This window comes from Solanum pennellii, chromosome 1 (genome assembly GCF_001406875.1).
Source record: "Solanum pennellii chromosome 1, SPENNV200".
Lineage (NCBI taxonomy): Eukaryota > Viridiplantae > Streptophyta > Magnoliopsida > Solanales > Solanaceae > Solanum > Solanum pennellii.
This window is the reverse complement of record NC_028637.1, coordinates 34,177,827-34,249,915: the sequence shown is the minus strand read 5'-3', so window position 1 is coordinate 34,249,915 and position 72,089 is coordinate 34,177,827. Positions and strand designations below refer to the sequence as shown.

Genomic DNA, 72,089 nt, shown 5'->3' with positions numbered 1-72,089 from the left:
AGGTTAACTTGAGTACTAAGACCTTTCTGAAATGACTTCTAGAAATGAGAGGTAAACTGAGGACCTCTATCTGAGATGATAGACAAAATAACCCCATGCAACCTCAAAATTTCATTGATATAAAGCCTGAAATAGTCCTCTACTGAATCTGTAGTCTTGACCGTTAAAAAGCGAGAAGACTTAGTCATCCTACAAACTATCACCCAAATTCAGTGATGCTGTCTACGAGTACGAGGTAACCCTGTGATGAAATCCATATTGATCACAACCCACTTCGAAGTAGGAATATCGATCTCTTGGGTCATACTTTCTTGTTTCTGATGTTCTACCTTGACTTGATTGCAATTGGGCCACTTATTCACTAAACTGCTATGTCACTCTTCATGGCATTCCACCAATAGACTTCCCGCAGATCGCGGTACGTCTTAGTGACACCTGGGTGAATAGAATATCTGGAGTTATAGGCTTCCGCAAGGATATGCTTTGTCAACTCACGCACATCAGGAGCACACAACCTACCCTGGTAGCAAAGTACACCATCTCCCCCTTGGGAGAAAACCTCCACTCTCTTATTGTGGACTGCATTCTTAAGTTCAAGAAAAATAGGATCAGTGTCTTGCTTTTCCTTAACCTCCACTACAAAAGAAGATTTTTCCGCATTCTAAACTGTTACACCACTATCTTATATGCTCTTAAGGCGAACTCCTAAACGATCAAGCCTGTGAACATCCTTCACTAGCTCCCTCCTTTCGTTCCTCAATGGGGGCTACACAAACCTTAGATAATCTACTAAGAGCATCTGCTACTACATTCGCCTTATTAGGATGATAATGCACGCTCATACCATAATCCTTAAGGAACTCAAGTCATCTCCTTTGGCAAATATTCAACTCTATCAGGGTGAACACATACTGAAAGCTCTTATGGTCAGTGAACACATTAATATGAACACCATACAAGTAGTGTCTCCATATTTGGAGTGAAAACACCACCGCTGCAAGATCGAGCTCATGAGTTGGATATTTATTCTCATACACCTTAAGTTGTCTAGAAGAATACCTTATAATCTTATCTCGATGCATCAACACACAACCTAGGCCAACTCTATATGCATCATAATAGATTACATAATCATTTGAACCCTCTGATAGAGTCAAGACAGGAGTTGTAGTCAATCTTGTTTTCAATTCTACAAAGCTTTTCTTACAATGATCTGACGATTGAAAATTGACCATCTTCTGAGTCAACCTAGTCAATGGTAAGGCTATGGAGGAGAATCCTTCCACGAACCTTCTATAAGAACCTGATAGACCTAAGAAACTTCTTATATCTACTGCATAGGTAGTTCTGGCCATTGTTTCACTGCTTTTATTTTCTATGAATCCACTCAGATCCCTTCGCTTGATACAATGTGACCAAAGAAAGCAACGGATTGCCACTAGAACTCACATTTGCTGAACTTAACGAATAACTGGCAATCCTTGAAAGTCTGTAAAACAATTCTCAAATGATTCGCATGTTCTTCCTCATTCTTAGAGTAAATGAGGATGTCATCAATGAAGACGATATTGAACAAGTCCAAGTACTATTTGAATTCTCTGTTCATCAAATCCATGAAAGCTAAAGGAGCATTGGTTAGTCCAAACGACATAAATACAAATTCGTAATGACCATAACAAGTTCTAAAGGCTGTTTCGAAATATCACTATCTCTGACACTAAGCAGATGATAACCTGATCTGAGGTCTATCTTTTAGAAGTGACTAGCACGCTGAAGTTGGTCAAAAAAGTAATCAATCCTGGGGATGGTATACTTATTCTTGATTGTGACCTTGTTCAATTGTGTATTGTGAATGCACATTCTGAGAGAACCATCTTTCTTTGTTATAAGCAACATTAGTGCACCCCATGGAGAAATAATAGGTCTGGCGAAACCCTTATCTACAAGGTCTTTCAATTGCTCTTTCAGTTCCTCAAGCTATGCTGGAGCCATTCTGTAAGAAGGAAAAAAAATAGGCTGGGTATATGGAAGGAGATCAATTCCAAAGTCGATTTTCCTTTCGGGAGGGACTCCAGGAATATCTTCTGGAAATACTTCTGCAAACGCACATACTACTGGAACTGACTCAAGAGTTGTGGTTTCAGAGCTAGAATCCTTAACCCGAACTAGATTATAGAGATGACCGTTTGAGATCACCTTTTTGGCCTTAAGGTAAGAAATGAATCGACCCATAGGCGCTAAGCTACTACCCTTCCATTCTAGGATTGATTCATTTGGAAACTAGAAACGAGCAATCCTAGTTCTACAATCGACTAAGGCATAACAAGTTTGTAACCAATCCATTCCTAGAATTACATCGAAGTCTACCATTTCTAACTCTACAAGATCTACTGGGGTGACTTACTGAGATACTGTGACAAGGCAATTTTTGTATACCCGTCTTGCAATAACTGGTTCACCAATTAGAGTAGAGACAGAAAAAGGTTCTGAGAAAGTTTTTAAACTAACACTAAATTGGACTGCTGTGTAAGAGTTACAAAAGAAAGAGTATCCCCTGGATATAACAATGTATAAACGTCAAGGTCAAAGCTCGTAATGTGCCAGTTATTACATCAAGAGAACCTTCCTTCTCCTGGCGAGCCATAAGAGCATACAAACTGTTTTGACGCTGACCACCACCTATACCTGATGATTTACCCTGCTGAGTTAGGCGACTTGCTGGTGCTGCTGAAGTTGTAGACTGAGCTCTACCATTACTTCCTTCTTGACCCTATCTAGAAGGAAAATTCCTCAACCTGTTACTACAATGACCGCACCTAAAACATCCCTCCTTTCCTGCAAGACACTCGCCCGGATGGTTCTTACCACATTTAGGGCAAGTGGGGTAAGTCTTGGTGCTTTAACACTTTCCTGAGATTTAGAGCCTGGTGCTCTACCCTTATGGTCATACCTGTTCTTGGAGGATGGAACACTAGATGATGAAGGGGCGAGAGTTGAAAATTTATGCTGACTCTGTGTGAGATTTCCACCACCTGATTTTTGCTGAGAATAGTCATAGTTCCCATTCCTAGCCTTCTTATTCTCCTTAGCCTGTTCCCTAAGCTTATCACCCTCAACCTGTTGAGCATGTGTCATAAGCCCAGAGATGTTCATATCTCCAAGTAACATAGCACTTCTCCACTCAGTTTTCACAAAATATGACACTCCATACAAAAACTTATTCATCTGAGCCCTAGAGTAAGCAACCATGTGAGGATCATGCCTGGAGAGTTGGTTAAACGTAAGTACATACTCTTGGACTGTCATGTTACCCTGCCTCATGAATTCCTGAGCGTTTTCCTCCCTTAACTCTATTGGGAAAAAACTATCGAGAAAAGTCTTACTAAATCAATCCCAAGTGATAGGGGACACATTTTCACCCCTATTTTTCTTCCACTAAGTGTACGAAATAAAAGCAACATCTTTAAACTGGTATGATGCCAACTCAACCGATCATTCCCCGTGACTTGCATTACCTCAAAAATTTTATGGATCTCATCCAAGAAATTCTAAGGATCCTCATTAGCTTGCGATTCTAAGAACTCAGGCGGATTCATCCTAATAAAGTCATGGACCCTTGCTGCTACTGATCCACCATTTTTATTCACACGAGCTTGAACGCGATTGTTCTGGTTATTCATACTCTGAGCCAACATTTGCCTGGCATTTTTGAACTCAGCATTGAAGACTCCTTATCTGGGGCTGGAGGAACTGCGTTTGCATTTCTGGCATTCGCGTTCCTAGCGTTAGCTCTACGAGGAGGCATGATCTGAAAAATAGAATATCAAGTTAGAGTGGAATAAGATCATACCTTACGCACGATAAGTGTAATAAGAAATTGAGGTTTTTCTTAAAACACTTTGTAGCCTCCATCTCATTAGATGTGGTGCACTTCACACCCATGAAAAGGACTCTACTTAGTGCGGCTTTTTAGACATCGTATGACTCTTGAACCTAGTGCTCTTATACCAAGTTTTGCCATGCCCCGATCTACCTCCGAGACGCGGACACATAACCTAGGCCACAAGTGATCCCAAGCTAACCCTGCTGGCATGATCATGAGCATACTAAAGAATATAAACTGATGCAGAAGCTAAGTCATATTTTGAATTCAAAAGATGGGGAATAACCATATTAAATAACCGAGATATTTGAAATTAATGAGTTTAATAGAAAGAAATATTATCTCAATACTAAGCTAAAACTAACTATGTCTGAAAATAGCCTCTAAACCTTACTAGAAATACTGGGACAAGACCCAGCTATATCTAGAAAAAACATAAGCAAGAAGAGTAAATACTAAAAATAAACTCATACTGTTGTCCTCGGAGAATGAGGACTAACCACTGAATCTGCTGAATTGAAGATTGGAAATCGATCTATGCGTGATCAGAATGTTGAGAACCTTAACATACATCACGAGATAATGTAGCGCACGTATGCGTCAGTACTCGAAAGGTATTGAGCATGTAGGATAAAATAAAGCTGAAATAAAACATAACTAAACAAGCACAAAAACAAGTATAATAATCTGAACATGATATAGAGAATTCTGAGCTAACTGAATGCAATGACCAATTTATAACATGCTGAAACTGGATACTGAGTATACTAATAAATGGTCAATGCAAGAGAGTCTGACTGAACTGTGGGAGCTACTAATAACCGATAATATAACCACATAAGCTAAATGTTGAGACTGATGTATACCCCTATGGAGGAGGACCCAATATACCCTGCCAAAGGTATAAAAGGCATGCTGGCGTGATCACTAAACTGATTGCCCACAAAGGGGACTTACAACCTACTTGTCAAGTAGTTCTGGGACTACTTGGGTACGCTGAACCCTAGTCTAACTCGGTATTATCCTACTCCCATGAATTATATAATTAACTGATTATGATTGAGTTTCGGTAAATACTGGATAGCTCAAATATGAAGATGCAAACTGAGAATGCAAGAATTAATTTGGTACTTATGCATTAATAACTGAGGAATGTATATCTTAAGTAACTGAAATATTTGACCTAGCATGCGTAATTCAAGAACTAAAAAGAATATATAGCTTGGGTTCTGAAATTCATGCAATAAACTGAATAATAACATGATAATCTTATTTGGAACATATAACTAATAAGTTAATGAAGTTATGTTGAAGTTCTAGAAACCCTATGTCTAATCACAATATGGGAATCAAGAATCATATTGAAAACTAGGGACCCAATGGGTGAAAGGAACCCACAACTGAAATCCCACATACCTGGTGATGAAATTCACGGAAAAAATATTCAAATTTTGTGGCTGGAACTGCTGGAACCTTGCTGCGTTCTTGAACTAGGGTTCTTGACTATTTTCTCCTTTCTTGGTTCTAATTTTCTATGTTTTTGAATAATAATATGACTTACATAAGTTTTAGTTATGTTTCTAGGCTTAAATTGACTAAAATCTGATGATTTAGGGTCAAAAAGACGTATCTTAGGTTTTAAACGAAGTGGGAAAGACCAAAGGACCCGTGGGAAAGTTGTTGTTAGACTAAATGACGACATGGACAGACGGTCCGTAGTTCTAACGACGGTCCGTCGTTTAGTCCGTAGGTTGGGCCTGTTCGACATGCCTTTACTAAAGTGGGTATAACTTTTTACTCGAAGGTCGGATTTTAGCAAGGTCGGTGGCTAAAGAAATATAATTAAATTATATATCCTTTGGTATGTAACGGGACACATAATTAATTTTTTGCTGAGACTTATCATCATTTGAAGTTTACCCAACTGTATTTTCTCCTAACTGTCTGCCATTTCTTATCTACGGTCAGACCTACGGACCGTAGGTCCATCTATGGACCGTGCTGGTTATCCATCTTGTTAGAGAGTGGGTGAATGGGGTGTCGATTGACGGTCACGGACTATGGACCGTAGTCTGACCTAAGGACCGTAGGTCCATCCGTAGATCATGACTTACCAAATTTTTCATGGGCTGAGATTTTGGGATTTTTTGACCTCATTGATGGATGTGCAGGACGGACCGTGGGTAAGTCTACGGTCCGTCGAAGGCCCTGTTGGTTGCACCTACAGATTTTTCTGAAAAGCTAGTTTTTGGTCTGTTTTGAGTACATGGTGTTACATGGATCCACTATGTTAACTATTGTCCTATACAGATAGACAGACATAGGATGGTCCTTAGCAACGCGTGGTAAAATGTTGTACCATTACTTAGGTCATAGTGATGGTTGTCGATTACAAAATCTCTCACAAAAACTATATTACTTTCATATATGAGTAAAGATTACTTTTTTATTGAATTTTATTTAATAAACTAAGTTTTTAAAACTATTTTGACAAGATTTAAGTATATTGCTTGTGTGATTATTTCTTTATATTATGTTAAGTATTTCATGAGTTGAGCAGAGCAACGCTAAGTGTTTTTTCTTACTCTTTTGAAGTTTGTGTTTTGTTAATGTTCCAACTCGCATTGTCGTACATTTAATGTACCGATGTGAGTTGGCCTACATCGTATCATGATTCAAACGCAAGTAACCTACATCAGTACCCAGCGACTCGTTGATCCAGCCAAGCACTCAGAGTCAGTGGTGAGACTAATTGCATTCCGGAGGACCCTTTTATTGCATTCTAGAATTATTATTTATAGAATGATATGGGGTTTATCCCAACATTCATCTTAGTATTATAGAAGTTTCATAGAGTAGATAGTTAGTGAGATAATCCACTTTTGAGTCTCTCTTTATCTTGCATTTAAGATATTCTATTTTTGAGACTTAAGTGTTACTTTGGCTAAGATATTTATTTAAGTTATTTTATGCGAATGTTTCCCGCGTTACCTCAAGTTAAATCTTTCGCTGAGATAAGTAAGCCTGACCTATGGTCCGCTCAAGGACAACAATGGTCATTGGATGTCGGCGACGTCCAGGATTTATGCTTTGGGTTTGACATCATCAATCACATCAATAATTGAATAAGTGTGAATATCACTAGGTTGTTTTATTCATTACATGTTGATGCTAACGATTTTGATAGCCATACCTGTGATTTTGAGGAGATCTCCTGAAAAGTTTGCGCACATTGAAGGTCTTCATTTGAATGAAATTTAACTAACCACTTTCAACATACCCTAGAGATCTTTTGATCGCCAATAATGGTGAACCTAAAATAATAGGAACCTCCACATCAAATTTGACAATCTAGAATAACAAAATTAGCTGGAAAGATAAATCGATCAACCTTAATCAATATGTCATAAAGTATTCCAACAGCGTGTTTAATATATCGGTCCGCTATTACAAGACACATTGTTGTAAATCTTGGTTCGCCCAGCCCAATTTGTTTGAAGATTGCATGTGGCCTCAAGTTTATATTTGCCCCAAAATCACATAATGCTTTGGAAAACTGAAGCATACCAACAGTATATGGGATAGTGAATGTCCCTAGAACCGACTTCATTGTAGTCACATTGTTAGTCATAATGGCACTATAATTAAGTGAAACTTCAATTGTTTCGAATTCCATGCTTCTCTTCATAGTGTCCAGCTCCTTTAGTAATTTACATATTCCGTTATCTCCAACAATGTTTCAACTAAATGAAGATTTACAGAAAATGTCATGACCGTTGATAGAAATTTCATGAACTTTTTATCTTAATTTATCTTTTTCAGACATTGACGGGGTGGAGGATTTATTTTGTAAAGAGGTTGCACTAGATTTGGAGAAGATGTAGCCCTTTCATTTGTTTTTATGCAACTCTTTCTTGGGGCGCTCATTTTTTGGTGCTTAATCAGACCTCTATTCCTCAATTATGTCTTTCTCTTTTTTAATAAGAATTTGTACCATCATTAACCCTCACATTACCAATTTCTACCTTCCCACATTGAGTAACAATCGCCAAATCCTTGTCATTGTCGGCCCTCAAACTGGTTATGCACTTAAGTTGGGTTTCAATTGTTCTAAAATATGGTTCATTTGACCTTTAAGGTTCTCGATTGCATTTGCATGTGAATTTACCCTATTATTGAATGATAAAAAGTCCACTTTCATTTCCTTAAGCATGTCATAAGATCATTCTACCTTACCTAGGATGTGCGACAAAATGTCATCCACTCATAGTTTGCCTGAACAGCTCAGAAATATGTAGTTGTTGTTTGATTGTGTGTGGTCACTCTTCTTCATTATGTGAGTTCCAACCTTGATTCCTACTTGACTTTAAATATCTCAGGTGACAACCCTCATCAACTCTAGCAACTCTTTTTACATATTTGTGCTCACCAACTAATACGTGTTTAATCAACATCTGTAATTGGTACATCATTTTCTAATATTTTCATCCCGCTCTTTCTCCGTTTCAAGCGGATCTTTTGTCAATCTAATGTTTAAGGTAGATACTTTGTCATCTTGAATGTACCATGCCAATTTATCATTGTCATTTCATGAAGAAGGACTAGTCTACCTCAAATTGTTGTTATTCCCCTTTGAGCCAGGTAGTCATCTAACTCTTTGTTCATTGAATGTAAACTCAAATAAAAAAATTGAAATATTACATTAACCAGAATCCCTGAGTAGGACACAGTAGTAGAAACTTTTGAAATCTCAACCAACTTTCATGAATCAGTTCCTCTTCTACTCGTTTGAAGTTCTGGATCTTGTCACAAAATTTTACCATTTTAGAAGGTGAAAAGAATCTTATGTAGAATGCCTCGTGGGCTCTTCCCATGCCGCAATGGATTCCATTGGTAGACCTTGCAGAAACTTGGTTGCTTCAGCCATCAAAGAAAAAGGGAACAACCAGAGCCGAATTTATTATTGTGAAATATTCTTGAGTGAAAATGGACTACATATATCTAAAAAGATCCAAATGTTTTCATGGGGGTTATCATGATCCATCCCTCTACATAAACCCTTAGATTTCAAGAGTTTCAACATTAAGCTAGTGACATGGAAGATAGCATTCCCCAAAATCGAAGGTAAGTGAATAGAAACTACACTCCACAGTTGAGATTCATTGGCATGATTGAAATCACAAACATAATCTTGGTAACTAAGTTTGTTCCCAATGCTTCCAGTTGCAGTCATCTAGTAACCTGATCACAAAAATCTCACACCACAAGATAACAATTCAGACTTCAAAACGCCACTCTCTAGCAGCAACACCATTGTTATAAATGTTGAGCTACACCTCATCCAATACTAGGTGTGGACGATCGTAATCTAGGATAAAACCAAACAAATGAGTTGGGGTCAAAAACACTTGCAGAGGTATGAATCGAATTCAGATATGAAGTTATAAATGCGATCTAATTGGTTGTAGGAATAGAAATTATCGAAAATATTTTGATAAATCAAAGGGTGATATAAATTTCATATCTGGGGATTGTTTTGTCAATTAGAAATTAAAAAAATTATGAACAATAGGAGGTAATCAAGTAATTAAGATGTACATGGCAATATGACCGAACAAGTTTCAACTTCACTAAATGGGTGATCAATAAGTAATAAATTATCCAAATACTAGTGTGTAGGCTAGAAACTGGATGCACTAGCTTTTTCTCGAACAACTATAACGGTTCATGCGAGTTTTGTTGAACATTAACAAGCACAACCTCGAGCTAGATAGGAAAGATCAATTATAGAATTCGCTCTCTTTAGATGAATCCACACCAACCCAATAACTACAAATGTTGATTTATAACCTTGACTTTATACCCCTCTCTCAAACAAGCATAACATACTAAACTAGAACTTAAATCACCATTCCCACTTAAAAACATCAATAACATCAATGATGCTTGACACCCATAAGAAAAATTAGACAATTGGTCACATAGTCAAACCCCTAGAAAAGGGGTCCTAAATACATGTCATAAAAATAAAAAATTTAATGTATATTATATTCTCCATAGTTGGGTATGAATCTCCAAGTCCATACAATGATTCAATGTAGCTTCAATTCCAAAACGGATTCAGAAACTACTCAAACAAGGTTAAATTTGTTGCGCTCCAAGCATACACACCGGGAGTGATAGGCACTCAAGAACCATTATTTGCCTCAAGCGAACCATTGTGGTTGCTTACTACTCAGCAGAAGAGTTTACTCAATAATATAAATTCATGTACTAAACTAGAATATTATAAAGGAAAACATTCAACTACAAAATAAGTCAACTCAGATCTTACATACAACACAATCAAATATCAAGAATGATGAACAAATAACTATCTCTATATGAAGACTTTAAATCTATGACGGATGTCGGGACAAAACCCATGATGATCCGAACAACTGAAAATATTGAAATAATGTAAAATGGATCCTCTCAAAAGAAAGGAGGCTCACCCAATGACTTTGAATGCTCAAATCGATCAATGAGGTGTTGGATGTTGATCCTGGTTTCCTATATCAATATCAAAAAATTTGGGGTAAATGACGTTAGCACATTGAATAAACGAGCATACAAGGGGAAATTAACCATGGCATAAGATTGAACTGAATTCTGAAAGAAAAACTTACATCATCTTTACTCAACTTGTGCACACTCAACTTAATGCTTAAAGAAACAACAATGAATATGTTGTTTAAATAAAGCATATAAAACATTAGATGAAAACTAAGTGTATTGTAAAATACAATAACAACTCAATTTATATATGATAAATAATAATATAACTTTGTGGGATTTTCTCTAAATGACAACCATCACTATGAGCTATGTGATGACACAACATCTCCCCCAAGCTTCCAGAACTATCCTATAACTTGCTATTATTAAAAATGCCTCAACTAAGTGGACCCTTTAGTCTGTAATAATATCATTAAGTAACTATCTAAGAAGTATGAAATTTTTTACCCAAGATGGCTACATGGTTTATGGATACTTGAGTTATTATGAACTCGTCGCCATATCGTTGGTCAATACTACTCCCAAATTACACCACTCATATGCTTAGAACATAACTCGTTCTCTCTAATTTGACGTTATTACTCAAAAAGCATATCTCTTAAAAGATATGGGCCTCAAAAATAATCATGAAAAGACATTACAACATCAGTGTTTCCTCTCATCTTAAATGTGAAAGAATTTACTCTTTCAGAATACGTAGTCCCGTTATAGAATTTTAAACAAAATTCATATGGCTCTACTTTCACACTCGGGTGCTAGACACTAGATGAGACCGGCATCGCTAACCTCTTAGAGCTCGCAGACAAGCCTCTTCTTACCTTTCATTACAATCATACAGTTGAAAAATTTAAAACTTTTTAAATTTACTGAAGTGTACTTAGACTTCATATAATTCATGTATAAGAGTGATATACTAATAGCTCAAAATAAACAACCATCTATTAACAGATTGAATAATTGAAATGAAGTATTCATCATATCATTAAAAGTTGCAAAATTTGCCTTAATACAAAAGCTTGAACAAATGTTGGGAAGGGAACACTCGGGACACATTCAATAGTTATGTCTAATCTACTAAAGCTAGAAAATAAACCGTAGGCTTCCTCAAACTCAAGAGTACCTACCAAAGTCTAAAGGTACTAGTCCAAACAGCTTCAACTAATCTTCTATCTTCTTCAAGGACTTGCACCTATAAAAACAGTAATTGTATATGGGCTAGTACAATCTTGTACTAAGTATGGGCGTATTCACATAAACACATAAGGACTATGCATGATCAAGGAAAGCTCTTCCTATAACAACATGCCATTTTTGGAAAGTGAAGTCACTTCACTTTTCTAATTCATTATTGATGAATCACGCTATTAATATGACATATTTTTTCCATTTAAAGCACACAACTGATTTTCTATATGAACATAAGACCTTGGAATTATGATCATAATATTAGAACAACTCAAGCAAAATTTAATATTTTTCAGTCTTTTCTTCTTTTTGTTTTGTAGTTCAATGATCTCCTTTGATCCTAAGTTTTACTTACTAGTGAAATGATTTATTGTAGTCCCATTGCTACAATGAATCAAGAAAGTAATCCAATAGACTAAGAAAATGATTGGACTACACTACTCACAAGTTATTCTTTCGTTTCTTGTTAATTTAGGCATGAAGTCTTTATAAACCAATCTTTATTGGCTATGCCCATTATTTGATCTTTTGAATAATATAAAGATGCTGGTTCATACTCCAATTGATGATTCATTATGTTTTGCTCCCTTTATTGGCACAAGCCAATAATTGTTAAAAATTCATTCTTATCAAACACTGATGATCTAATATACTTATGCTTTTGTTTACTTAGTTCACTTTGAACTTACATTTATTCTTCTTTGATCTCATGTTCACTTTGAGCATGCTAGGTTGACTTAGGATATTCTTTTAAGACTTCCATTGGGATCTTTCTGTTCAATGACAAAGAATGACTTACATCATTACTCAGTCTAACCTCACCCTTTGGTCATCCTATCCGAACACCCCTCATCTTCCTCGTTCTTTCTTTCTTTCTTTCTTACTTTTTTATAAAAAATCTATAGAATTTAATCGACAAAGATCATGTGACCTAACATGCAATCCAGTGTATTCCCCACACTGAAAAGAGGTGGATCACCGGCAAAAGTGAAACCGAATACTTCCTAGCTTTCATAGGTGGATCAACTATGTAGTAACCTATGCTGGCGACATAGTTACAAGACTTGGAGAATTTGGAGACCCTTATCCACCTTGGTGGTAGTCTCATCTCATGAAGCTTACATTTGCTTACACAAGCTCATTACTAGTTTATCGGTGTTTAGCTCAATTTATTATACTTTACAACTTTTATAGTTGACTCATACATTATGGAAGCTTGCTTCTAGTATGAGGTTTTCTTAGAACAATGGATGAATTTTCATCCCTTTCTATACTTGATGAATGTGAAATTACATCTTACCTTATCATTGTGGTGTGAATGAGACTTGTCTCGCGATTTCTAACACCCTCTTATATGAGTATGTTTAACATAATTGTTTAGGTGCAAGTAAGACTTCTCTCACTTCCTTTAACAACCCATCTAGGTCAATTTCATAAATCATAAGCTTTTAGTTCTTTCATCACTCACCTTATCTTGTTCAATGTTATTTGGTAGTCTTGTTCCATTCTTTATGAAAGTTATAAGGACTTATTCAATGTGCTACTATGTTAACAAGTTCATTTAGATAGGGTATGTTGGGACTTGTCCCTATCATTGGCATACCTTAGGTTATGAGTTCATTGAGTTACATCTTTTCAAGTTAATCTTTAACATGTATTTGGCCTTACAGGAAATAACATAATTTACATTGGCCATATAAGATTGGTATGACTTGGTCATTGGCCAATTATGTTACATATTTTGGAAATAATATTGCTGGCCAATTAATTGGCTTAAACCAAACATTGACTAAATACTTGTCATGATATTATCAACACCAACATTTAATTATAAGAAAAATTCAGTGCTTAATTTGTCCAAGTTATAAAGTTAATTTGGCATTGAAGATTTATTAATTTGCTTTGATTCACATATTTTTTATTCTTGGAAACATTGCATTACAAACACTTACAAACATATCTACTGTAAACACAAGCAGTAATCGAAACCTTCATTCTTTTCACATAGGAGACTGAATTTCATAAACGATTTATAACAATTTCATCTTCTCGAAGACAATTAGGCATCAATCATACGAATGTAACCTATAGGTCCCATTCGACATTATCAAATCACAGAAACCTACACATAATGATCAGTTAGCACCACATACCAACAACATGCTCGAGATATGAATTATACATACTACTAGAATTGGAAATAGGGAGAACTAAGGAAATGAACATTCGACAATTTCAATGGATAGTTTTGGTTTTCTTTAGTTAAAAATGTTTGAAAAGCCTAGTGGGTAAAGGAACCAAATATAGTAACCCATACCTTACTTTATAATTGAATCTACGAAGATCACCCTGTACTTTGCATGAAAATCTTGAAGAAATTGCCTTGAAATCGTCTAAGGAGAACCGAGAGTATTTTTCTCTTTTTCTAAGTCTTACGAACTGAATATTGACTAATTCAACTAAGATAATTAACCTAATTAAAAATATCAATTAACTAATTACCAAAAAGTCCCTCATAAATTGACAAAAAATAGGACAACATTTAACTTAGCCAAATTCTAAAAATTTGCTAAGGGGGTTCGGGTTATACCATGAATTCACCTTAATTAATTAAGTTGCTAATTTAATTAATTAAGTGACCTAGGGTAATTACTAAAGTATCCCTAAGTCACTGTTACCATAACCAACTATTTTGGACCATCTTAGGTTAGGTACAGTGATGTTTCTTTAGTTATCTACTCGGCTAGTGTCACCAGGTTAGGTCTTAGAATTTCGAACACACTAGTTTGATTATTTTAGTTAGTCCTAGGTTAGTTATCTGTCTAGGTAAATTAGTTATATCCTAATATTGGTTAGAAACCTAGGCCCCATGTGGCTTTAGCCGACGCGCGCCTTCCACCTAACCGCCTAACCGAATTCAGTTGGGCTTGGTCTCTTGGACGGTAGCACATGTCCTTGCACATGTGTTGTCGTGCACTTTTATATCCGTGCACTCTGTAGATGCACTTGGAAAATACAGTTCTTGTCCCTAGGATCCTCACTATGTCTTTGGGCACTGCTTAATCTACATGATCATTTTAAATGATCATGTTCAATGTTACCTAGCCTTGACACCTTGATGCCTCGTACCTGATGTGTCTAAGCTATGAAAACAAAAATTTTAGCTTACGGTCTTCATTGTAGGTACAATGCCTAAAAAAGCTTGGTTTGGAGCATTTGAACATCAAAGTATATCTTAAGTTATTTGTTAATACATAGAAATTGGCTAACACCCTTAATCCAATATTCTCTAACATGCCCAATATTGCTCAAGATTGGGCATTGGTATGCCTGTGTACCCCAATAAACATTCTGAAAACCTAATAGACTCTTCACTACACAAGTACATTTTCTGGAATGTTACATTATCCCCCCTCTAGGAACATTTTTCCTTGAATGACGCTACAAAACATTTTGAATCAAAGAGGGTATTTTCGAAAAACACATAAACATACTTGAAACTTTACTCTTTGTGAATATCTGATTCACAACTTACTCTGGATGATGCACATCACTCAAAGCTTATGTTAAGCTTCATACTTGAGATTGAGGAACTACCTTATCAATCTCACTTTAACTCAATGCACATCACAACTCACGTGACACTCAAAAATCATGTCAACGCTATACAGAAATAGAAACATGAATGCAAGCATGAATTCATATTAACTCATATAGTGCAAGTATAAAACACATAGTTATGGACTTAAAACACAAAAACCGACTAATGCACTAAAATTTAGAGTTTCAATAACATAATCAAACTTAGGAAGAGTATATCTAACCTCAAGAGCTGAACAAGTGAGGGTAACACGATATCATGTCGGCCTCGGCCTCCAATGTTTCTCCCTCAACAAGGTGGTTCCTCCATAACACCTTTACGGTGGCAACCTCCTTTTTCCTCATCTGCTTCACTTAGCGTTCTAAAATTTCAACTTGAACCTCTTCACAAGAAAGGTTCTCGTCGACTCCTAACCTTTCAACAGGAAAGATGGATGCTGGAACACCTAGACACTTTTTAAGCATTGAAACATGAAACACTGGAAGAACAGAAGCCAAGTGATTTGGTAACTTGAGTTCGTAGGCAACATTTCTTACTCGTTGTAAGATCTCATAAGGACCTATATGCCTCGGACTCAACTTCCCATTCTTACCAAACATCATCACCCATTTCATGGGTGATATCTTCAGGTAGACTTGATCATCTACCTCGAATTCAAGATCCCTCTTCCTATTATCATCATAAGATTTTTGACGACTTTAAACAGTAGCCAATCTATCCCTGATAATTCTGACCTTTTCCATAGCCTCATCTATGATCTCAGGGCCAAGGATGAAAGACTCTCCTACCTCGAACCACCCAACTGGGGACCTACATCTCCTTCCATACAGTGCTTCAAAAGGTTCCATATTTATACCGAAATGGTAGCTATTACTATAAGATAACTCAATCAGTGGCAAGTGATCATCCCATCTCCCTTTGATTTTAATAACACATGCTCTCAGCATGTCTTAAAGGATATGAATAGTATGCTCTGATTGTCCATCCGTCTGAGAATAAAAAGCAGTACAGAGCTTCACCTGTGTACTCAAGCTCTTTTGGAAAGATCTCCAAAAGTGAGAAGTGAACTGGGCTCCCCTATCCGAAATTATAGATACGGGGATCCCATGCCACCTTACTATCTCATCAATATACAGCTTGGCATAATCTGTCCCTATAAGTTGACATCACAGGAATGAAGTGAACAGACTTAGTCATCCTGTCAACAATGATCCAAATGGAATCATGCAGCTTTCTGGTCTTTGGTAGACCAACCACAAAGTCCATTTTAATAGCCCCCCGCTTTCATGTTTGTATCTCAATCGACTTGGTAAAACCTCCAGGCTTAAGGGGTTCTGCTTTAACCTATTTGAAATTGGGACACTCTTCCACAAACTTAGAAACATCTCGCTTCATACGTTCCCACCAATAGATCTCCTTGAGATCATGATACATTTTGGTGGAACCTGGATAAGTAGAATACCTGGAGCCATGAACCACTGCAATAATATTAGGTCTCAGATTATCTATATTGAGCACAAACAATCTGCCCTGGTATCTAAGCGCACCATCCCCCCTAGGGAGAATAATTTATTCAGCTTACTCAACACTGAGTCTTTCAACTCCATGCGTACTTGGTCGAGATGTTGCTTACCTTTAACATCTACAACAAATGAGGATTCTGAACAGGAATGAACTGAAACACCCCCACTTGGTGTATCTACCAGTCGTACACCTAACCTAGCCAATTGGTGTACCTCTTTAACCAGCTCCTTCTTCTCATCATCAATATGAGACACACTGCCCATTCTCAATCGGCTCAAAGCATCGGCCACTACATTGTCCTTACCTTGGTGATAGTGGACACTCATGTCATAATCCTTGGGCAGCTCTACCCATCTTCACTGCTAAGATTAAATTCTTTCTGTGTAAAAACATACTAAAGACTTTTATTGTCAGTAAATACATCAACATATACACCATATAAGTAATGTGTCCAAAGTTTTAACGCAAATACCAAATCAGCTAACTCAAGGTCATGGGTAGGGTAATTCTTCTATGAGGTCAGCATAGGTAACTCTATCAAGAACAGTTATTGGGCAATCACTATATACTTTTTCAGCTCTAATGATGTCTCCTATGGGAGTACTAACTAGAAAAGGTTCATGCAAGATCTCAGGAAGTAATTACATTTACTAGCTACTAAAGGAGTAACAAAATACAAGGTGGAACCTGGATCTAACAATGCATACACAGCAAAAGAAAAGACATGCAATGTACCAGTGACCACATCAGTTGACTTCTCCTGCTCCTCTCTACCTTTCAAAGCATAGAACCTGTTGCTCTTAGGAGGCTCGGCTGGAGCAGTAGGATTAGGACGAGGCTAAGTATTATCGTTGGCCTGATTCTTCACATGTGGGGGAAATTAGATGATAGAATGACACAAAATGTCAAAGCTCTACACAGCACGATAAAGAGTAGAAGAAGTGAAGATTGTTAACATCAATAAGTCTCTAAGTCATAGTTGTGGTGCACTTCACAACCATAAGCTAGAAACTACACAACGTGGTTGTTTTGGGCCTTAGCTACTAGGTAATGTAACGTCATGCTCTGATACAAAGTTTGTCACACCCGGGTCCTAGACCCTAGATGAGACCTACGTCGTTAACCTCTCAGAGGTCGCAGACCAACCTCTTCATAGCTTTCATCACAATCATATAGTTAAATTTAGTAGAAAAATTAGAACTTTTTAAATTTACTGAAGTGTACTTAGCCTTTGTATAATTCTTGTATAAGAGTATATACTAACACCTCAAAATAAACAACCATCTATTAACAAATTGAACAACTGAAATGAAGAATTCAAAATATCATTAATAGTTGCCAAACTAGCCTTATTATAAAAGCTTGAACAAATGTTTGGAAGGAAACACTAGGGACAAACATCCACTAGCTATATCTAATCTACTAAATCTAGAAAATAAATTGTACGCATCCTCGAACTCAAGAGGACCTACCAAATTCTGGACTTCAACTAATCTTCAATCTTCTTCAAGGACCTGCACCTATAAAAATAGTAATTGTATATGGGTTATTACACACTTGTACTAAGTATGGGTGAATGCACATAAACACATAAGGACTATGCATGATCAAGGATAACGGTGGCAGCGGAACCGGTATTTACCGATTACCGGTTCGATCCGGTTCTATTTCTGTTCGGTACCGGTTGGTACCGGTATGGACCGGTTCTTTCCGGTTCCAGGACAGGTACCAGGGCGGAAATCGTTATTTACCGGTATTTTGTCGGTACCGGAAATAACCGGTCCGGTCCGGTTAAATATTTTTTAAAAATATATCCGTTAAGTGCCCTGGGTAACGGCTAGTGGGCCCCCCAATGGCTATTTGAGTAAAATTTCAGCCAATAGGAGTCCTACCCCACCCCAAACTTTTTTAATACCCTTAAGCTTTAAAAATTACAGTTTAACCCATTTTTTTATTTAAAAAACCCCTAAATTTCATTCTTTTAAATAACAAAATCATATATTCATCTTCTACACTCTCAACTCTCTACTCTCTAATTCTATAATGCATAATATCTTAAATTCCGGTGTTGCCTTATTGATAATTGGAAATTAGATTTGGATCTTCAAAATTCAATTTTTATTTTTCCACGTTCGGCGTTCGGCGGTCATAAACGTCTACTTTTTTAAGTAGATGTTCGGTACATTCGTTCAAAATTTTATTTTACGTTTCATTTATATTTAAATAATTATTTATTTATTTTGTGATTTATTATTTGCATTACATTTTTTGTATTATATAATCTCACGTTTAATTTTTTAATATGGATTTCGGTAAAAATATTATTCAAAAAGGAATGAGGAAAAAAAGTGCATTAGAGAGTGTAAAATTTGTAACTTTACATCCTCCGATAATGCAAAAACCGGTAGTTCTTCTAAATCAAAAACTAAAAAATCTACTATATTAAGAATAAATACGGATGATTATACACATGTTGATGATACAGTTTTTAATATTGATAGTAATTCAGGATTAGATTCTTATCATGAACATTTACAACGTCGCTTTGGTAATTGTGATGAGGATTTGCCTAGTGATAATGATTATGATATTGATAATTATACTGATACTCCTACTTTTGATGATGGTGATGATGAAACTGAGCCACCTACGACTACTAATACTCCCAGTCCCGCTCCCTTTCGTTGCCCTGCCCCTGTTCCCCCAGTACATCCTAGGCCTAAGGTAGAACGTGTTAAAAAATCGGTTGTTTGACAATTTATGACACAAAACAAAGATAAAACACAAGCTATTTGTAATAATTGTAAACATAGGTTAAATCATAAAACTGTTGGTAAATCTGGCGGGACGGGACATTTGAGTAGTCATTTAATGTCTTGTTGTAAAAATGAATTTTTGCATGCTAAATAGCGGAAGCTAAAAAAATGGTACCCCCTTTCTGAAAATGTAGGAGTAGGCGGCTCTAACATTGTACAAACACAATTAAATCAATCTAATGTTTCTAGCTCTAGTTTACCACTTTCATACAGTAGAGAAAAATATCTTGAAGAACTAGCTAAAATGATATGTGTTAGGGGTTTGCCATTTAGTTTTGCTGAAAATCCCGGTTTTATACATTATATTCAAATTGTATATAATCCAAATTTTAAAGGTTTTGCTAGAAATACAATAAAAAAGGCTGTATTTGATTATCATGCACAACATTTTCAATCTCTTCTTTATTTATTTTATAATTATACTTGTAAAATAGCTATTACTTCTGATATGGGTCGTAGTGTAAACGGTAACGATTATTTCACTGTTACTGCACCTTGGATTGATGAAAATTGGTATATGCAAAAAAGAATTTTAGGTTATAAATGTTGTCAAATGCAAAAAACCTGTAGTTATATTGCTCAAACTATTTTAGATATTTTACATAGTTATGGAATATGTGATAAAAAAGTAGTATAACCTTAGATAATGCTTCAAGTAAAAATGCTGTTGATTATTTAAAACCTACACTTTGTCCTTTCTATGATGATAATTATCATATTAGGTGTACTGCACATACATATAATTTGATGGTTAGAGATGGTGTACATATGTATGATAACGGATGTACGAATGTTGAAAATGCATGTCATTTATATTTTAATGTCAAGTTAAGTCTAGGCGTAAAGATTCTCAAAATCGTTGTTTTGAAAATAATCTTCCACCTAGAAAAATTCCAAAAACAGTGGCTGCTAGATGGAATACTTTATATGAAATGCTTGTAGTAGCTTATGAGTATCGAATACCCTTACAAATGGTTTGGAATGCTCATAATTCTGATATGACATATACACTAGATAATAATGATTTGCGTGATATAAATGAACTTAAAGATTTCCTAAAAGTTTTTTACTTAACTACAAAAAGAATATCTGTACTTTATAATGCATCAATTTATACAGTTTTGCCTGATATTTGTATGATTTCTTCTAAATTATATAAATTTAAAAGTAAACCAATATTTCAACAAACCATTGAAAAAATGATTCTAAAATTTTAAAATATATTATATTCTTATTCCTCAAATTTATTTAACTGCATGTTTGTTAAACCCTAAGTATAAAGATGTAGGTGCATCAAGAATGGTTAAAAAATGTATTTTAACTTAGATATTAATGATGTATTAGAAGAAATTTCTAGTTGTCAACAAGTTAAATATAGCATAAAAATTGAAGCTAGAAAATTGTATGATTTATATAATGCTAATATAAATTTATCAATTGAAAATGAACCTCAAAGCTGTAGGAGTAGATTTGATGAAAATAATATTGATGATTATTTACAGGATTATCTTGAACTTTCTCACGATAATAGAAATGATTTTGATGCCTATATTAATCAAAATACAGAACCTACTGAAGATATTCTAGCATTGTGGAGAAATCGCGGCAAATGATTTCCAAAACTAGTACCGATGGCTGGAGATATATTAGCAATGCAAGCGTTGTCGGTAGCTTCAGAAGGCGTCTTTAGTGCAGCAAGGTTTCAACTTGGAGAACATAGGCATTCACTAGCAGCCGACAGCTTGGATATATCGATATTATTTCGAGAATGGATTTATGCCGAGAGAAGAAATTTTGGTCGTGAACCACTACAGACCAAAATTTCAAGATGACGTTGATGAAGTAATGCAGGATTATAGTGACGACGATATTGAAGCAATGGAAGATCTTTCTATTCAACCAATTCCCGAACATGTTACTAAAGAAATGTTGAATGATTTACGAAGGGATTTATATGGTGGCACCAACTATTAGTAAAAGTATGATAATTCGAGATTTAATTCAAACAGAAACCTTCCTAGAAGATGGCTGTGTAGATTAAATCTTTTAATACTCTACTAATATTTTTGTAAATGTAATTGCAATATCAAATAAATATTAATAAAAATATAGGCTATTCGCCTTAAATTGTTTTTTAATATTGTTGTATTCAATTTAATTTTTAATATTGTCAATTTTTAATTTTATAACCTTAAAGTTTAAATTTAAAAATTTCAAACTTTAAGAGTTTGAAATTTAAATTTTATAACTTTAAAATTTGAATTTAAAATTTTCAAACTTCAAAAAGTTGAATTTAAAAATTTCAAACTTTAAAATTTTGAATTTAAATTTTCAAACTTTAAAAGTTTGAATTTAAAAATTCTAAACTTTAAAAGTTAGAATTTAAAAATTTAAAGTTTGACAATTTAAAATTTTGAAAATTTCAATTTGAAACATTAAAAGTTTGAAAATTTTAAATTTAAACTCTAAAGTTTGAATTTAAATATTTCAAACTTTAAGAGTTTGAAATTTAAATTTTATAACTTTAAAGTTTGAAAATTTTTAATTTTTTTTAACTTTTAAAGTTTGAAATTTAAATTTTTAATTTTTTAATTATTTTAATAAAAATTATATTCAATTAAAAAAATTAAATCTATAAGTTTTAATTTTTTTTAAATTACCGGTCCGGTATACTACCGGTTCCCTTACACACCGGGACGGAACAGTACAATTTTTACCTGTTTCTTGATTCGGTCCTGTCCCGGTTCCAGAACGTTACCGGTTCGCACAGTACCGGTTCCGTCCCTGTTCCGGTAATTGCCGGACCGGTTCACACGTTCCGTTACCGTTGCCACGCTTAATCAAGGAAATCTCTTCCTATAGCAACATGTCATTTTTTAAAAGTGTAGTCACTTAACTTTCCTAATTCGTTATTTACGAATCATCCTATGAATCTGAAATATTTTCATACATTTAAAGCACACAACTCATTTTGTATATGAATATAAGACCTTGGAATCATGAACATAGTTTAAGAACAACTCAAGCAAAATTTACTATTTTGGCTCCCCTTAGGCCGAGAGCTCCATCTCCCAGTCTTAGTTTAATTTTTAGTCTTTTCTTCTTTTTGTTGTCTACTTCAATGATCTCCTTTGATCCGATGTTTTACTTACAAGTGTGATGATTCATTGTATTCCCATTACTACAATGAATCATGTAAGTAATCCAAAATACTAAGGAAATGATTGGACTACCCTACTCACAAGTTATTGTTTCCATTCTTGTTAAATTGGGCATGAAGTCTTTAAAAACCAATCTTTATTGTCTATGCTCATTATTTGATCATGTGCATAATATAAAGATGTTGGGGCATATATTCATACTCCAATTAATGAGTTATTATGTTTTGATTCCTTTATTGGCATAAGCCAATAACTGTTAAAACTTCATTCTTATCAAACACTGATGATTCAATATACTTATGTTTTTGTTTACTTAGTTCACTTTGGACCTACATTTCTTCTTGTTTGATATCATGTTCACTTTGAAAAATGCTAGGTTGACTTAGGATATTCTTTTAAGACTTCCATTGGATCTTTCTGTGCAATGACAAAGAATGACTTACATCATTACTTAGTCTAACCTCACCCTTTGGTCATCCTATCCGAACACCCCTCATATTCCTAGTTCTTTCTTTCTTTCTTTCTTACTTTCTTAAAAAAAAATCTTTAGCATTTAATCAACATCGATCATGTGAGCTAACATGAAATCTAGTATCTTTCCTACACAGAAAAGAGGTGGTTCACCGGCCAAAGTGAAACTAACTACTTCCTAGCTTTCTTAGATTGATCCACTAGCTAGTAACCTATGCTGGCGACATAGTTCCAAGACTATGAGAATTTGTAGACCCTTATCCACCTTTGTGGTAGTCTCATCTCATGAGGCTTACATGTGCTTGCACAAGCACATTACTAGTCTATCGGTGTTTAGCTCAATTTATTATACCTTACAACTTTTAGAGTTGACTCATACACTATGGAAGCTTGCTTCTAGTATGAGCGATGCTTATCTCAAAGGATGACTTGTCATCCCTTTCTATACTTGATTAATCAGAACTTAAATCTTACATTATCATTATGGTGTGAATGGGACTTGTCTCACGATTTCTAGCACCCTCTTATATGAGTATGTTTAACATAATTGTTTAGGTGCAAGTGAGACTTGTCTCTTTTCCTTTAACACCCCATTCTAGGTCAATTTCATAGCTCATAAGCTTTTAATTCTTTCATTACTCACCTTATCTTGTTCAATGTTATTTGGTAGTCTTGTACCATTCTTTATGAAAGTAATAAGGAGTTATTCAATGTGCTACTATGTTCACAAGTTTATTTAGATAGGCTAATTTGGGACTTGTCCCAATCATTGGAATACCCTAGGTTATGAGTTCATTGAGTTACATCTTGTCAAGTTATTCTTTAACATGCATTTGGCCTTACAAGAAACATCATAATTTACATTGGCCATATAAGATTGGTATGACTTGGTCATTAGCAAATTTTGTTACATATTTTTGAAATAATATTGCTGGCCAATTAATTGGCATAAACCAAACTTTCACTAAACAATTGTCACGATATTATCACTAGCCAAGTCAATTAACTTCATGTATATAGTATAGTAATCTCATCATTTTAAGCAAACCAACTTTTAATCATAAGAACAATTCAATGCTTACTCATAAAGTTGATTTGTCATATTAGCTTTGATTACATCTTATTACTTCTTGGAAACATTGCAGTCCAAACACTTACATACATATCTACTGTAAACACAAAGAGTAATTGAAACCTTTATTCCATTCAATAGTAAACTAAATTTCATAAATGAATTATAACAATTTCATCTTCTCGAACACAATTAGGCATTAATCATGGGGATCTAACCTATAGGTCTCATTCGACATTATCATATCATAGAAACCTACACATAATGATCAGTTAGCACCAGATACCAATAACATGCTCGAGATTTGCATTATACATACTAATAGAATCGGAAATAGGGAGAACTAAGGAGATGAACTTTCGACAATTTCATTGGGAACAACCCTAGTTTCGGTTTTCTTCAATTCAAAACATTTAAAAGCCTCATGGGGAAACGAATCCAAGAGAGAAACTCATACCTTACTATAGAATTGAATCTGCGAAGATCACCCTATACTTTGCACGGAAATCTTGAAGAATTTTCCTTGAAATCGCCTATGGAAAACTGAGAGTATTTTTCTCTTTTTCTTTCGTTTGTTCACTGTTTTTCAGTCGAGAGTTTCTTACCTAGTAAAACGTGAGTCTATGTCTTAGAAATTGAATATTGACTAATTAAACTTAGGCTAATTAACTTAATTAAATAAATCAATTAACTAATTACCAAAGCGCCCCTCCTAAATTGACTAAAAATACGAGAGCATTTGACTTAGCCAAATTCTGAAAATTTGCTAAGGGTTTGGATTTTACCATAAATTTACATTAATTAATTAGTTGCTAATTTAATTAATTAAGCGACCTAGGGTAATTACTAAAGTACCCCTATGTCACTAGGACCATAACTAACCCATTTAGACCATCCTAGGTTAGGTACTAGGATGTTTGTTTAGTTAGCTACTCTGCTAGTATCACCCGTTTAGGTCTTAGATTTTCGGGCACACTAGTTAGTTTATTTTAGTTAGTCCTAGGTTAGTTAGCTAGATCGGTAAGTTAATTAATGCCTAGGTTTGGTTAGGAAGCTAGGCCCCACATGGCTTGACCTGACGCGCGCCTGCCCCCTTACTGCCCTAATCGAATTCGGTTGGGCTTGGTCGCTTGGTCTCTTGGCCGGTAGCACATGTGCTTCCACATGTTTTGTCGTACACTTTACTAACCGTGCACACTGTAGTTGCACTTGGAAAGTACACTTCTTGTCCCAGGGATCCTCATTATATCCTTGGGCAGTACTTAATCTACATGATCATTTTAAATGACCATGTTCTATGGTACCTAGGCTTGACACTTGGATGCCTCGTACGTAATGTGTGTATGCCATGAAATCAAAATTTTTAGCTTAGGGTCTTCATTGCAGGTACAATTTCTAAACAAGCTTGGATTGGAGCATTAGAACATCAAAGTATATCTTAAGTTACTTGTCAATAAATAGAAATTGGCTAACACCCTTAAGCCAATATTCTCTAACATGCCCAATATTACTCAATATTGGGCATTGGGATGCCTATGTACCCCAATACATATTCTTAAAACCTAATAGGCTCTTCACTAGACAAGTACATTTTCTGAAATATTACATCAACTCTCGCAATCTCAATGCTTAAGTCCTAAAGGAAGTTTAAAAGATATTCAAAAGACTTCTTAAAATGACTCGAAGAACTCTCAAGACTTGGCTCGCCACTCTACCATATATTTAATTTATGAATACAAGGTTGTGATATGTGATAGGAGATATATCATGATAATTAGGAGTATATTTAGATCGTTAAACATCAAAAACGATCAAGAAATAATTGTGTGAGAGCAAGTCCATGACAAGGATATGCATTTTAATATTGAATTGTAAAATAAATTTTTAGGCAGATAGATCCACGACCTCTCTGTGACAGGGAGAAAAATTATGAGCATAAGGGGGAAGTTCCACGACGCAGAGCAAGGTGCCTAATTCACATGAATTGTTCCTTCTTAATTTTATAACCCCGATTCGCCTAATTTGATTCTTTTTCTCAATTTCCCGTTAGACTAAGATAGCCAATACATGTACACAAGAATTAATTTTATAAGACTCTAAGAATAGACATGATTTGCTCAATAACTTAACAATTCTATCCTAACTCAAGAATGAATATCAACTTCAAGATCACAAATCAAGATCATAAACTTTCAACCCTATAGATCAAATTTTACTGAAAGAAACATGATTTACGTGTGGGTGAACGAACCCAATGCTATGAAAGTCTCATATACCTCTTTAGGAATCAACCCTTGGAAAAATCGACAACGAAACCTTATGAACTTGACGATATCTTGACCTTTCCTACTCTTTTCTCCTCTTGTCCTTTCTTTTCTCTTCTCTCATAGCCCTAAAGTAAATTTATGAAGCGTATACTGAACCAAATAAGTTTAGACCCCAAATAAACTATTTAAAAATGAAAAAACATAATCGAATAATGAAAATACCAAATTACTCCTCTAAAAATCCGATTGATTTTCCTTATCGTGATAAGTCGACTTCAAATGGTCTTATCTCTCTCATATGAAATCGAAAACTAGAAATCTTGGTGGTGTTGGTAAGATGTTTCAAAGAATTTTCATTTGATATCTTGTAGCTCGCCTAGATCATCTTTACTATGATTTATGGTTATTTAAAGTTGACACAAAATTCATATTTAACATAACTTGCAATTTTTCTGATTTTCAATCTTTCCAATAACGGTTCTTTCTAATTTTACCTCATTAAAATAGAGGGGTGTCACATAAACTAAGAATGACCAATCTTTTTCTTCCAACTATGAGTTTTCCCAATGATAAGTTGCTCTGACAATTTCTTGAAAATCCATTAATACTTTCTTAATATTTGGCTTCTAAGGTTGTTTGGTTGTATACGTCTAGCTTCACCGCACCAATCGGCGCCACACCAAATGCTCTTGTCCTTCTACTCTTTATCCTACATTATCTCAATTCGAACATTGTAAACTTTTGCGAACTAGGTCATGGTGGCCGACAAGGTCTGCTACACGCCATTTGTCCTTGACAATCGTCATTTTTCTTATATCCTAGCTGACTATTTACAAATATTAGGTGATCTAAGCCTCCTTCACCAATCGATTTGCGGGTACGCCGATAGGTATGCTACCACACCAAATTCATCTTTTTCAAGGATTGGCCAACGAAGGGACTACTCGCTAAATCTCGAAGTGTCTTCGGCAGTCTTGAGGTTTAGATTTCTTCTTTCTTTTGTTCATTGATATCCTTGCCTTGCTCTTTTGGTCTTTTGATCTGCACAATATCATTTAATACATCAGCTTAGATTATAAATTAGGCATTAAGGATGATAAAACTATTAAAACAAAATCCTAAATAAATCAAATCTCTGACTCATCACTTGGCTTACCTACGGGTTGAATTTAATAGGTGCCATCATGGCTAGGGAAGCCGAGTGGGGACAGTAGGCCAGTCTTTTTGATACGTGGCATGATCCTATTGGCTTCTTTATTTTGATTTGTCATGCCACATCATTTTCCACGTGGTGCTAACCAGGACCTTTAGGATGAGATGACGGTGGAGTTAGCAAACTCAGCTCATATATTGTTGTCCAAATCAATTAATTTAGGCACAATTTAAATCCATATTTATTAGACTTAAACAATTAAACAAAGTATTTTAACACTGTATATTTATTTGGATTGATATATCCATGAATTAAATATATTTTTAATCATGTTATGAATTTGTATTCAATAAATATAAATTGTTAATGTATGTATTAATATTTTAACAATATTAAAAGTCTAAGATAAGTTTTATCTAAACTAAACTAAAGATACGTAAGCAAAAACTGTGAAATGATCTTTAGAAGTTAATAATATAGAATAAAATTCTGAGAGACACAAATAAATATAGGATACAAATAACAATAAATTTCCATTAATATTCTGAACGGTCCTCTATAAATTGATTGAAAGAATTATAAATTAGAAACATATTTCATTATCTCCAAATAAATATTGAATAAAATGGCAAATTCTAGCATCTCAAAAATTATTTATGGTACCCTTTTAATTATGTTCCTTCTCTCAGGTTTTTAATTTTACCCCGTTTATCTATAATTGACAAATTACAATTTGGTGTTTATGAAAAATATATAAACAAAAATACGATTCCCGTAAATTGGAGAATACATAGAGATTTATTTGATTTATTTTAGTTTTGATTTTCCTAATTGTTAACATATTATTAGTTTGTCAAAACATTTTATAAAATTGAATAGATTAAACCAAACTGAATGTAAATATATCAATTTAAAAAATGAAATTTTTTTTAACAATATGGATTCTTGGTGTTTGGCTTTAGAGGAATCCATTATATATGTGTTCACTTTCGTGTTTGATTTATAACTTTGAATTTTATAAATCAAAGAATTTGTTTCCAGTTCCGAATAAACTAAAAAATTAATATTAACTGATAAAATAAAAAATATAAAATTGGCTTAATTTATTTTGCTTGGTTCCAATATTTGAAAAACATACTAAGTAATTTTTGTTGTCCTTAGTGAAAATAGGCTCAAAAAAAAATCATTAACACATATACAATCAACAAGTCAGTTTCTTTTGTTAATAAAATTTTTAATTCTATTATAATTAAAAAAGATGATACATTTACAAAAAAAAATGAACGGATAAAGTTATTTTAGTTAAAGTTATAAGATAATGCATATAAATATTTTCCAATTTTGGGACAAAATAAAGTAATGCACTTATATATTTATTTACTCCATATAATATTATGAAACAGACACGTTAAGTTAGAAAATTTGAAGCTTGATATAAAAAAAATCTATGATCAAATTTAAATTCCAGGTATGGTCCAAGGAGATGGATTGAAATGTTGCATTGACAACCACATTGGGAGATTTATTCCAGGCTCCAGCGATGACACAAAATGTGATAATCTTTGCAAACAAAATTGCAAGGGAGGCCATTGTAAAATAATAGGCTCAAAATGTCCAAATCATTTCTGTCAATGTCTTTATTAACAATCATTCAACATTAATTTGTACATGTGACTAATTTAACTATAAAGAGTCTATTAAGATTAAGTATACATATATTGTATTTTAATTTTAAAATAATCTAAATCTTTTTAATTCTTATTGATTTCTTCGTAATTAGCTTTTATCTTTTCTGTTAACGTTATCTCAACATGATTGAAGTAAAGAAGTAAAATATTATAATCTAAAAATTGTCAAAAAGTGTAACACCTTAGATTTTTGTAAAAGGAAAAGATAGAATTTTATTTTACTGTTGTATTCTATGTGTCCGGTCTACAGGGCAAAGAATTTCTACGGACTGTAGAAGTCTTCAAGGGAAGTTGGGATTAATTTTAAGAAAAATCAAGTTTCAGTATCTCATTCTACAATTGACTAGGATGGTCCGTGAGATTATTTAGGTGTCGTAGTTAGTTCTTGTAGGAAGGTCTCATACATAATGAAAGATTAAGGTTAAAGTAGAGTTCTATGGTTGGTCTCTACGGACCGTATATGGTTTTGTGGTCCATTGGTTACACACTAGACTAGTCCGACAATTAATTTTAGAGGGTTTTTTTTGGGTATGTTCCCCAAGTATTTAATGCCAAAGTTGTATTTTTTTACACATTTTCGAAGCTCAAAATGTGTATTGTAATTTCTTAAACTTCAGATTCTAAAGCATTCTCCTAATCCCAAATTCCCTACCATATTCATTCACTCCAACTCTCTCATCCCATGGAAGAAGAAGTTAGGGTTCAAACTAAGGATCTTCAATTCACCATAGCATTTGAGTTTTGATCATTAAATTATGTTAGTATTCGCCGGTGGAATCCTTCCCTCATGGAGTCCCCCAATATCCCATTTTTAAGGGTTCAATTCTCAGTTCAAAGTTTGGGTTTTATTCAATTCCCAAGGGTTCTTCTTAATTATGACTTAGTTAGCTATTTTGCATCTTCTATTGCATGAAGTGAAGTTATTACATGTGTTTGAGTGGAATTCCTATGAACCCATGCATGGCCCATGATCTTTTACTATGAATACATGATGAAGCTTATGAAATATGAAATATAAATGTATAAATATATGGATGTCTTTATGAAGTTAATGTATATGATTGAGGATGCCGTTACATAAAAATATTAATAAAATAGTGAAAGATTTTCTCACATAATGATTCATAAGGATGAAATGATTTCTTAACAAAGTTGAATCAAGATTAAAGAGCTATTTTAAATGAGTTTAGCTTGAGCTGGTGGTAGCTTCATTGGGCCTTTCCATGTAGGCTTTCTTGTTAGTGGAGGTCGGGTCTCTACTATCAATCTCCTTGTCCATTACTTTGTGCCCCCATAGGATGTATTATCTAGTAGATCCACTTACGCTAGAAGTTTATGGTCCTTACCTTGGCTAGTAGGACATCTATTTTCAGTATGGAATATAAATCAGGTTCTATGTTTTAGCTCAAATGGTCTATGTCGGTAATTGTAAGCATCCTACAAGAATGAATTAGGTTCACTATCAAAGTATCTCACCAACTGTTATAAATATGTTAACCTTGCATTGATTATGATAACGACTGGTGTTTTCGAACCTCTTATCTTACGATTTAGCTTGGTTATTGAATTTCATGAAGAGTTTTTAGCATGATTTCTTATTATTTATGCATTTTAATCATACTTTCTACATTCGGTATACAAATGCATACTTACCCCTATATTCTTTCAATATTGTAGGTCTAAGGTTCCCACCTTGCATGTGTGTGGCTTGTTGATGTCCCTTGTCGACATCAAAGATCATTGAATCCTTATGTTCTTCAGACCAAGAAAATTTTATAGCTTTTCTTTGTTTCATTTTTAGATATTGGTCATGGTGTAAGGGTTATGTTAAAACCACTTTTTTGGATGTATTAGATAACTTGTTGAGAGTATGATACATTTCTATTTTGTCAAACTCTTTTATGATATGAAAATGCATCTTTTTAAATCATTATGTATGTTATCTTGTATGATGTAGACTAAGTGCATTGTGTAGGACCTTTCAGGGTTTAATCTGCCATGTTACACCTAGGGTATATTTTGGGTTATGACAAACCTAATATTTGAGCAACGTTTAGAAAGTTCTAGGGATGTCTCACAAGACATGTCGATTAATGTCTTGTATATGAGTGTGAAGTGAGTCGTATTTATGGATATGAGGCTATAATACCTTATAGAAAATTCAACTTCTTTCATAAATAAAGTTGTGCAATAGAGTGTAACTCGATATGTCTCTCTCCTAATCCCTATCCGATGTTTTTCAACATATGGCCCCTCCAAGAGAATATGTTAGAAGGAATGGTGGTGAGAAAGTTGAACAAGAAGCTCCTTAAATTCAAGATGAACCTTTGGTTGAACAAGTGACTAATGTGGAGTTCTGAGCTACTTTCCAATTATTGAGTCAAGCTATTACAATTCAAGACAATAGGAAGGTTGTAATACTCGTGAACCCAAATGTGGGTACCGTAGAAACTAGATGAGTGGCTTTACTTGAATGAATCCCCCTAAATTTCATTGTTTGAAGGTGGAGATATATTGTCAAGAGTTCAGTAATGATATGCACAAGGTTTTAATTATCATGGATGTGACACCTATGGAAAAGACGAAATTGATGTCTTATCAACTTAAGGGTGTTTCTGAATGTTGATTCAACTAATGCAAGGAATATAAGATTATTGATGTGGGTCCTCTTCATTGGGAGAAGTTTAAAGTTGCTTTCGTTGATAGGTTCTTTCTCCCATGAGATGAGGTAGGAAAAAGCACTTGAGTTTACTAACATTTGGCAAGAAAGTATGAGTACGAAGGAGTATACTTTCAAAATTCACATAATTATCCATATATTCCCCCTACCATGGTTACTGATTCTACGAAAAGGATGAATAAGTTTGTTTTGGCTGAGTCCAAAATGAGGGTTAAGGAATGTTGTACTTCAAGGATCATTAAGGAAATGGATATTTCCAGTTTGATGACACAATCCAAACAAATTGAAGAGGAGAAGCTTAAGGAAAAGTATAGAGAATCCAAGAAGGAAAAGAGTGGTGATCAGGACTTTACGTTTGAGGTTTAATGGAGACGATCGTTCTAGATTCTGACAAATGTTTGTTGACCAAGGTTTCTCTAACGCTGTGTCTATGACGTTCAAAAAGTATAATGTGTCTAACCCTATGCCTCAAGGAGGAAATAATGGTTTATCTTATTTTTCTACCTGTGCTAGGTGTGGAAGGAAGCATGCTACTAAAGGCTTGTCCAATACGGATGGTTTATTTAGTTGTGGAATGAGTGGTCACAAGATGGGGATAGTGCATTACTTGCTAGTAAGGGAAGAGATGGAAAGAAAGCTCTGCCTAGTTTTTAAGGTTTGAGTTCTATAAAGAAAAATTGATTCTATGCACCGGAAACTCATCATGATCAATAGGGTTCTCTTAATTTGGTTACAGATATGTTGAAAGTCTTTCACCTAGATGTTTATGCTTTTCTTTATCCTGGTTCTACTTTGTATTTTCAGACGCCATATGTGGTTATGAGATTTAATGTTTCTGTGGATGTGTTGTTAGAATCTTTTTCGGTCTCTACTCTTATTGGTTAATCTATTTGTGGCTAAGAGAGTCTATAGAATGTGTCCCATCTCCTGATCCATATATTCACTTATGTTGATCTTATAGAGCTTCTTGATATGCTACATCTCATTGTTATTCATAAAATGGATTGGCTCCATTGTTGTTATTCTTATGTTTATTGTAAAACCCTAGCACTTAAGTTTCAATTTTCAAATGAATAGAAAAGGGGAAATTATATGTCTAAGGGTCAATTATTTCTTGCCTTAGATCTAGAAAAATGATATATAACGTTTGTATATATGTTTGAGTTAGGGAAACAAATTCGCAAACTCATTTAGTCCCCTTTGTAAATGATTTTCTAGGACTGTTTCTTGATAATCTTCTAGGTCTTCCTCTCGAAAATGAAATAGACTTCGCTATTGACCTTCGAAATAGATTAAGCAAGTCACGCCACAAAATATGCAAGCAACGGAGACTTTTAAACAAAACCAGAGACAGCCAATCTTGAAGCAATCATAAATGCCGTTTAGGCACAAAATTAATTCTCATCTTTAACTTGTTTAAATTACAGAAGAATTTACTTTACGAACCATATAACTTGATATTGATTTTTACATAGATCATACTAAATATTAAGCAATAAAAAAAGAGAAGAACTCACACATTGTACTTACTAACAAAGATCAAAAGAAGTTTCTAACAAAGAGTAAAAAAAGGGTCAAACTAAAAGTTCATATATAGATATACAGAGCAGAGTCACGGGCAATTTGTAATGATAAAATTCTAATATTTCATCACGGAAACAGCGATTTTTATCGTATAAAATTTGCAAACATCAACTGAAAATGAACAAATGAATTGACTCCCTGCAATTATGTAATCCTAGCCTCAAATCATACTCCAAGTTCTTTATGTCCAATTTGATGAAAATAATTGTGTATATCAGTAAAATAAAGCAAGAAAGGAAATTGAAATTTTCTCACACTTTATTGATCAAAATAAAGGCTCTCTTATAGAGCTGTACAAAAACTGAAATAGCTAAAAAATACGCTAACATATATCACATTAACAGACCACTAAAAGCAGTAACTTCTAGCTAAAGACCAGGATACACATTGAATCCGTTTAAACTACTTTTATTTGACTAGATCAAACAAATACTGCAAAACAACTATCTAACAATCACTCCCTTAAACTGAATGCTTTCAGTTTAATTGAAATAGTTACTAACACCAAGCAACTTCCTGAGTTTCTGGAATGTGCATAATTTCAATGGTTTTGTCATTACATCAGCAATTTGATTCTCACTCTTACAGTAGAGAACTTCAATGACTTCATCTTTTGTGAGATCCCTTAAGAAATGAAACCTAACATCTATGTGTTTGCTCCTGCCATGAAACACGGGATTTTTGGAGAGTTTGATCGTTGATGTGTTGTCACAATAAATTGCAGTTGGTCCTCTTTGCTTGAACTGCAGCTCCTCAAGTATTCTTGTGAACCATATAGCTTGACAGGCACAAGCTGTAGCAGCTACAAATTCTGCATCAGTGGTTAATAAAGTGACAATAGATTGCTTTTTAGAAGACCAAGCAACAGCTCCAGAACCCAACATGAACACATATCCCGAAGTACTTTTTCTGTCATCTTTGTCTCGGGCATAATCACTATCAGTAAAAACCAAAAAATCTGATTTGTTTCCTCTCTTGTAAAACACTCCGCAATCAATTGTTCCCTGCACGTAACGGAGAATTTGTTTGGCAGCTGCAAGATAAATCTCCTGAGGGCATTCCATATACCTACTAACAAGGCTGACAGAATACATAATATAAGGTCTAGTAGTAGTCAAATAAATCAGACTTCCCACGATTTGTTTGAACACTCTGCTGTCCACTTTTCTCCCTTCTTTTGGATATTTCACAAGTTGAAGACCAGCTTCAGTTGGAGTTTCGGCAAGATTACAGTTCTTCATTCCAAACCTGTCAAGGATTTCTTGAGCATACCTTCTTTGAGTAATAAAAATACCAGCAGCTGATTGCACCACTTCAATGCCAAGAAAATAGTGCATCATTCCAAGATCAGACATATCAAATTCAAGCATCATGGATTGCTTCAATTTTTCAAACATAGAGCATCATTTCCAGTATAAATCAAGTCGTCTACATATAAGGACACAACAAGAATCTTTTCTCCTTCAACTTTAACAAATAGAGTATGCTCATATGGGCATTTAGAAAAACCTTCCTTCAAAAAATTTGCTTCAATGCGACTATACCAAGATCGTGGGGCTTGTTTAAGTCCATATAAAGCCTTTTTTAGCTGATACACTTTGAATTCATCTCCAACTTTAACATAACCAAGAGGTTGTTCGACAAATACCTGTTCTTTCAAGTCCCCGTGCAAGAAAGCCGACGTTACATCCAACTGGAAAATGGGCCACGAATTTTGTGCTGCCAATGCAATCAATAATCTGATTGTATCATGTCTTGCTACTGGAGCGAACACTTCTTCATAATCTACACCTAAGTCTTTCTCGTAACCTTTTGCCACCAAGCGAGCTTTATACTTGTCCACCTAACCATTTTCTTTCAACTTGGTCTTAAAAATCCACTTCACATCGATTGTTTTCTGACCTTTTGGAAGCTCAGTTAGCTTCCATGTGTTATTTCTTTCAATAGCTACAAGCTCTTCATCCATAACTTTTCTCCATTTTGATTGCTTTATTGCTTCTTCAAAAGTTACAGGATCAAAATCTGCAAAAAGAGCAAAATGAATAGCTGGATCCTCAGATTGACCAATTCCCGTTACTTCATAATAATCCATCCATATTGGTCTTTTTTTTTGCTTCTTGGTTCTCTTGAAACTGCCGGTGAGACTTGAGGCACTACTTGTTCATCTTGAGCAGTGATTGGTTGCTGTACTACCACAGTATTATGTTGATTTTCAGCCTCATCTTGCCCATCAAAGTCTACTGGAATTTGTCATTGACAACCAGATTCACTCCATGTCCAGAAGTTTTCTTCGTCAAATATTACGTCTCGATTAATGACAATTTTCTTTGTGATAGGATTATATAGTTTGTAAGCTTTTGAACAATCACTAACACCAAGGAAAATGCATTTCTCACCTTTGTCATCAAGCTTCGTTCTTGTTTGATCTGGAATACGGGAATAACAAATGCACCCGAAAATTCCGAACAGATAATGTAGGACTTCTATTCAAAATATGAATGCTCCAGTTAACAGCTTCAGGCCAGAAAGCTTTTGGAACACTGCTTCTTGTCAAGAGAATGTGCACCATATCATTATAGTATGATTTTTGCGCTCACAGACGCCATTTTGTTGGGGCGTATAGGCTGCTGTCAGTTGCCTTTTAATTCCATTGCTTTCACAAAAATTTGCAAATTCTTGTGAATTGTATTCCCCGCCTCGATCTGTGCGAAGTACTTTGATTTGGCTTCCTGCTTCTTTCTCCACCATAATTTTGAAGCTTTTGAAAGCTTCAAAAGCATCAGATTTGGCCTGCAAAAAATAGACCCATGTCTTCCGACTAAAATCATCAATGAAGGTAATTATGTATCTTTTACCTCCATTTGAAGATGGATTAATTGGGCTGCAAAGATCAGAATGCACCAGCTCCAACATTTTTGGCTCTCCATGATTTTCCCTTAGGAAATTGATTACGTTGCTGCTTGCCAACTGCACATTCCTCACATACTTGAGAAGGAGCTACAATTTGAGGGAGGCCACTGATCATATTCTTCCGTTGCAAAGTGCTTAAGCCACCAAAGCTCAAGTGGCCATAACGAAAATGCCATAACCACGATGTATCTGTTACGTTGGCCGAGAAGCAGGAAGATCTCGAACTCTGCAACTGAAGTGGAAACATACGATTTGTCGTCATGCTAACTTGAGCAACCAAACCCAACCTTTAATTTTCATTTGACATAATCCATTTTTAATGGATATCTCATAACCCTTTTCTTGTAGTTGACCAATACTAAGTAAATTGGTCTTTAAATCTGGAACATAAAACACATTAGAAATTACATGAAAAGAGTTGTCTTGTCATGTAAAGTGACATTGCATTTTCCTATGACAGATACAACAGAGTTATCACCGAACTTGACGGTATTCCGGAAGCTTTCATCCAATTCAGAAAATGCCTTCTTGTCTCCGCACATGTGGTTGCTACACCGGGTGTCCAAATACCACAGATTTTGTCGAGTTTCTTCACTTGCATAACACACCATCAAGAGAGAAACTTCTTCTTCCTTCTCTGCAAAGTTAGATACTTCTGCACTCTGTCTATTTAAATTTGTTCGAAATTCTGATTGGTAATGACCATACCTATGGCAGCGATAGCACTCAACATTTGTTTAATCTACTGACTTTGATTTTTGAGTTGTTGAGTCATTTCCCCCACGTCCCCTTTCTCTGTGTTGAAACTGATTATCATTCTGCTAATGGTACTGTTGATTACCTCGACTATAGCTTCCTCTCCCCCTACTCCGACCTCGGCCTCTATCTTGACCTCCACTTGTTTTAGAAGGATTATCTGTGGTTGCTTTCAACGCGTGCGCTTCTTTGTCGTGTTGGATTATTTTCTGCTCATGAACTAACAAAGAACATTGCAATTCATCAATGGAGAGTTCATCAATAGCTTTCGAATCTTCGATAGAGCAGACAACAAAATTAAATTTCGGTGTCATTGATCGAAGGATTTTCTCAACAATGGTGACATCCTGCATTTGCTCTCCATGGATTCTCATATTGCTTGAAATTGCCATAGTTCTTGAAAAGAAATCTGCAATTGCCTCTCGTGACTTCATACGCAAAGTCTCAAATTCAGTTCGGAGTCCTTAGAGTTGTACCCTTTTTGCCTTCACATTGACTTGATACTTCTTCTTCATGGAGTCCCAAATTTTCTTGGAGGTTTCTTTGCAAAGAATAGTCTCCAAAATGGAACAATCGATAGTTTGAAACAGATAATTATTAGCCTTAAGATCTTTCAATTTTAAGACTTCAAATTTTATTTTCTGAGCTTCTGTAGCTCCTGTTGCTGGTTCTGCTACTCCAGATTCAACAACATTCCAATAGTCCTTGGACCTCAAGTAGTTCTCCATGAGCATGCTCCAATTATCATAGTGACCATCGAAGCGCAGAATAGCTGGTTGTACGAAGTTGTCTGAGGAAGTCATTGAATGCTAGCTGCTGCTATTATATGTAATTCAAGCTCTGGTACCACTGATGAAGGTAATTGTGTATATCAGTAAAAGAAAGCAAGAAAGGGAATTGAAATTTTCTCACACTTTATTGATCAACATAAAGGCTCTCTTATAGAGCTGTACACAAATAGAAATAGCTAAAAAATAGGCTAAGAGATATCACATTAACAGACCACTAAAAGCTGTAACTTCTAGATAGAGACCAGGATATACATTGACTCCGTTTAAACTACTTTTATTTGACTAAATCGAACAAATACTTCAAAACAAATATCTAACACAATTGAACAGAGGAACACACTTCCAAATTTGAAATATTGGAATACTATGTAGGCGTTTGGTCATGCGCTACCAGATCATGATATGAAATCATGATATGGAATCAACGTTTGATCATGCGATTTTACGCTGATTCCATCTCATGATTTCATATAATAAGATGTGATTAAATATTCTCCAAAACCCATGATATGAGAATATTGAACAGCGTTTTCACATTATTTAATAATAGCTAGACCAAGCAAGAAACCTCTCTTGAAACCAAAAGAGAAGAAAAGGAGTGAAAGTCACCTGCTACAGGGCAGTGAACAGGCCGGGCTGCTGCGTTCAAGAGTCTATATTCGAACAATGAAGAACTCGTACAAGCTTGAGAGTCGAGTTTCGATTGAGATAAAAAGAAAATACATTAGATAATCTTTGAGAGTAAAAGACACTGATTTAAGTACATGGAGAAAAGGTCTTTAGATGTTTTTTAACAATGATGAAGCCCTACTGTATTTAGATCAAAATAGGGCTTCACCTGATGGCTGATTTTCTTATTGTATTAATTAATCCCAAGACTCATTTGGGCTTCGGTCAAATTTTGTCGGCCATTATTTTGTCTGACTTTTTAATTATTTTGGGCTTCTGCATTAATACCTTATATTTTGTATAGGGAAAATTGTACAAAATAGCAAAATAATAATCTAAAATAAATGGAGTAGCTAGGGTTTGATTTAATTGTGCTCCATAGCAAACGTTTGCAAAAAATTGTCAGGCGCCTCTCTCCCAAATATCTCGCTCGCCACTCTCCTCCAATCTGTTGCTCACTTTCTCACTTTTTATACAAACACAAGTGTATAAAAATTGTTTCTAATTGTATAAGGCAGAGAAAATTGTATAAATACATATATTTTTGTTCCCCTCTGTCCCCTCTTCTAGACCTCGCTCGCCACTCTCCCAAATCTCGCTCGTCACCCTCGCCTTTCTCACTTATACAAAAAGAAGCGAAATGCATAAATTGCGTTTCTGTTTGTATAAAGCGTGAGAAAATATTATATACACACATATATTTTCGTCCTATACACTTATAATTATACAATAAAAATACTCCCCTGCCCAATTTCTTTTCTCTTTCTCTCTTTCTCGTTTTATACAATTTTCAAATTGTTTCTAATTTCTCTCTTTCTCGTTTTATACAATTCGATTTAATTGTATATTCCTTGTCAAGTCTCTTTTGTCTTTCTCTCTTTCTCATTTTATACAAATTTAAATTGTATATAATCGTTCTATGCACTTATAATAATACAATTCGTTTTATACACTTCGTTTTTATACAGTTTTCTGCCCAAGTGTCTTTCTCTTTCTTGTTTTATACACTTAGTTTTATACAATTTGTTTCAACTGTATATGTATAGCGAATTATATAGTTTCTATGTTTGCTATCGAGTGCAATTATGCAAACATTGCTATAACATACAAATATGAATTTTTTATTTGCTATATGTGAAAGTTGCCGTTGTATATATTATTTGAAAATTAGGTATATTGCATTTTATATAATAATATTCTCAAGCTATAACATTAGAGTTTGACTTTCAATGTATAACATTTAATATATCAAGTTATAACATATTGTTATAAATTAAAGGTTGATTTTAAATAATTGAAAACATTTGTTTTTTTAAAAAAGAAAAAAAGAAAAATAATGTTTCTGCTTTTAAATGGAAGATAGCACGATTGATGTGATTTAAAATAATTTATTTCATAGTAGATGATAATTATTTAGCACATATTAAGGAATTCAAAAAAGTAAGATTATTCAGTTTCCTTACAACGCTCAATTAAGTTGAAATCAAATTAAATTCTAATTTGATTCCTTAAAACGCTCAAATAAATTCAAATCAAATTAAAATATATTTTTTCCCTCAATTATGTTTCTCTCTCTTGTTTGCAGATTACATTTTAATTTTTTTTTGTTTTTGAAGATATCTTGCTGTGGAATAACGTGATTTATTGTGATGAGCAACAATACATTTATATTAATTAAACATGGTAGAAGGTGAAATCCGTCAGGTTGGTATTTATTATAGTTTATTGGTTTTATTTTAGTAATTTTCTTCATTATACCGTTCATGGTATTTTTTGTTTCACAACGCGTTTTTGTAGGTACCATATTTTCAACGACATGTAACATTATAGACATCATAGTTTGATTAAAATTGAAAATTTTATTAATACATGTTTTCTGGAAAAAAAGTGAATAATGATAAGTTAATTTGCTAGTATAAAAAGCAACGAAAGTTTAGCAACGTGCAAGAAAGAATTATTTATAACGTGTTTGATCATTGTTATATGACTTTTATATTAAATGTGTATAAAGAGTGAAAGTTTTTTGTTTGTATGAATTTTGTTTTGAAGAGCATTGTTTTGTATGTTTTTGTTGATGGAATTTTGAATCTTTTTTTTTTTTGAATAGTTGTTTCTGTACAAAGTGGGTATGAGGTTTGTATCCTTTTCGTAGGAAATATGTTTGAAGAACAATTTTGGTATGGTATAGGATGATGAAATTTATATTAATTGTGTGTGAAATTCGTATCCTTTGAAGTATGTTTTGAAGAGAAATTTCTGTATCATGTAGGATGATAAAAGTTATATTAATTGTATATGAAGTGTATAAAATTTTTAAATTTGTATTAAGTGGAGATGAAATGTGAAAATTTTTCTTTCACCTTGTTTGTATTAAGGTATACTAATTGTTATTTTATTTTAGTTAAATAGGGAAATATGTTGATTTCTAGATGGAGGGGATCATAAATGATGCGTCTAATCTGTATAGTGGTCTAGTAGGTGCGATGATATTGCAGCTTAATATGGATATTAATATAAGCTCTTTTGAGATAAAATATATGGTTAGTGATATGTGTCCACCTGTTAGTATTCACAATGATGGTGGGGTGAATGAGAGGGTGTTTTTAGATCAAAAGAAAGCTAATTTATATTTATTTACAAAATATCCATTTGTGCATTACTTTGAAAGATTTAGAGATGTGTAATCAAGATTCTATAGTTGTTACAGATAGGAGTCTGAAGTTAGTATAATGCAAACTAACATTGAATTATGCTCCAAAAATTCCATCCGCTTGGTAGGAGTGAATTTAGATGGAGATATCGATGAAAACACATAACAACATAATGATGTAATAATTTATCATTCTTACTTATTCGTAGCTAAGAATCAGATTCAAAAGAATAGGGAAATAATTATGGAGGTGATGAAGCATGTTAGAGTTGTCGAAAAAATTCTGTTTTCGTGTATCGCGTTGTAATGCGTCTAAGTAAGTACACATCATTGTTTTAATTTGTATTTTTTTTGATTGATTTGGTTATATAAAATATAAATGTATCATTTCTTATTTGTAAAACAGTTATTACCTGAAGTGTCATTCTGATACTTATTCCTTGATGATGAGATCATCGTGTTTGAATAAATCAAATTTATTCAAAATTAGAAAATATTATTCTGAACACACAAGTTCTGTTAGAGATAGAGTGTATGTAAGGCGTCAGGGAATAACTAACGTTGTAGTTGTCTTAATAATGGATAAGTATATTGATTCATCTACCGTATACACTCCAAAAGATATAGCGAAGGATATGTTAAGATTGCATGATCTTTAACTGATATACATACAGTCATGGAGAGCAAACGACAAAGCGATAAAATTGTTATGCAGAGATCTGGCAGAATCATATTACAAACTACCTGGTAATTTAGATGTAAATTATGAACTAAAATATTTTGAATTGTAAAAATGAAAAAAACTAGCATGCAGTTTGTTTTCTGAAATTGTCTATTTAATATCCTTGATGTATAATTTTATATCCTTGTCGTATGTAATTTTAGTTATATAGGTATTAAAGTTTGTATCCTTTTTGTATCGATTAAGTGTCATTTTATCCATTCAGCTATATATTTGATGTTTTATAATATTAAAATATCTTATTATATTATTATACAAAATTCAGGTTATCTAGACATATTGGATTTAGAGGCTGCGAGTATTGTAGACAAATTGTAGTTGTTGATGGGGAAGATTTAAAATGTTCATATGGTGGTACAATATTGACTGCAAGCAACGAACATATCCCATGCGAGAGTATATAGGATATACCAAGTTATATTTTAGAGCCTAAATTGATGTCACCCTGTCCAAAGAGATCAATCGGAAGACCTCAACTTGAACGCCGGTAAAGGTTTGCTGATGTGAAATTCAAAAGGTCAAAAATTACTTGCAGTAGCTATCGTTAAGTTGGATACAACAAGAAGACATGTTCAAATTATCCGATGCAAAAAAATGATTTATTGATTTTACTTCTTGTTACACATTTTTTATGTTGTTTTGTCTGTTAGACACATGTTTTGATTTATGATGTGCATTTGGTATCATTATATTTTAGTAATATTGATTTTTGAATATTTTCTAACTATAAATAATATTGAAACACACTGATACCAATGTGAACCACTATACAAGTATTATTAAAATTCCATACATAGTGCATTCACATTTCATACTATATGGATCGACTATTTTAAACATATCAAACGGTACAATAAATACCCATTGATATGTTAAAATTATTGAACCCAATGTATTACCATGGCATGAAATATGTGTATTAAAAGTATCCTGAAATTATATGTATAAATTGTGATATGTTTCGTACAAAATAGAAAACAAATCAAATATTAATTCATACAAAATTCATGAAAAATTAATATAAAATTCATCCAAATACTACATACAATAATTCATACATCAATTATATGTAAAAAATACATTTCATACGTAATTCATACAAAGTTCATACATATGGAGCAACTATATTTAACTTATATTGGTACAATGAATGTTTTATTAAAATAGTTCATACAACGTTCAAAAATATTTTATACATTATGCATACATAGTTCATACATAGTTTATACAAAGTTCATATGTATTGATAAAAAAATGTATGATATTTCTCATATTACAAAGATAAAAATTCAAAAGTGTAATGTCATGTTCATATAAGTAGTTATCAGACTTCATACATATTTCATTCAAAATAAGAGTAACATTGATAAATTACATACATAAATCTTGAATTCATATTAAGAAGGAAAAACTGGAAAAAAAAAGCATATGATATTTAGAAATAATGAAATACTAAAACATAAACAAATTGTCAATAGTTGAAAAGAAATGTAGTCCAAAAAAAGTTAAAGGGTGCAATAAATTATTTCTAATTTCTTTTTCGTGGTCTCGGAGTAGTATCATTGATGGTGCCCAGAACTTGTTCTTTTGGTGTGAGAGGTCCATCATACTTTCTAGAAACTGTACCAGTAACTTCACTGTCACTTATTGCTCCCTCTTCATTATTCGATTTTACATAATGCCAAAGTAATGTGGCATACCTCTGATGATAGTATGTTGCATCGATATCAATAAAAGACATATAAAAAACACCATTGCTGATGTATTCATCAAAATGAGATGTGTATAAACCACAATCGCTGTGAACAATTTGAAAGTAGAAATATTTTAATACATACTTAAATTATCTTCTTGTTAAGGAACATCTATCATATGCTTGATATCGAGAAGTTCGGATTGAGACTTGTGTTGATTTTAATGGAGATTATTGGCATACAGATCAAGCCTTTTTCTAGAAAAACATGTGCTCGTCAGAAATAATGATATCATATCTAAAAGTTTATCAAAATCTTCTCTCACTTTTTTTGTGAGAACAACTCCTCCCCTCACCGAATCATATACATGCAGACATCTAAACTTGATTCGAAATACAACAAGCAACCAATGAAGTTTCTCACTAATCTTGACAGGGATAATGATTTCGTCAACTTTGTCCCAAGCAATATTAGCAAGAAGTTTGAATCCTTTAATACACTGTCCAACATCGTGGTCGGGGGTGATGGATCTCATATTGCAATCTAACTGTCTCCATTGTTTCTCAATGATATCAACCCAAGTCAAAACCAACAGTTAACCGTGTTGTATGAAATTGTTGTTTGAGAGTACTTTGCCTTCTTTCTCAAATTACACATAATTGTATTAACATGCTGTTACAAACAAAAAAGAATAAAAATTACACAATTGATACTTCTTACACTGCCATATCAAGAAATAACCATAGCACTTCATACACAAATCATACAAAAATAATAGATCATTTTATAAACAATTCATATAATATTAATACATTAACTCTTACTTCAATTCAAATATCAATTTATACACAAATCTACAATACTAAATACAACATTTCATACATCAATTAACATAGAATTCAAGCAAATACTAATACAAAAATATAATTATAAAAAATCTATACTATGGCTTTACAACTCAACAATTGTACTCACTTACATAGAATATTTTACTGAAACTATATCAATTCATACTTCAATACATGAATCATACAATACTAAATACAATAATACATATCACAATAAACATATAATTCAACAAATACTAATTTACAGTATAGACTTTATTCATATGTTATACAACAATCATTTAATATGGATTCATAGTATAACTTACCCCGTCTTCCCAAGGTTTGCTCGATTGACTCATTATATGGATAGAACTCTTTTTTATGATTTTGACAACGCCAAAGTCCATTTGAGGTTCAATAGTATTTTTCATCTTTGTATATGTTGTTTTATGTGAATATTGCCAAAAAAAAGAGTGTATAAATTTGATTTTTTGAAATCTAAATAATATAATTTGCTTTATAGACATTTATACTTGCCACGCCTAGTTGATACGACTTTGGAAACTCATTGGTTGAACTCGCCGATCAAATAAGCTGGAACCTCAAAGCCGTTGTGACATTCAAATGGATGTTTGAGTGGGAAGAATATATGAACTCTCTTTGAACTTCTTTAGCCTTCATAGAGTCGAATATAAGGAGAAAATTCGTACTTGCCGGGATTCCTATTTCTTATTTTCACATCTGGAGTTGTGGTAGCATTTAGAACTGGATCAACTGTAATGATTTGTGTCATAGTAAAATCAGGATAATCATCCAATGTTGGTGGTTTTGAAGATGATGATTCAGGTACGTCAGCATTGAAAAAACCACTAGTTGAATTTTGAGCTTCATTTACAAAAGAAAAAAATTGTAAAGTCAAAACAAGTTTATAAATGTAAATACATGTTATATAGTTTTTGTATCATACCATCAGTGTATGAAATGTGAACGTATTCACCCATTGAAACAGAAGGTTGAACCATAGAAACTTTATCAGATTGTGCAGTATTTTGAGTGACATCGTTCTAATATAAGTTTTTAGACAACGTCGATACATATTTTGATTATTTTTGTATGAATTAATAAAATAATTAAACTAACGTAAGACATTAAAAAAACAGTTTCATTAGAATACAGTTTCACAATAATTAATTCAACATTTATAAATTATTCATACCTATATGAAAAGCAAAGTTTGATACATTTTTAATACATGCATAATCATATAACATTTATTTAACATTTACACAATATTTGGACGTCATGAAATCTGTTCTATTATGGTCGTAGAAAATTCATACAGTGAATGATTCACATAACATAAATACTAATATATACTACGATCCGACAACATTCATACACATAACACACAATGAACCATACCTTTTGTTGTGCATTTGATGTTGGTTGACCTCTTGATGACTAATCTCTTCAATATAGGCTTAGTCGCGTTATCGACGTGAGTTTTCATTTCAACCATGTGTTTGTCAACCTTATCATTATATGAAAAAAACATATATCAAATGAATAAATAAAACATACATAAATGAATATTAGTTAGTTAAATTAACATTAACTTTCAGGTCTTTTAAATCCGCCTTAACATGCCATTAAACAGTAAGATGTTTGATATGTATAATGTAATATCTTAAAACAATTTTAATCATAATTTTTTATTTGTACGTCTGCAATTTCTGCCTTTAACTCTACATACTTTTTTTCGAAATTAACCCCATGATTTGCTAATGTTCCTTGCTCTTCTGAATCATTGTTACTTGAAGATTGATATAAAATGTTTTGATCTATGACATTTAGCTCTTCCTCAGTAAATACAATATTTTTGAATTTATTATGCAAAAGAAAAAATATGAGAATGAGTACTAATTTATAATTACTATAAAATATTTACTAAAAATTATCTGATTTTCATGTGTTCTAACTATCATTTTCTTCGAATAATAAAAAAAGATAACATCATTCATTGTCTTAAAGTTTAGAATACGCGGTGTGCACTCTCAAGCATGAATAACAACTCTGTTGTCAAATGAATGACACAACTCATAAAACAAGAGCTACAATGCTATATGGAACTGACTGAACTTGAATGGTGAAAGATATTTTTGAACCTTTGATTTAACAGAACTGCCAGTCTCTTTTTCAACAGATTTGTGCGGTGGAGTTTTGAGTAAATATATTAAACGAAGGAACATGAAAATCATCAAATGATGTACCCTCAACAAATCTTTGACTTTTATGGGCTATTCTACTAACTTTCTTCGACATTGAATAAGAACTTAAAATACTAAAATTAGATTATAGTTTATTTTTAATTAAATATATTTTTAATTGATATGCTATAGCTCAAAAATAATCTGCTATAGTAATGATTTTTAAGGAGTATGTTTATAACTCGATATATATAGACTTAAAAATGTGTATAGGGTGTGATTTTTGTTATATTATATGATGACAAAAATAATTGTGAAAAATAATACTATCAATATTATGACTTTACACTAATATAAAATATAAATGCAAAAATATGGATCTATTATCAATTCGATAAATATGAAACCTGAAATAAGATGAAGATAATCAATTACTTAAGAAAGCAAATGTAAAAAGTGATGCTATACTTTTAATAATAAAGCATAAAATTTTAACAGTGATTATATAATTGTGACATATCAATGATGAATCATGGCGTTCTGCAACGCCAACATAATTGAAACCATCAACTGAGAAAGATAGAATCGATAGAGACTGGATAAAAATTACTGAGGAAGATAGAGTCGATAGAGATTGGAAAAAAAAAATCTATGTTTCTTGTCCATCCTATTCTTTGTAATATGCAAGTTTTGTATGAGATGGTAAAACAAAATATGGAAAAAATGAAATGCCCACCAGAGAGAAAAAAGAAAAAATGTTTGAACTTAAGCAGAGGTTAAAGAAGCCTCAAAACAATAAAACCCCGTCAAAGTATTATAAATCATAAGCTATAAGTCATAGAACTAGTCCCTTTGTCTACATGATTATAACTCAAGTGAATAAAAAAAATTCTTCTTCTTTTGTAATAAATATTTTACATATGCAAAATCATATACATAAATACTTCTTTAAACATAGTGCACATGAAAAGTATTAAAGAAGACTTTTCTTATAACGGTTGCCGAAGTGATGCAAATTTTACAATAACTCCCCATAAAGATTTATTAAAAATGATTTACTGCCACATGTTTGATCCCTTTTCTAGTTGAGATTGAAACAAGGTCTACAGATGGTTTTTCTGTGTGAATGAAACAACTACTTTTCTTACTTAAGTTTCAATGGGGTCAGCCGAAAAAAAAGGTAATTAAGAAAGAAATGGATAACCATTGTTGAAATCATGCACATTAAAGACCACCAAGGATAGTTATACATCGCCAGCAGATAAAATATAAAAGTTTATCATTGCATTCAACTCATGTTGTAATGGAATATCATTTCTCCCGATTCAAGTATACAATACTTGAACATTCCATTCACTGTCATGAAATACTAAAGATGAAAAAAAAGGTTTACAAAGTGCTAGATATTAATTTGAAATTTTTTTCTATTGAATCTTCTTCAGTGAAGGACCCAATTTTTTTTTATATAAGCCTATAAATCAAAAAAGATATAGTTTCACAACATCAACTTAGTATTTAAAGAAAATATAAAGGCTATCTCAAAAATAAAATGATTAACAGTTGGAAATTGAATTTTATTCTTTTGGGTTGATGGTTGATTGGGAGACAACACTCTTGGCTTTCTTTCTTACTTTATAGCAGTAGGTAATAAGGAACTAAACCAACCATACTGTTATGGATTTTTTTTTTATAAAAAAGAATGAATAGACATAAGAGAAGCAGAATTTGAAGAGTTAGAAAGAACAAGATTATTGATGTCATCGAATACTTAATTTAGTGTACAATCACCATAAGGGTATCTTGAAAAAATTTCTTTCTCTCAATGAATAAGCTTATGAAAATGTCTATGACAGCTAGACACTAGCAATAAGAATGTTTTTGAAACTAGTTTTATTAAAAGCTCAAAGCAATCAACGGTTTACCAACAACATATTCATTAGTCAATCAAGTGAAAGCTAGTCAATTGACATATAGTGTGCAACAGAAATAACCCCAATGGGTAGTAGTTGTTTGCTCTATAGCTAAAGAGAGTAATTGATGTGATTTTTATGAACTTAAGATCATACAATACAATAATAATTGCAAAAAAATAATAATAAAAAAAAATGGGACATAAAATATCTCAAAACTAGGAAAGAAAGTTATAATCTATTGGATATTATAACTATTGTATAACAGTTTTATAAGGTAATATAACATGTCTAATTATATCTTCCAAGTGCACAAGAATTTCAAGGAGGGGAGAAGAATAAGTTATTTGTTTACATAACTTCTAAGGGAGGAGAGAAGAATATATCGCGCATGAGATGTGTATGTCAGTCTTGTAATAAAGGGTTAAATAGCCAACAATATTCACGATAATTAACCAAATCATGCTAGCCAGAACATGTCAAAAATTTCTATCATAACTAGGAAACATGTTACGACATTTAAATTTCTTCATGTAACTAGAATAATTTTGGAAATATATTTGACACTCCAAAATAAATCAAATTTTAACTTTTAGATTTATATGATGAAAATTTATGGTTCTAAAAGTTTATACATTTCCCTGGGGATGTAAATTTTGCAAGCTGGAAAATAAAAAACTCAAATTCTCCATGAATGTATCGTGCCCCAACAAATGCAATTAGAATATTATAAAGTATTTCACCAATACATCAATTATTGTGACAACCATTAATGAATCATGAACATGTTTTTACATTTTAACATAATTAAATAATTCTAACAACCTTCAACCCCAAAAAATGAAAATATAGATAAAATAAAAGTTTCTACTACAAAAAGCCCATCAAAAACTACTTCATGTTTGGGTGCCTCTTCTACAAGCACATTTTATTTCATTAATTTATAGATATCTTCATATGATTATGTCTAATGAAAAATGAAATCATAAGTTTGCTCATAGAGAAGATCAAACTTTTCCATCTGTACAATTACATGTATGTAATTTGACTCACTACAATCTGCATGATGTCATTCTTCTAAAATTTGATCGAACATGCAAGTAAATTATTAGGCAACAAGTTAGCATTCTTGCCTTTGAAATAGTCAGATTAACCTTATCGAGGTGTTCCTTGATACCTGAGGTTTAATTCATTTACTTAAAAGTTTTGGACAAATATGTCATCTAATAATTGCTCTTTAAAAGGAGATTTTAGAACACAAATTTCACTATATTTAATCGTCAACACGACTCAATTGGTAGAACCTAGAGCCAAAGAGGAAATAATCTTCACTAAATTTATAGCGATAAAATAAATGACAAATATAACGGTTTCATCAGATTTATGTTTGCTTGGACGGTTATCTACTGAATAATTCGCATTTTTTTAATTTCAAAATAATTAATTAATTAGTTAAAAGAAAAAAATCAAAGCAAAAAAAGGAAAGATGATGGGGTGCATGTGGATGTGACTGAGCACTTAATTATTTTCTCGAGGTAATCAGAAATTATTGTTTTCCTGAAAAGTCTCATGCCACTAGTGCATTCATAGACAAATATTAGTTGATTTTTCATAATGTGTATTTTTGATAAAGATTATACAGACTGATGGTAGTTCTTTTCCAATGATTTTATTTATTAGATTGTATCTATGTTCAGGGGTAGGGTTTAAACTATAAATGTATGTGTAGGCATCACAATTTTGTTGAATAGAACATGCACCTCTACAATACTAACTCAACATGTGTTCTTCAAATCCAGAAGTGGCTTAGAGATCATTGGAGGCTAATTTACCCTGAACCCAAGACCACACAATAAAATATGGTTTAGGGTGGAGTAGCCTCGAACAATCTCTAACGGACCTTTGGGTATGACGAACATGAATCGGGCTAGTCTTTTAAAGGACCATCTTAAATCCAATTTTTTTTTATGTTCACACATACATTTTATGTTTCAACCCTATCCTTGAACTTGTACAATATCTACTTAAAGAACCATATGGGGTGAACAATAATCAATCCATAGAAGCTTTAGAAAAGCACACATGATTAAAAAATAGCTAATCATTGTTGTTGAACATACTAGTGCCATGAGATCTTTTCGGAAAACGGCCATCTTCGATTGCTTCAAGAAAATGACTTTGTACTACAGTAACATGGATACACACCCATTCATTTCATGTCATCTATGTTTGCCTAAATCATTTTCTCTTTACTTTTAAAAAATTATTAATAAATCAAGAGAGAATGATCCAACAAACATAGATAATGTCACGATTGGGGAACCCCATAGAAGTAACATGACGTACTTGACCTCTTGGAGGTCTTATACAAGCCTATAGTCATCATTCATCGCATTCTCATAAGTAAATTTAGCGAAAAATTTACAACTTTGATACAACATCATATGTTAGAATCATGAATAGAGTAGAATAGGGACACAACCCTTATCAACATATAACAATATCTAAACTATTACATAACTTTGAACATAAACATCGCATAGGAAATCCTTAAAACATAAGGATCCCTTTCCTTGAACATGGGGAAGTTATCCAAGCCCTTCACTTTAAGAGACATCCTATAAGCATGCACAACCTACACTTTGTGTAAAATGGTGAAGAAGAATAGTGTTAGTACAAGACTGCACTAAGTATGACAACCATACAAAAACATGCATTTAAAAGGGACATTTGGTTACAAAACCATGCATCATGCCTTTTAGTAAAACTTCATAAAATGTTGATACAATATGTACAACATAGCTCATATACTACACATAGGCATAGACACTATTCATGACATCACATAAAGCGACATAATTCATTTAAAGCTCATTTAGCCTTTCATAACTTTATTCATTCTTTTACCTTAAGTATTTTACCCCTACGTAACCCTCTAGTAACACTTGGTGCAATGCATGAATAGTGTCCCATTTCACTACCCACACTCAAGCATCACCTTAGGGTCACCAACGTGAACATTCATATTACCTACATTAAATCAAACAGAGACATTCATGAAAACATAGCATATCATAAGACACATATTTCATACATGACTCAACATGCTTTATACACCACATAGGATACTCATTCCAAGACAACATACAAGTCAAGACTACCAACAACGTCATAAGAAGTAATAGTCAACAATATCATATTTGGACTCCATTTCATTTAGACCTCATAAGACTTTACTCATAATGTTAATCTAAGCCTACTAGTGCAATGTACATGTGAAGTCCCATACCCTCACACATACTTAGTAACTCAAAAGGAGACCATAAGCCTTATCATCTACATCCATACATCAATATGATAAGTATAGACAACTTCATACATACAAAGTAAGACCTTAATCATAAAGTCAACAAGACTAGCATCATGCATATTCAAGGTAAGACCTCTATCATATAGTACATAAGACCAACATTATCCATCTAAAGTAAGACCTCATCACATAGACAATATAGGACTCATATAATACATACTATCTTGCAAGTAAGTCAATACCATAGAATCATGCATAAGAGACATATACATATGCATATACATATAGAACACCTTTCTTGAACTCCCTTCAAGAGCTACTTTGCAATGCATAGGTAATTTTATTATTCTCACCTACACTAGGCAACTTCCCTTACGTTATCCTAGTTAGGGCTCATTACATTACTTCCACTGTATATTTTACAGTATGAAAACTTCTCCTTAAACGACACTAGACCATGTGATATAAACATGGAATCCGGTTTCATACAACCCCACACCGAAAAGAGGTGCTCTACTTACCAAGGTAGAACCATACATGATAGCTTATGTAAGTGGATTCACTAGCTATATCCTACGGGGGCACGTAGTTGTGGAACTGAGAGATCGTTACTAGAAACCTTGACTCAGTAGACGTGGAGGTTCCATCTCATGAGACATTGGTGAACCTACCTTCCACATTGGGAAGGGACACCTCTAATTGTCAAGTTCACTACCTGCTTAGCTAACATTCCTTTATTTAAAAAACTTTATTAACTTTTACTTAATTAAATAATCCTTAGGAGATTAACTCATCATATGCATTGCTCATAGGTATAGATGAGTTTTGTACTACTATCAACCTAAATAATGTGAGAAAACCTTTCACATGGACATAGAATATTCAAGCATAGTCTAGTTTAGAGTACAATCATGAATACCTTTCAAGAGACCCTACTTTACTAGATTATCATACATGCTTCATAGAAATGCTTTCATGTGTATGTATGTGTACTTATATGAGAACACCTTTCACATAAACACATTTAGACACTACACATAATCATACTTCATCATATCATATACCTGACATAATATCATATACTTTCATATTCATCGCTTAATCATAAATTCACATTCATATGCATAATGTAATCACCCTAAGAGTAATTATATCAAGGTAGACATGTGCATTGTATAGACAAAATCCCATTCCATTTCCTACACTTCAAGGACAAATATTTTACATGCATAGTAATAGATTGTGCAAATGAGAATTATTCTTTCATTAGACACCATCAACCTATACTAATTATTAGCATGCATAAGGTGTCTGTGTACACTAGACAACATGATCACATAATGACACTTAACTTATTGGTGAGGCAGCCGCCCTCCAAATATCACCACACACATTCATGCATAGCATCCACTTCACTTTATAGCATTGGTGACAAGACACCTTCAACATTGCATCCAAGACTCCTAACATTAGCTAAGATCACACATTCATATACGGGTATATAGATAGGGGTCATTCACCATTATCGCTTCATCAATGGAAGCATCTACACCAAACTTAACCCTAAAAACTTCATTCAAACATTGAAGACACCATTATCACACATAGAACATGATACTAGATGAAGACACTAGGCATAGTACTTCACATTCTGTGATCATCATAACCACACTCCATAATTCATAACTTTCATTCAAGGCCATGATCAAAACATATATAGATTGACAAGAAATTAAACACCGCCCCCATAAATGGACCATACCATACAATGCCAATTCAACTATCAATTCTATAGAAAAGCAGAAGAAGTTGGGCAATCTTACCAATAAGTACATACATTAAACCTTAAGTCTCTTTTCCATTCTAGACAAAACATCATAAGAGTACAATAGGGACACGACCCTTATAACATATACTTAACTATACAGTTTATAAGACTTTACAGTAAACATAAGTAGGAGATCCTTGAACTTAAGGATTCCTTTCCTTGAGCTTGCGTATTCACATATCAAGCTCGTCATCATTTAGAGACATACTTTAAGCATCCATAACCTACACTTTGAGAAAAAATTAGTGAAGAATGGAGTTAGTACAAGAATGCACTAAGTATGACAACCATGCAAAAATATACATTTAAAAAGGACATTTTCTTGAAATCATACTTCATGCCTTTTTGAGTAAATCTTCATAAAATCCTTATACAATAGCATTTATATCATTTAAATGTTTCATATAGACAAATCCAAAAGCCAGACAAATTCAAAAGCCAAACATCATATTAAATCATATATAGAATTTAGACCACTTTTTAGTGTCACCTTACAGTAAGCTATTTGCCTTACCACTAAGCATTTTTCCTTTAACAGTGAACATCTTTTTCTTTAGCTTCTTAACCTCCCAAGTAACCCTCTAGTGATACTTGATGTAATGCATCACCTTAAGGCCACAAGGAATCTTTCATACAACTTACATAAGCCAACACATACCATTATAGAAGTACAATACATCAAATACTTATTTAATGCAACACCATAAGAGTTTTACAGTAAGCTACATCAACTTGCACATATACTACTTCATTTCACATCAATGCCTTATAAGACCTTCATCAAATAGTGATTTAGACCAACATAGTGCATATAAAGACAAGACCCATCACATAGATCTATTAGGACTCATACCATGCAATTCATCACAACAAGTAGAAAATTACTAAAAATTCATACATAAGAAACATTTGCATAGACACATGCATTTGAACACCTTCCTAGGAATTTCCTCAAGAGTCACTTCTGCAATGCATAGGTGAAGTCCCATACCCCCACCTACGCTAAGCAACTACCCTTAGGTTATTCTAGTTAGGGTCCTTACTTTACATCCATTATCAATTTACTTTAGGTAGACTATAGCCTTAACTAACAATAAAACCTTGTGAGCCAAACATGGAATATGGTGTCATCCCCTCACACGAAAAGAGGGTATCTTACTTGCCAAGGTAAGATATGAGTATCATGCTAGAATATTAGGTGATATCACTTGCTAGATCCTATAGCGTAAGAACCCCACACTGAAAAGAGGTGCTCTACTTGCCAAGGTAGAACAATACATGATAGATTATCTAGGTGGCTCCACTAGTTATATCCTACAGGGGCACGTAATTGTGGAACTAATAGATTGTTATTAGAAACCTTGACTCACTAGATGTGGAGGTTTCTATCTCATGAGACATTGGTGAACCTACCTTCCACCTTGGGAAGGGTCACCTCTCATTGTCAAGTTCACTAGGTGCTAAGCTAACCTCTCTTTATTGAAAAACCTTTATTAACTTTTACTTCATAAAATGATCTTTAGGAGATTAACTCTTCATATGCATAGCTCATAGGTTGTAGATGAGAATTGTCCTTTCATCAACCTAAATCATGTGAGAAAACCTTTCAGATGGACATAGAATATTCACACATAGTCTAGTTTAGAGTACAATTGAGAATACCTTTTAAGAGACCCTACTTTACTAGATTATCATACATGCTTCGTAGATATGCTTTCATGTTTGTGTATATATACTTATATGAGAACACCTTTCACATAAACAAATTTAGACACTAAACATATTCATACTTCATAATATCATATACTTGACATAATCATATACTTCCATGTTCGTAGCTTAATCATACATTCACATTCATGTAGATAGTGTGATCACCCTAAGAATTTTTCTATAAAGGTATACAGGTGCAATGTATAGACAAAGTCCCCTTCCCATGCCTACACTAGTACACTTATCAAGTCATCCTAGTAAATATACATATTATACTTCATGGACATATTCTTTACATGCATAGTAGTAGACGCTGGTGCATATGAGAATTATTCTTTCATTAGATACCATGAACCTATACAAATTATTAGCATGCATGAGGTGTGTGTGTGTACATTAGATAACATGATCACATAATGCCACTTAAAATAGTGGTTAGGCATCCACACTCCAAATATTACAATATACATTCATGCATAGCATTCACATTACATTATAGCATAGGTAACAAGACACATTCAACATTGCATCCATGACTTCTAACATTAGCTAAGATCATATATTCATATACGGGTACATAGGTAGGGGTCATTCACAATTATCACTTAATCAATGGAAGCATGTACACAAAACCTAACCCTAACAACTTCATTCAATCGTTGAAGACACCATTAGAACACCTAGATCATGATACTAGATTAATAACCAGACATAGTAATTCATATTGTGTGATCATAATAACAACACTCCGTAATTCATAACTTTCCTTAAATACCAAGATCAACACATATATAGATTGACATTAAATTAAATAACACAACCATAAGTGGACCATACCACCCAATGCCATACAAGGCCAATTCAACAATCAATTCTATAGAAAAGTAGAGGAAGTAGGGCAATCTAACCAATTCTCCATTGCTTTGATCATAGTTGATCAATTACCAACAATTAAACATAAATTCACATAGAAAACAATAGCTACAAGAAATTTAACATAATCGAAAAATGCTACAATGAACCTAATGTCAAGATCACAATGCCCACATTATAGGCTAAATTGAGAAACAGGGAGGATCATGGGTTCATCATGAATTAGATTGAATATAATCCTTATAACAGTATCTAATAAACAATTTATCATAATTATTCTTTTTAAATCAATTTGAGAAGGAATCCATGTCTATATTAAAAAATAGTCAATTTGATCATGAAACTTTTTTGAAAACATTGGAAGGAACTCCTTAGATGAATGGATAAATTAGGATAACCATACATCATTAGATGAGAAAGCCACGAAAAAGTGATGAAAAATCCATGGAAATGAAATCTCAAAGCTATTCTTGAGCTTCATATCCAATGGAAGTTTCTAGAGAGGTTTTTTTGAAGAGGGAAGGTGGAATCTGAAGAATGAATTTGGAATTGGGTTTTCATCTTTTAAAATAACTCAATATACATAAAAATAGATAAATTAACTGAATAGGGTCTATTTAGGATGTGGGATGAATTTCCCGTTCACCCTTTAGCATGGTAGCGTGCATGCTGCAGTTACAGGTAACCCATCTATGTGCAGACTGACGGACCGTCGTCTAAACAACAGAGCCGTACTATCATTCCGTAGATAGTGATTGAGGATATAATTTGGAGGCTTAAGCTCACACGGCTAATGTTGATCTACGGCTCCATCGATGGGGCGTCACCTAGAGTACGGTCCGTCGTTGGCTTTGCGTAAATGGACACTACCAAGGCATTGTCTAGGATGCCTTTGGTTCCTTCTCAAGGTTCCCTTAGGTTGTCCTTGGGGAGTTGTGATCAGACATTTTGAACGTAAATACGTTCATATACGAGTTAAGGACCTTTAATATCAATTTGAAAAAATACACATAAAACATACAAGGGCACACTAGAACACACTAGCACGTCTCAAGGATTACTTTCGAACGTAATCGGACATTCTTGGACGTTTGACCTCCAAATAACATCTAATCAAATATGCATAGTGTAAAACAATTATTTAAACATTATTCACCTTTTTAGTCACATATGAGACTCTAGACGCCATAGTTCATTTTGAGAGACCTTACAGATAAGAAGAAATTAATTGATTTGTTATTTATTTTATCGTTGTTAATGGACTAAAACTTATTTTCTTTTTCTTTTTCTTTTTGGTTTTGTGTTCTATTATAGTTGAATCGCGTTGATGATTAACTTTTGTGAAAATTATTTTGATTTTTCCTTTTCGAGGGGGGGGGGGATTAGATGACACTTATGTCCCTAATTTTATGTAAATAAATGAACACTATAGTTTAAAGGCTAGACAGAATAAGGTTAATCAAACCATTTTGGAGGCATGGATGCAGACATGTAGCCTAAAATTTACTTGCATGTTGAATTCAGATTTGAGAAGCATGGAATAATGTATATTGTAATAAATAAAATTAAACACTTATAGTGCTAAAGATGGAAGAATATGATCTTCTCCATGGAGAATCATATAATATTACTAGAATTAGTAATCATCATATGATTATATCGATTATTGAAGAAATAAAAGTTCTTGTACAAGAGGCTTCTCAGCTATGAAGTTGTTTCTAATGAACTTTTTGTAGTAGAAACTTGTATGTTCTCTTTATTTTCTTATTTTAGGTGAAGGGTATTAGAAGAAGATAACAATTTTAAAACGCAAAAACGTGTTTATGTTTCTTTAATGATTATCTCAAACATTGATGTATAGGTGAAATCTTAAAATGTTCAATTTGCATTTGTTTGGACGCGATAAATTTTATGGGGACTTCCATTTTTTAACTTCCTAGCTCGTTTAATTTAATAGCGAAGGGAGTATATAAAATTTGAGAAGTATTAATTTCCAATCATAAATCTTAAAGTTAATATAAGAGTTATTTTTTAGTATCATATACATTTGCTTATTTTTCTATTTGTATGAAGAAGATTGGATGTCTTAACACATTTCCTAACTTACATTTTTCAGCATGTTCTGGCTAGCACGATTTTTTTAATTGATCATGAAGGTTGTTATTAACCCTTACTTAAAAAGTAGGCATACAAATCTCATGATGTATTATTTTCCCCTCTTTGAGTAAATATGGTTTACAAAACCCTTATTCTTCTCCCCTCCCCAAAATTTTCATAGATGTGAAAGATATAATTAGGCATTTTATGTTACATTATATAAAAATTATGCTTTAGTTATACTATCCATCAACTTCATAAATTTCTTTCTCTGTTTTGAGGTGTTTTATGTCCTATATTGTTTTATTTTTCTTTCTCTTTTTTTTTTCTTTTATTGAAATTTTTCTTGTGAGGGGTAATCCTTTGTACTTAAAACCACATCAGTTTTTCTCTCATTAGCTACAGAGTAAACAATTACTCTCCATATGTCTTTCGGGTTCTTTCTGTTACAATTAAGTGATTTTACCTAGAGATGTTCGTTGATTAGCTTTCGCTTGAATGACTATTGAGTATGTTGCTAGCTTGTGTTCTTCAATGTGGTTTCTATAACATTCTATCGTTCAAATATATGTATTGTAGACATTTTTCTTATCCCATTGAGAGAATGTACATTTTGCAAAATACTTTTATGAGTTCCCCTACTCTCTATAAGAGGATCCTCTTGAACTAAATTATAGACAAAACACTTTAGAAGGATATTAATGTGTTAAAAGTTGAAATTAGTGAAGTGGGGGTACCATAGTTTTGCTTGGAGATAATTCTTTTGTGTTCTTTGAGGCAAACTTGACTTGGTTCCAGGTTGTGTTTGGGTGTTTAGTTAACCACAAAAAATTTAAAATAATACCAATTGGTGCAATGAGTAATATTTCCATGTTTTCCCATACTTTGTAATGTAGGGTAAGGCTCTCCCTTCTACCTACCTGTTTTTTACCTTAGGTGATTAGAACAAGGATCTTTATGTTGAAACTCAATTCTGGATGTTGAATAAGAGCCTAGCAAGTTGACAAGAAAGGTAATAATAAAAATAAGGGAAGTGCATTTTTGGTAAACTAGAAATATTCCAAAGATATTTCCTTTCGGATGTAGTGGACAGGACAAACAATAAAACATAGTTCGTTGGGAGACCATGGCATCTTCAAAGCTTAAAAGAGGGCTAGGTCAAAGACTTTAATGTATTAAGAAAGTAATTTGGGTAAATAATTATAGAGATTTAATGATAGAGGAAGAATCATTAGGATGGGGTGATTATGGATAAATATGGTGTAATTAAAGAGGGATGGAGAATAAATGGGATCACAATGTCTTTTTGTCATAGCGTGTGGACGAATATAATTAATGGGAGAGATGTATTCATTAATAATATTATTTTTAAGGAGAGGCGTGGGAATAGAGTTAGATTCTGCGCACAAAATTGGTGCAGAGAAATAGAGCTAAAAGATGATTTTTTGCATTGTATTCAGTCTCTTGCTAGAAGGAATCACCCACTTAGAAATAAGGGGAGACAAGGATATGGAAGTTTTTGGGATATCATTTTTAGGATCTAATTCCACGATTAAGAGGTGATCAAGTTTCAAATATTTCAAATGTACTCCAATAGCATAGGGAGGAAATTGACAAATTTGACACCTTGATTTGAGATCTCAGGAATAACAACTCGTTCTTAGACCATAGATAATTACTTTTTGGAGAATCTATACGCTAATGGTTAGGATCGAGGTAAGTTTTCCACATTCTTCGATCAATATTCCTAAAGTGTCAAGAAAGGTGTGTTGTTTCATGTTTCTAGATACTAGAGGGGTTATATTGATGGCGGAAAATACTAATAAGTATAGAGAGGTTTGCATGATTTTGTGTTGGGTAAAGAACATTCTACATCTTACAAGGCCCATGTCACACATGGACAAACATGGATCTTACTTGATGAGTTTGGTTAAGAAATCAAATTGTTTTATATTACGGCATACAATAAGAACATGATCCTCTCCTAACAAAAGAGGCAAACCACAACAATATAATTGTTGATTAGCCACCAAAAATTTTCAAAGTTACCTTTTTCAAAAGTACTAAGTTTTCAATATAACCTTCAAATATCCTTTAGTCCAACCCAAAAAGAACCCTACTCTTTCCATATTCAAGAAGCTCTAGTCAAGGTCTCTGTTGAGCCAGCAGTAAGGTCAAGGTCAACATCCTACTTTATTCTTGTTTCTTTCTATGATCAGTGATCTCACGCCAAGCATATTATGATATAAACTCATCGAATATCAACTAATTAAATGAAATCATGCAAAATGCAATACATATAATCATATACATTCTTCACATAATTACTAGACTATTATTTTAGAAGAGATCGTCATACAAATAGTAATACCTTTGAAATATCAACTTTGAAAGGAAGAGAAAAAAAAATTCTTCATTTTAGTACAAGTCCCGGTGTATGAAAGGTTACGGTCTGTATAGGGTGTCATGGGATGTACAAAAAACCGTAATGAATGGTGAGCTTTCTTATGGTTCAAGTCAATTTCCACGGAGGGGTTCATGGTCCATAAGAGGGACACAACCCGTCACCCATCCCATGAAGTTAACAGAATGACCATTAAGATTCACACACACTTGGACGGTTCATGAAAGTTCACGCGGACCTTCAACTCGTCTATAAAAGAGAACCATCAGTTTTCATGTTTTTCTCAACCTTAAAGAATCATATATATAAGCACAACATGTATTAGGTTGTCCATGACCCATTAATTAAAGGTCTTATATTCCTCTTTCAAACTCAACCTTGTTTAGAGTAAGATGTTATGCCTATTTTAGTGAAGGTTGATAATTCGGTAGACGATCGGTGAAAAATTTCATGGACCTTGAAGCTTTGAACGGTCAGTAAAACCTCCATTTTGAGTCATATTTTTAGTTTTAAAATATTGGGTTTTTTTAGTCTTCCCCTTACGCATTTGGTACTTAAACTACTTCATTTTCATTCCTATTATAAGCCTAAAACCTGATATTTTAAATAAAAGAGTTTTAGTCAACTCTTTTACGTTCAATAACACTTCAAGACACAATGTTCTAACAAGAGAAAAGCTATGGTTCAAACAATCATCAAGTGTGTTCGACTTCGCCGGGGAACTTTTTCCTTCTAGGTTTGTAAGGATATAATATTGTTAGAATAGTTCATTCCCGCACGCTATATCTAATTTCAAATCAGTACAATATTAATGTAGAATTCTATCTTTAGATTTGAGTATTATTGAGATGAGTTGATATTCAATTCTAAGTTCTTGAGTTATTTATTATTGGATTTCTGTTTCTAATAATTGAATTGTTATACATTTTGTATTGTAATTCTTCAGTAGATTGTATAAGTCTCTTTTTCAGCATGAACCACATCATTCAGGCTCCATTGAACTCTTATTGAGAATCTTTCAAACAAAAATTTTAATGTTTAAGCACTGTTTTGTGGAAGTTAAAGGCATATTGCGCAAGTGGATAAGGGAACAACGTATTTCTTAAAAGTTTCATTTTAACATCAAGAAAAAGAGTAGACTATTTTTTTTTTAAAAAAAGAGTTAAAAGAGTTTTCAGAAAGATTAAGTACATAGAAGCTACCACTTAAATAGGCCTCTTTTTGAGTAACTATCTCTACCCAGAATGTATATTTACATTATGAAAAAAAGAAACCTATTTTTCTAAATGAAAAAGGAGTTTCAGAGACATTTTACAGAAGTGACCTCTCTTAGAAAGATAGTTTGAGCAATTATCTTAAACAAAGAAAAAGTTATGTTTTTATACATTTGAGAAAGAGTATACATTATTGAAAGTAGTATTGAGATCTATATGGGTGAGAATTCACACAACTCACAACCCCATAAACAGTATCTTTCCAACATGGGTGTAAGATCATACATTTTAGCTTAATCCTTAGATCCCTCAAGTAAAGCTTAGTATATCCAACTAGTTGAGAGGTTATTTATCAAGGAACAATATAGGAGAGTTTCTGGAAGTGTGGACCAGATCTTATATCATCACTTAGCTTATAGTGATCAATGTTGCTTAGAGAATATCCCAGTAGAGTTAAGGTATATTTCTATAACATTAAAGTTCAAATATGAGTATGTTTTTTGTAAAATTAGATGGTTTCATTCTTTTAATTATTTACATCAACTAGAGTTTGTTTTATACCTATTGTAGTCCGTACTTTCAGTTATTTCACCTCAACTATATTACATACTGTTATATTCAAATGTAATAATATCATTTGACCTACATCTTTTATGATGGAGATACATGTATTTAAGATCATAAACAGGTGTTCCATTGAGATCACGTTGCATTTTAGATAGATGTAATGAGCCTCCTTGCTTTTCGTAGTTCACATTTATTTTACTTCTATTGTTGAGTCTTAGTGGGTCTCGTCCCGACATCTATCCTAGTATTAGAGGCTTCATAGATAATTAGATTTAAGGAGCTTCTCACCCATTTCTTTCCTTTAACGAATGTTTTGCAAATTATTGTTACTATTGCAAATGCTATTTTTATGACATCCAGGAGAGTTATTTTTAGAGAAATCATGCTTTAAGCCTATTAGCACTTCAGTAGTCTTTAACTTAGTAGTTAGCTATGCCAAGTGTTCACATGGAAATCATACAAAATTCTCGAGTGTCGTCCATGTTTAGGGTGTAGGCTCGGGGCATGAAAAATATCATATTAGAGTGTAGTGTTCAAAATTCCTAGGGTGTGTATTAAACTGTGTTCGTAGACCCCTTCGTATAAGTATAAAGTGTGACACATCTATAATTTGGACGCTACGAAAATTAGGAAGATTTCACTTTATTCTTAATCATATATGTGTGATAGAGTTCAAATCTATTAAATTTTCTCTAACTTTTTCTTTACTGTGTCTTTTAAGATCATGCATCTACAAAGAGGTATTCGAGGACGTTCTACTAGGAGATTTACTAATCATCAATGTTTAGAACCTTCAATGCGCATGAAGTGGAACCCCCTAAAAAAGATGAAATCAATCTGAGTTTAGGAATTCTATTAAGATGCTAACTTAGGTTGTGGAAAACCACATTTTCAAGGAGAGGGTCGTCAAGATGTAATTGATACATCTATAATATGTGAGTTCTTGAGAATGAATCTCCAAAGAGAACAGGGCAAATTTTACTGAGATATAGAGAACTTCGTGGAAGAAATTCAAAAAGTTTTTGAGCTGATGAATGTTGTTGATACAGAGTATATGGAGTTATCCACATATCAACTCACATTTTTTGCAAGGATATGGTTTGATCAGCGGTAGAAGAATATTGTAAAGGCGACACCAATTTGATTTGGGCTGTTTTTTAAGATACCTTCTTGGGGTGCTTCTTTCCTTGAGATCTAAGGGAGGTGTAAGTGAAATATTTCATAAATATATAATAAGAAGCAAAGACACTGCAATATTACAATATAAGGTTTACTCGACTATCCCACTATGCATTGAAGATTGTGGAACATATTAGGAGCATAATGAATTTGTGCGTGCCCAAGATATCCATCTATCCAACAAGGAAGATAGGAATTTATGTTGATAGGGGAAATATCCATAGCTAGCCTATTGTTTATCACCCAAAATGTGAAAAAGGAAAAATTCCATATTTTTTAGAAAGTGCTTTTGCCACAGATTAGAAACACCTATGTCCGTTTGTCGAATTAAGGTCCGTCACTTAGCTCTGTGGATGGGCCAATCATCTTTTAGTTCTTATAGCCAAACGATCAATGACACGACGAGCCGGCAGTTGACTTTTAGCTTAGGGATAATAAGGTCTTTTCTTATTATTTTATTCCTAAACTACTTGTGTTTGTCAATTTTAGCTTATTATTCTAGTCATATTTTACCCTAAATAATTAATGTCTATGATTCATCAAACATAGAACAAAAGAGGAGAAAGAGGCACCCGTTTTCCCTAAGAATGACCAACAAGTTGCTTCATGTTCCATCCCCAAAACCGAATGATTTCTCCGTGAAATTCCTTAGCATGTATGTGGCATTTCACTAATGGATTTCCTTCATCCACTAAGTCGCTAGAATCTTATCACTTTCTTAATTTGGTATATCCTGCTTACATGTACAGTTTCTAAAACCATAAATGTTAGTTGTGATTTAGCGGTTAGTGTGTTTCTAATTGGATTATCATGTTTTTGTGGAATCATTACTTAGTTATTTGCATGAAACAAACAGGTATCGTATTTTATATTCTCTTAGTTCATGAAATACAGATGCTAGGTCTGCTAGACAAATATAGATGATCCAATTTTGAAAGTCAAATTATAAGTATCTAATTGTTAAGTTCTCAGATTTACATGTATGTAATTTAAGCTATTCAATATTCTAGTCAAATTATATCATATATATATTCAGTTCAAGTAGGCTTAGCACCGAGTGGACTAGGGTTTTAGCATACCCTCACAATCCATGAAATAGGTGTCCGCATAGGTTGAGTCCCCTCTATGGACATCAATTATACTTCTCACGCTATCATGCCTTTATACCCCTGGAAAAGTATATCGAACCCTTCAATGGGGTGAATAAATCAGGCACCACAATTATCTTATGTAGTGGTTATGTCAGTTAGTAGTAGTTCCCACAGTCAGACTCTAGAGTGTTTGACCAGATTTTCATTTTAGAGCTCATTATTCAGTCTCAACATGTTATTTACTTGGTCGTCGCATTCTGTTATGTCGTTTTCACTATAACTTAGTATTGCCATTATGTTCAGATATGTCTTTACTCTGTTATGTTTTTTTAAGCTTATATGTTTTCTTTATTTTTCATTCTATCCTGTATGCTTAGTAGGTTTTAAGTATTGATGCATACACTGCGCTCCATCGTTTCATGATGTAGGTTAGGGTTCTCAGCATTCACATCACGTGTATATCACTTCCTTATCAACATTCAACAACTTCACTGTTGAGTTTTCATACTTCGAGGACGATATATATACATATTTTCAAATTTAGTCTTTTATTTAAGTTAATTTTTGCTAGGGTTAGCTGGGACATGACACAATAACTTAAGTTAGTTAGACGCTTTTACAAATATAGTTTATATTCACCTTTAGTTGTAGAGTGATAGTTCACAACTACTATCATATTATAATTTTATATATATTAAGACCAATATTTGGTATTCCCCATCATTCATTTATCTCATGATTTAGCTTCAATATTAGTTCATTTTTATAGATATGTTCAATTTTCTTATGATATACCAGCATAGGGTTAGCTTAGGGTCACTCATAATTATAGGTCCAGTGTTTACATCTAGAGGATAGTCATGAGGCGTGAGAAACCTGGTATCAGAGCATAAGGTTTAAGAGTCCTATGATTTTTTAAAGTCGCACTAATTCAAGTCATTTTCATTAGTCTGAAGTGAAACACGTCTATTATGGGGAGATGTAAGTGGTTTAGGCAAACTTCACTTTCTAGCTACTCTTATCATGTGTAACTTGTGTTCCAATTTCTCATTTCTATTTAGATGTTATGCATTTCAGATCACTAGTACATTTTGAGTTTTTCCGTAGATGTTTTTTTAGATTGAGGGACTACTCTTACCTTTGTGACTCTTTTTATAGCAGTACTAGAAACTCCTTCGGAACCCTTCTCATTCTCTAGTCAAGTTGGTTACTGAGTTATAGCTATACACGTATATAAAAATTGCCCTGTCACGAGCCTATCACCTTAACAGATCTTATAAAGTAAGAAATGTTAGATTTTTATATCATTTTAGGCATAGATTTGTTACATTCCTATTATGCCTCAGCCGATAGTTGAAGTAGGATCGTTTATTTCTAGTTTCTAACGAGCTTGTCTTAGAACGGAAGGGTAGTAGTTCATTGCCTATAGCTCTAATTATCTCTTACTTTAAGGCAACAAAGATGATCTCTATAAGGTAGTGTGGCACATATTAAGGACATGAAAATGAGAGAGGAGATTTTACGTTTAAAATGTTCGACTTCCCAGATGGGTTTATTTTACGTCAAGTCCGCATTCCCAAGATATGTGTTGCCTCATATGATGGAAAACTTCTATGTTAGCAAGTTCGAGTTTCTAGTTGCAATCTCTTTTTCCCTTAACTATGTGCCCACATAGGATGATAGCATAGTGGATCCTCGTAGATAGCTAGTATGAAAGTTTCCACCTTAGGCAAGTGGAAACCCTCTCTTTCTTCAGTGTAGGTGTAGAACAACGGATTCCATGTACCTCACATTGTCTAAGTTGGTTATTGCAACTTTTCCCTAAATGTAAAATTAAAGGTATGAAAGAATGAAGAAAGGATATGAACTCGCACTAGGAATTCCTTGAGAGTTATACACAGTGGAATAGAGGGTATGTGACTTATTTTGCACGTTGCACATGTTGGATTCTAAGAGGTGATTGTAGTAGGGTTCTCTTATGATTATTATTATTATGGATTATGTATTATAAGCTATGTATGAATATCTTGAACATGATTGGTTTCATCTTGTGGTATGCCTAAAATGATTATGATGTTATGACATATTAATGTAGTAGGTGGGTTATAGTTTACACTTAGCTTTTGATGGGGTTATGGGATCCTATCTTTTGCAATTCTCTAGTGTTGCTTAGGTTGTTTATATGTTGGGTTACTATTATGTTGATTTAGTTTATGTTCCCTACCTTGTAGGCATATTGGGATTTACTTGATGAAGAGCATGTTTTCAACTTAAATGTCCTTTTGTACATACTTCAAATATTTTATATGCATGGCACCATACTTAGTACGTGTGTTGTACTAACCCATATTGTTTCCCTTTTCCCCCATATGTAGGTTCGGGCCATTGAGGTGATTCAAGGCCATCTCTCCAGAAGCATTGATGTGATTTCCAAAGTTGGTGAGTCCCCAAGTCCGAGGACGAAGAACCTATGATTCTAGCTTTGGTCCATTTTGTATTTTTGATAGACTATGTTGTTTAATCCTATTCTATGAATTACAATTGATGTATGGCTATGTCCTCACTTTCATATTCCTATGTCTAGAGGAATATATCTAGATAGTGCTATGATACAAAGTTAGTCTCTATTTTGGTATAAAGAAGTTGACTTCTAAATTGTAAAAGTTCTAATAATTTTGTATTTTCTATGACTACATGCGATGATGAATGCTAAAGGCTTGTCAAGACCTCTTCCAGGTCGACGACGCCGGTTATAACTAGGGAGTGATCTGGGGTCGTCACAGAACAACAGTAGTACACTTTATGTGAAATATTCCCTCTCATGAAGCCGTTATATAGAAGGTTTATCAATTAGTTAAGCTCTACGGAGCCATTTTGTAAGGAAAAATAGAGACAGTCTAGGTATCTTGGAGGAGATCATTTCGAAAGTCAATTTCCCTTTGGCGAGGAACTACGAAAAGATCTTCTGGGAAAACTTTTGGGAACTCATTAACTATAGGAACCGACAAAAGAGTTTTGGTTTCAGAGCTTGAATCCTTAACTTGAACTAGATGATAGAGACAACCCTTAGAGATCATTTTTTTGTCCTTATGGAAAGAATTGAATCGGCCCATAAGCGCTAAACTACTATCCTTCCATTATATGATTGGTTCGTTTGGAAACTGAAAACGAACAATTCTTGTTCTACAATCGACAACAACATAATATGAATGTAACAACTTCATGCCTAGAATGATATCGAAGTCAACCATTTCTAAATCTACATGATATGCTGAGTTGATTGTTGCTCCCGAATATACAAGCAAGTGTACGTGGTCGCGCAGGTAATATAGATTCTTATTCGAAACGAGTTATTGTTCCCAAAGGACATATGATCAATTTGTATTCATACTTAATTCTACAACTAAAAGTAAAAGAAATTGTTTCAATATTTGATGGTTTATTATTAACTACGACTACTTTATAAACAAATAAAAGTAACTAAGATTGACCGATTTTAAAGATGGTGTTTCAAGATAGAAAAAGATATTTCCAAGGCCGCAGCGTATGTTGAATCGCATGCATCATAGTATTGTCTTAGAAAACTAGTTTTGGTTGTCAAGTTAGTGGTTTATATTGTTGTTGTATGTGTCGGGCTACACACCTCTCATCACCTACTCCAATTAGATACCTAAATATATCATTGAGCGAGGATAAGTAAGCTACTTTGGGAGCATTATATTTCATCATATTTCTTAACCAATCAAGTTGTTCATCTAGGCGTCACTTCTAGACACAGATCACATAAATCAAATGGGTCGATAGAGCTCTCTATGTTTGCTAGTCTATATAATCCCTCCTTTATCGATTTTAGGATTAGACACTAAGTTTATCTTATGGTGATCAAGCATAAAATAGTAAAATAAGAATATAGAAGTAACTTGTTTTGCCAACAGGGGAAGTCAAATGGGCATGGCACGTTGCGCCCTTGTTGCGCCAAGGTTGTTGGGGCACCGCGCCAATGCTGCGTTTGAGAGCCTCTTATCGTCTTCAACTCCTTATACTTTCAATACTTTATCATTTCCCTTAGAAACTTAAAAAATCCCTAATCATGTATATTAGTGTTCAATCATTGCAATATTAAGACAAAAAATGCTAATTAACTTAGATAATGTCCTCAACTAACGTTGAAGATAAATAATTTTTTGTAATTGGGCATATAAATATGCCCAAGATCACAACCATAGACTTAAACATTTATTAGTGCTCAGAAAAACTCTTATCTTATCAAACTAAACTCTCTACCCTTTGGACTATTCACCTTGCTTTACAATTAACCAAACATATTTAATCATGAACTTTTGACACACTTTATATTCAATAATTTAAACTCTTCTCTACAATCTAGCAATCAAACAATTTACAACTTCTATGCATGACTCTTTTCAAACAATTTTGGGCTAATGCAATCATCATAGAAACATACCAGAAGATTAAGCACCAAACATATTTCGTTAATGACCTCACCAATATAAGTATAGCCTTTCTTTTTAAACAAACAAAAATCATTATAGTATTAAGGCCATTTTTTCATAACACGATCTCTCACACTCACAAATGAAGTTCTACTCATCCTAACATGCGATAAGTGCCCTTAGTGTACATTAAATTCACAAAATATTCACATGGAATCGAGAGGACTTTCATTCGGTTGTAATTATTGCATTAGGTAAGGGAGAATACATTTGGGTAATCTTTAGTCACTCATTCTCCCTAAATATTTTTTTTCCTTGCTAACAGTCACAACTTTTTTCTTTCCCTATTAAATGCTTTCCACATGACTTCACTTACACTTGAGCCCCTTCTTTTCGTACAACCCCTTTTTATACATATTTTATTTATTGATTTATTTATTCATAATTGAACTTGACCAACTTCATGTCTTATTTGTGTACCTTGTTTTTTCTTTTCTTCTCCAAAAAACAACTACTACCCTACTTATTTCAACCGACATTGTAATTTTTTCAACTCAACATAGTGCATTAAGGACTTTTGAATCAAATTAATATTATCAATAAAAGGGATTTTTCTTGATTAAGTTGGCTAGAACAAATTAAGGCTACAAGGCTCAATGGGGCTAAGCTAGGGGTATTTCATTTGGAAGCAAACAAGGGACATTCAAACTTGGCTATTCAAGGAAACGCTTCAATCACATTCCACAATTCACACAAGTTATTTATTAAGTACAATGGGGCAAGTTCTAGATGTTATTCAATGAAAAACTAAACAAACATTCTCACACATGGAATCACTTCACACATAAGGACCCAAACATGTAGCATGCTCACATACAATGCATTACGGTGTGTCCACGCAATTAATCCCAATTTTTTTATATTCTACTTAGAGTCGAACACAAAGAGATTATGCTTGTTTCATGGTTACTATCTTACTAATGCAAACAAAGTGTTGCCACCCATGACGTATAGCAAACTATTAAGACAAGGTTTCAATGTTCCAAAGATATAGATTTCATACTTCTACTCCTAATGACTAATCTTCTCTTAAGATGGTTGTGATCCATACATCATCGGGAAACGTCATTCCTAGATGACTCTAAGACTCAATAAGCAATAAACTAGACCTAAACGATTCAAAGAGACTATCCTGGGGAATAGAATTGAAAAAAAATGCGAGGAAACCTACTAAAAATAAAAAATTCTCGATAAAGCGATAAACTATGACAATGAAGTTCAACTTCCACCCCACACTTAACACTACACTGTCCTTAGTGTTGAAAATATAAAAAAAAATTGCAAAGGTAAAATAACACTCCCTGTCGGCATCTAGGCCGCATCCAAAGCATCATCTCCGGTGCTAGTGGTCTCGAACTCATCCTCATCCCAACCATCCTCTTCATCAACCGTCGCGTCATCATCATTTATTAGTTCCTGGAATATTGGACCCATAATCCGACACATGAAAATGACACTATCTGTCAATGGGTACCCTCAGATAGTGTGAACATCTCCTCCTTAGTTACACAATGACCACCAATTTACAATTGCAATTCAGCGATACCAAACATACGCCCCATCCAACTACCATCACGATCTTTCCTATCCATGGCAGTCAAAATGGGCCCATGAGAAGGATCGTTTACTTTAGTGCGAGTGACATTGACTAAGTGTCACACTAAATGGGGGGCATGGGTAGGACACACATCATGAACCTCTTCGTCAATCAATAACTCCCATTGGTACCTAGTAATGATGCACTCTTGAAAGAAATGTCATTGCTTATTGGTCCTAAATTTCAGCATATTCTACCGAAAAATATCCCCCATATTGACCACTAAGCCCCTAATTAGACTATAAATCAGGACTACCCTTTCCTTAGTAACATCAGTCATGTTCTTTATAGGGAGTAAAGTGGTACACAATCTTAAGCCAAACTCTAGCTTCTACGTTAAGGTGCCCATAATGGCTAGTCAAATTGTGACTTGTGTCTCTAACCCTGTCCCACCTAGCAACAAAAGTAATGGCACATAAAGTATCCGTAACATCACGATACAGGGGTCATTCAACCATAATCAGAATATCAACATTTTCATAATTAGGGGTACCCAAAAAGTCAGTCAACCCCTCAACAATAAAGCGCACCTTTTTTTCACGAATAAATAATTTATTAATATCAATAGGTCATTTATTCCAATTAGCATAAAACTCATGGACGAGGCTTAAATTGCACTCACCTTGTAGGCCCAAAGTTCGTATTAAGGTGTGAATGGGCGGAAATTCTTGGCTAACTTCCTTTTGTTGACATAATCATCGCCAAGGTACTTCACTTAAAGTTTTGAATCAAACTAATAATTCACATATGAAATTAAAGCTTCATCAGAGAACTTTTTAGGTGGTAAATCATTGGGTTCACCAATAGAATTTCTGATAGCCACTTTGTTTCAACTCCAATTGGAACTCAAAGCGCCGACGACATTTTTTTCTTTATAAGCCATCACTATTCCCCAATAGT

At 33.5% G+C, this 72,089-nt stretch overlaps 1 protein-coding gene across 1 annotated transcript; it reads right to left on the bottom strand.

Annotated features, from left to right (window-relative positions):
• Positions 1-36,957: 36,957 nt before the first annotated feature.
• On the bottom strand, positions 36,958-38,112 carry LOC107019897. The gene is made up of 3 exons (XM_015220260.1): positions 37,786-38,112; positions 37,395-37,737; positions 36,958-37,241 (listed from the first exon to the last, which is right to left on the bottom strand). Exons 1-3 carry the CDS (start codon positions 38,110-38,112, stop codon positions 36,958-36,960), a joined length of 954 nt encoding a protein of 317 aa, XP_015075746.1.
• Between the last annotated feature and the right edge of the window lie 33,977 nt (positions 38,113-72,089).

What these genes read in the sequence shown, in the direction of transcription:
- LOC107019897 (XM_015220260.1), bottom strand. Translation starts at nt 38,112, where the DNA reads ATGACTTCCTCAGACAACTTCGTACAACCAGCTATTCTGCGCTTCGAT. An exon ending in TCAATGTGAAGGCAAAAAGG is followed by an intron (nt 37,738 to 37,785) that starts GTACAACTCTAA and finishes TTGCGTATGAAG; the next exon opens with TCACGAGAGGCAATTGCAGA. An exon ending in GAGAGGAAGCTATAGTCGAG is followed by an intron (nt 37,242 to 37,394) that starts GTAATCAACAGT and finishes ATTACCAATCAG; the next exon opens with AATTTCGAACAAATTTAAAT.